This window comes from Hylobates moloch, unplaced genomic scaffold, assembly GCF_009828535.3.
Source record: "Hylobates moloch isolate HMO894 unplaced genomic scaffold, HMol_V3 SCAFFOLD_13, whole genome shotgun sequence".
In the NCBI taxonomy this organism is placed as follows: domain Eukaryota; kingdom Metazoa; phylum Chordata; class Mammalia; order Primates; family Hylobatidae; genus Hylobates; species Hylobates moloch.
The window spans coordinates 33,989,138-34,050,085 of NW_026652288.1; the positions used below are offsets into that span (position 1 = coordinate 33,989,138).

The 60,948-nt window shown below is 39.0% G+C and overlaps 2 protein-coding genes across 5 annotated transcripts; both read left to right on the forward strand.

Annotated features, from left to right (window-relative positions):
- The first annotated feature begins 22,004 nt into the window (after positions 1-22,004).
- On the forward strand, positions 22,005-40,166 carry ZNF45 (zinc finger protein 45). Of its 4 annotated transcripts, none has more exons than XM_032172692.2 (9): positions 22,005-22,037; positions 22,573-22,840; positions 24,569-24,654; positions 28,295-28,454; positions 28,546-28,618; positions 30,642-30,688; positions 33,173-33,299; positions 33,860-33,952; positions 38,311-40,166. In XM_032172692.2, the coding sequence occupies exons 6-9, from the start codon at positions 30,674-30,676 to the stop codon at positions 40,122-40,124; spliced, it is 2,049 nt and encodes a 682-aa protein (XP_032028583.1). In that variant the 5' UTR covers positions 22,005-22,037; positions 22,573-22,840; positions 24,569-24,654; positions 28,295-28,454; positions 28,546-28,618; positions 30,642-30,673; the 3' UTR covers positions 40,125-40,166. The 4 variants fall into 4 exon arrangements, with proteins under 4 accessions (XP_032028583.1, XP_032028581.1, XP_032028584.1 ...); XM_032172690.2 differs by lacking the exon at positions 22,005-22,037 and adding an exon at positions 22,126-22,343; XM_032172693.2 differs by lacking the exons at positions 22,005-22,037; positions 28,295-28,454 and adding an exon at positions 22,126-22,343.
- A 162-nt stretch (positions 40,167-40,328) lies between these two features.
- Positions 40,329-54,090, forward strand: ZNF404 (zinc finger protein 404). Its single transcript, XM_058426625.1, is given in 3 exon segments — positions 40,329-40,411; positions 51,923-52,122; positions 52,124-54,090. Coding segments are annotated over 3 exon segments (1,569 nt in total). The 5' UTR covers positions 40,329-40,365; the 3' UTR covers positions 53,447-54,090.
- Positions 54,091-60,948: the final 6,858 nt, after the last annotated feature.

Here is a 60,948-nt window from a genome sequence, read left to right on the forward strand (position 1 = left end):
TCATTTAATTCTCAAACCACCTTATTAGGAAGGCACTACTATCATTGCACTGTACAGAAGAAAAAAAAAATCAGAGGAACAGAGTTTAAGCAACACGCGCGGGAGACCCTAACACCAGGGAATGGACGACCTTGCCTCGACCCAAACGCTCAGAGGTTCAGTTAAGGGGAACGCCTCCCAAGGCCCCTGACTCTTTTCCCCTAAATTGATGGGTGTGTCCTACCGAAAGAGCTCAGACGGGTAGAAAAGGCTGTACCAACTCACCACAATGAGGGAAAAATTGGCGGCAACCTCCCCTCCAGGAGCGGAAGTGCCTAAGACTCCAAGTAGTGTGCACACTACACTTCCCAGAACTCCCCTGCCATAGCCACCTGAGCGGAAGTGCCCAGGACGCCGGGGAACTTGTGGAAACTTCCTGGAAAGCCAAGGGAGAGCACCTCCCACTGTCTCGCCGTCTTGTGTTGGAGACGTTTAAGACCCCTCCGCGCTCTTAGACTACCGTCTCCTCCATCCCCCAGAAGAGCAAAGTTCATGTTACCGACTTCAGGAGTGGTAATGTGGATTCCTACCCTGAGACCTCGAATTACCCTCTGCTGCGTTCTGTAGGTAAAATAGTCCACAGGCAAAACTCCTGGAAGACTAAACGTGTCCAATTATTACAGTATTGTTGGAAGAGTAAACATTGAGCCGAGAAAGAAAATCTTCGAGGAATTAAAGGGGAATTTCAATTTAGGGGAAGTAGATGCTGAAAGAAGGAAGATATCAAAAAATTGTTTCAACAAATTGAGTTTTAAAGATTGAATTGGGTTTTATTAGTGATTCACGAGTTGGGCAGCATCCCATCTATAAGATAAATAAGTGTTCCACTGAACGTGGCTGATCGGTTGATTTTTGTAAGGTAGCTTGAACAGGAACAAGGAAAGAGCACAATACAAAAAAAGTGCGCTAAGTAACATCAAGTTAGGTTATTTTCCTTCTAAGGGTTAACACAGAGGGGTCTTCCTTATCATTTCAGCTAAAACTGGCCTGTTTGGGAATTTGGCTATCATCTCTCTCCTGTTTCTTGAAAGATCAGATAACTTATTTTCAGTTAGGTGACATGGAACCTTAGCATGAGAGACTCCGTTTTGGTCTGGTCTGTTGGGGCCTAGTGAAGGAGTTCAGCCCAAAACAATGGGCTTCCATAAATTTTATTTAACAAATGTACTGGTTACTATAATCTGATGGTATGATAAGGGAGTTTGAAGAATGGGCAAAGGAGAATAATATTACAGAGGCAATGATGTATAAGGAAGCTACCACCTTCCATTCTGAATGCAGTGGTACCAGTGGTTTGGTAGGGAATAATACAATCAAGTACCACATGAAATAGTAATAAACCCCGTTAGTCATAACGGAAATGCAAATTAAACTAGCATAAGATATCTCTGCATTTTAACCAGTAAAGTCTAAAATTTTAAAGGCGATAAAACAGTTTGCAAAATGTCAACACTTTCATACTGCTGGTTGGAGTGAAAATTGGTACAATCACTCTGGAGCACTTTTGGAAGTACTCACTAAAGTTAGAGATATTCATATCCCATGGCCCTTTAGTTCAATCCATATTCTCCAGATTAATGAATCCATACACTTAGGCAAAGATATGTTGTACTATGTTTACACTATGTTACACTATTTTTAAGAACCAAGACCTGGAAAGTACCCAATGCTCATGAATAATAGAATGGATTATGGTAAATTTAGACACTGCAATAAAATCCAGCAATGAGAGTGAATCAAAGCCATCAACTCCCAACTATATGGATGAATGTCATGGACAGAAATATTGAGGAAATTATGCCCGACACAAAATAGTAAAAATTGTATGACTCCTTTGAAGTACAAAAACACGCTAAATGGATATATGATGTTATAAATTAATGGCTGCCGTTGGAAAAGGATTTTGAGTAGATAAGGCAACAGAGGTACTTTAAGAATGCTGAATTTGTCCTGGTCCTCTAAGAAATGGACAACAAGACGTTAAGACAAAATGTAATAAACAAGAATATTATTAGGGTGAATGCTTTGTGACAGTAAATGGCAGTGAGTCGGGGGAGACTGGGAGAACCATTAGACCATGATGCAAACCTGAGCCAGAGTAGAAAATATTGAGAAAGATTATTGAGCAAAACAATCATTTAGCCTCGTAATCTCTGAAGGGTTTACCAAATCCATCAGGGAGTCTATGGGGGAAAGAGTCACTGGATCAAGGAGTCCTGCTCTCCAGAAATGTGCTTGCCTTAGGATCCTGTTGTATTTGCTGGGAACATCCCATGGGAGATTGGCCTCTGTGCAACGTGGTGATGGATTTCAGAGCATAGCAGCTGAGGTTTTTGGTCAGTTATGCTTCCTGCAGTTGGATATTTGTGAAGAAAACTGTCCATCATTTTGGTTTTTATCTATTGTCTCTTGTTGATTAGATTTACTTTATATAATTTTTGGCGGGAATACTATAGAAGTGATAGTGTCCTCAGTACATCATATCAGGAAGTCTAAAATATTGGTTTGTTCTGTTGTTCATAATGTCAATTTGACCTCTTATTTAAGATGATAATCTTGAGATTGTTTCCACTATAATTTTATTATACAGTCTCTGACTTAATGATGGTTCAACTTACATTTTTTTTTACTTCATAATGGATTTTTCAGGGTATTAAATGCATTTTTTGATTTAAGATATTTTTGACTTACAATGGATTTTTTAGGATGTAACCCTATCATAAGTTGAGGAACATCTATACTTCCCTTTGTAATTAATAATTTGTAGAGAGATTTGTTGGTCTATGGAATATCCCATTCCTCAACAAACATTCACCTAATAGTCTCAGTGTCCTTCATGATTCTTGCCTGAACTAATAAGGGGGTTAAGTTGTGATTTCTAACCCCATGATTCCTTCTAGATTCATGGCTTAGTATTCTACTGTAAGGTAGAGCTTATATTTTTCTTTTGTTTCTTTCATTTTCTTTTGTCCTTCCCCCCAACCTTCTTTCTATCCTCCTCATTTTCTTCATATCCCACCACTATTACTATTTATGTTAATGACCATATTGCTTAATTTGTTCCTTCCTCTTCAGTGTTATTATGTTATTTATTTGAAATAGAGTTTCTCTTTTAGTGTTTTATCCTAATTTTATTTATTTTTAGAGCATGTGAAATAATAGAGTTCTAATATTGGAACCCTATAAAAGGCATGATCAGAGAAATATATTAAGTGTCTTTTAATCCCTACAGATATCTGTAGGCAGAGCAGAATGGTGGTTGATCTCGCATGATTTAAAGTCCGCTGGGCACTCATGAGTTCAAATCTAGCTCTGCCATTTATTAGCTTTCTGACCTCAGATGTCTTGCCAATACTCTTGAATCTCTTCTTTTAAATATGAAAATAGGAGAAAAATGATATTACTAGAGAGATGAAGATCAATAACATTTTAGACATGCCACACAATTCTCGGAAAACAATAATAGATAAGCTATTTATTAGCAATATTAATATATACTAAATATTTTACAATCAAATTACAAGAGAATTTACTCAGAAATGTCAAAGAATGTTTATAGTTTTCACTCTTTTTCTACATAGAAATCCAGTTTTAGTGAAGTCTTTATATCTTGTCCAACATAAAATCTTGTCCAACATAAAATCTTGTGCATGAGGGCCAGGCTCGGTAGCTCATGCCTGTAATCCAAACACTTTGGGAAGCCGAGGCAGGTGGATCACCTGAGGTCAGGAGTTTGAGACCAGCCTGGCCAACATGGTGAAACCTGTCTCTACTAAAAATACAAAATTAGCCAGGCATGGTGGTAGGCACCTGTAATCCCAGCTAATTGGGAGGCTGAGGCAGAAGAATCATTCGAACCTGGGAGGCAGAGGTTGCAGTGAGCCGAAATCATGCCACTGCACTCCAGCCTGGTGACGGAGATTCCGTCTCAAAAAAAATAAAATAAAATAAAAAATCTGTGCATGAATCTTATTTAATTATTTTACATATAACAGATTATTTCTAATAATTTAAATATATTGGATGTTGGTGGTGTTTTCAAGTGGTGTTCGTTTGCTTTATGTATTTACTTTTGTTATAGCTTGAAGTAAGTGGGAAGTGCTAAATTGAAGCAATGCATATTTATCTGTATACATACAAGGGTTGTAAGAATTTTGAATTAGCTACTGTATGATATTGCTGTACTATTAATGATCTGGTTTGGTCCTTTTGATAATATATTGTCTAAACATATTGATAATCTGTGAACTTTGTCAGTCTCCTGCTGAGAAGTATGTGGAAATGGTCATAGGCTACTAATAAGAGGTTCTCAACTGCGAGTGAATTACCTGACCCAAAACGCTGTTAGTGCCTAGACTGGGAAACCTTGGCTTAAATCAAGTATTTCAGAGCGAGTAATATCACCTCTAGTGGGCGGGAAAGGGATAGTATCTTTGGGGTATATAAAATTTTACTTTTTGTATATAAAGCACATATATACATATAATACCTAAACAGTCATACAGTATATATTTGGCTTTAAAATTTCATCCATAGGAGATCACGCTAAAAGGGGGGCAACATGTGAAAGAGCTCTTTAAGTAGGCTAATTTAAAAGTTTAATATTGGCATGGATATCGATACAAGAATATATACACCATCTGCTATGGTCTGAATGTTTCTTATCTTCCAAAATTCATACATTGAAATCTCAGCCCCAAAAGCAATGGTATTTATGGGGGCTCCATAACCTAATGGAGCCATGACCTATGGAAATGGAGCCCCCATAAATAGGGTGCTCCTATTTATGGTGCACCTTATAAAAGATGCACTCTTTTATAATGAGTGCCTTTATAAAAGAAGCCTTAGAGAAACCCCTCATCCCTTCCACCATGTGAGGACACAGCAAGACAGCATCATCTATGAACCAGAAAATGGTCACTCAGCAGACACCAAATATGTTGGCACCTTGATCTTGGGCTTCCCAGCCTCCAGAAGTGAAATGAATTTCTCCTGCTTATAAGCCAGGTAGTTTATGCTATTTTGTTATAGCAGCCCAAACATACTAAGATACCATCTATCACTAAAAAGCATTTGTTACATGGCTAACATTGTTGCCTTTTAGTGCTTGTAAATATTTAACCATAGAAAAATCATCTGAGGTAAATATTATCAATATACTCAGTTGACAAATATGTAAATTGAGGTATGGACAAGAAAAGCTTTTACCTAAGTTTACATAGCTAGTAAGATCTAGGGTTTGAATAAGGAAGTCTGGCTTAAGAGTCTATGCTTTTTACCCCTACACTATACTAACGTACTCCAATGATCTAGCTTGGTCTATTTGATAATAGGCTGTCCAAACATATTAATGGTTTGTGAACTTTATCAGTCTCCTTCTAAGAAGCATGAAGGAATAATAGGGATTAAATATGTGTAGACATTAGAAGGGCTCTCATACTAATAATTCACAAGGGACCAACTCTTCATTAAGAAATTGGGATTTTATCTTTGAAGCCTCACAATTGCTGGATCCTCACCTGGTTATGCATCTCATCTCCATGGTGTTTTCTCCTTAGCCAAAGCTTTTATTAATGATCCAAATAGCTTATTACATTACATATGAAAGGCTATTTTTCTGATGGATTAAACATGTCTTGTCATTTTCTATGTATTTCATGCTTTGATATCTGGGGTCCTGTTTATCAGGAAGAACTGCCATTTCTAGGGTTAGCTAACCCCTAGAGATAACAAACAACCCTCCTGTGAGTAGACCTCGCATATGCAAACCAACCAAATCAGAGCTCACACCCCAGTTACCTCCTTTGTCAGGCTGTTAGACACCTAGCCAGTATTATCTTGCTCTGATATCACCAGAGTCAGGTACCAGAATAGAGATAGCTTCTATATCCCAAAGCCCAACTGAAATTAATTAAACTAGCCAATCCTAAGCCTTCTTACCCTGCTTTTTCTTTCCCATGGAAACCACAATAAATGCTCTTGCCCACATTTTCCTCTGCTCCCTCTGCCTCCTGACTGACCCTGGTGGCCCATGGGTGGAGGTCCAGGGGGCTCTCCCATAGCTAGGATTGTATGAGTCCATGGAGGAAGTCTGGAACCCTGGGGATTTCTCACTCACTCACCCCTTTCCTACCCCAGAGAGCTTCCACTGGCTTCACACTGGTCTCAGCTCGGCTGACTGACCAGCTTTGCCCTCTTCTGCTTTCCGTGATTCCTATAGCTTCTCTGATAAATTCCAGTGTGCTCTCCTAGACAAGCTACTGGAAGTGTTCATATTTACAGTTTGATTCCTCTCTATGAGATAGGCACCCATTAGCTACTTCTAGTCAGCCATCTTGAACTAGAGCCTCCATACCAATTTAAACATTAAAAACAAAACAAAAACAACCCCAACTGGTTCCAAAATGATGGCATAGAAGCAAACTGGTTTCACTCCTCCTCACAGGCAACCAAAAACAAATATACAATACTGAGATGATTACCAGCAATATCCCAGAGCTCAGATATAACGAGGAGGCAGTTCCTAGGGCCATGGAGAAGTGAAAAAAAACTCTGAGTAGATGGTAGGAGAATTGAAGTTCTGTATGTGTAATGTCCCTCCCTTCAATCTGCCTGGCACTAAGGGCATGAAAAAAATTCCCCAAACTCGTGGTTTCTACATTGGAAAAAGCAAGATAGAGGTGGACAATCCCACCATCTTGGAATCACTGGCAGGAGAGTCCTGTCACTGCCTCAACCCACAGGAAGCATCAGGAATGCCTAAAGGAAGAAATATAACAGGACAGCCAGAGACCAAGGTGGGAAGTGGAACTACCATCTCAAGCCCTGGGAACTCTGCTTTGTAACTTAGCCAAGAGAGACACCAAATCAGAGTAGCTGTTCAGCAGCACCGTGTAGGAGGCTTGATACACAGGTCTTCTGGACACGAACCCTTAACCAGCCTTCCCAGACTATCAGGATATCCCGTTTGGGACATCCCCCATTCAGGATGGCTGACATTCTGATTGTTTACTAGAACCAAGGCAAATACGGGCATAAGGTGCCGTCTAGTGCTGAAAAGGAGCCAGTGACCTAGTGGGGTTAAAAAAAAAATCTAGTGAATTTGTTTTTTAAAAAATCTCTAAACAAACATGTCCAGTAAAAAAAAAAAAAAAAACAAGCCAGACAGAGAAAACTGAAAAAAATAGCAAATCCTTCCATTCAAATACATAGATGTACATCCTCAAGAAACAACAGCAAATAGGTAACACAACCTCTCCAAATGGACAAAGCAAGGAACCAGTAACTGATCCTAATGGGACAGCAATATGTGAACTCCTTGACCAAGAATTTTAAATCGTTGTTATAAGGAAACTCGGTGATCTCCGAGGTAACACAGAAAAACAATTCAAAAATTTATCAGAGAATTTTAACAAAGAGATTGAAATTTTTAAAAATCAAACTGGATGCAGTGTTGCATGCCTGCAATCACAACGTTTTGGGAGGCTAAGGAGCCACCCGACCAGTGTGAACATGCACAGGGGACACACACATACCTGCAGAAGCCAGTGCCTCATCCCCATGCTAACACCACCACCAGCACTACTACACATACAGTCACCAGTGGGGGGCCCCCCTGCCCCCTTGAGCCATGCTGCCTCCACCACTGCTGTAAGTGCCCACACAGAAGCAGGCATCCCGGTACCCACTAGCACGCTGCCACAGCTGATGAGCATGCACCCCGCCATGCTGCCACTGCCACTGCAGCTGGCATGTGAGAATGATGACAAATCCTGCTGCCACTGCACTAAAAAATGTTTTGGCACCATCCATTGTAGTGCAGTGACCAGCAGCCTGGGAACACCTTGGCCACCCCAGTATAGTTCGTTCCCAAGCTCGAGGAGCCAGAGAACAAAGTCAGGGCCCGATATAAGCCCACCAGAGTTACAACATGCAGTCCAGGAGTTGGGAGCTGAGCATTGGCCCCCTAAAATCTTCCTTAAATGAAGCCAGTCAGCTAAACTCACCTTATACCACATCAAACCCTCAAGGATATCAAATAGGATAAAAGGAAAAAAAAATCAAAAGGAAAGCAAGTTCAAAGATTGAAGAACATCAACCCATGAAGATGAGAAATAACCAGCTCCAGAACTCTGTCAATTCAAAAAGCCAGAGTACCTTCTTTCTTCCAAATAACCACACTAACTCTTCAGCAGGGTCTGAACAGAGCTGAGATGGCTGAAATGATGGAAATAGAATTCGGGATATGGATAGGAATGAAGATCATTGAGATGCAGGAGTACACTGAAACCCAATCCAAAGAAGCTAAGAATCACAATAAAATGATACAGGAGCTGACAGACAAAATAGCCAGTACAGAAAAGAATGTGGCCAACCTGACAGAGCTGAAAAATATACTACAAGAATTTCATAGTGCAATCTGAAGTATTAATAGCAGAGTAGACCAAGCCGAAGAAAAAAATCTTGGAGCTTGAAGACTGGCTTTCTGAAGTAAAACAGTCAGACAAAAATAGAGAAAAATGAATGAAAAGGAATGAACAAAACCTGCAAGAAATATGGGGTCATGTAAAGAGACCAAACCTACAACCCATTGGTGTCCCTGAAAGAGAGGTGGAGAATCTTAGACCACATACTTTATGTTATCACCCACGACAAATTCTCCACCTAGCTAGAGAGGTCAACATTTAAATTCAGGGAATGTAGAGAACTGCTGCAAGATACTTCACAAGAAGATCACCCACAAGACACATAACCAAAAGATTCTCTATGGTCAAAATGAAAGAAAAAAATGTTTAAGGCAGCTAGAGAAAAAGGACAGGTTACCTATAAAGGGAAGCCCATCAAACTAACAGTGAACCTCAGCAGAAAGCTTATAAGCCAGAAGAGATGGGGGGTCAATATTCAGCATTCTTAAAGAAAAGAAATTCCAACCCAGGATTTCAAATCTGGCCAAACTGAGCTTCATAAGTGAAGGAGAAATAAGATCCTTTTCAGAAAAGCAGATGCTGAGGGAATTTGCTACCACCAGATCTGCCTTGCAAGAGCTCCTGAAGGAAGCATGAAATCTGGAAAGGAAATCCTATTACCAGCTACTGCAAAAACACACTGAAGTGCACAGACCAGTGACACTATAAAGCAACCACACAAACAAGTTTGCTTAATAACCAGCTAACATCATGATGACAGGACCAAATCCAAACATATCAATACTAAGCTTGAATGTAAATGGGCTAAATGCTCCAATTAAAAGGCAGAGAGTGGCAATCTGGATAAAGAACCAAGACCCATTGGTATGCTGTCCTCAAGACATCTCACATGCAGTGACACCCACAGGCTCAAAATAAAGGGATGAAGAAAAATCTACCAAGCAAATGGAAAACAGGAAAAAGCAGAGGTTGCAATCCTAATTTCAGACAAAACAGACTTTAAACCAAAAAATATCAAAAAAGACAAAGAAAGGCATTATATAATGGTAAAGAGTTCAATTCAACAAGAAGACCTAACTATGCTAAACATACATGCACCCAACACAGGAGCACCCAGATTCATAAAGCAAGTTCTTAGAGACCTTCAAAGAGACTTAGGCTCCCACACGATAATAGTGGGAGACTACAACACCCTACTGATAGTATTACAAACTTCATTGAGGTAGAAAATTAACAAATATGTTCAGGACCTAAACTCAAAATTGGACCAAATGGATCTAATAGACCTGTACAGAACTCTCCACCCCAAAACAAGAGAATATACATTCTTCTCATAGCCACATGGCACATACTCTAAAATTAACCACACAATCAGACATAAAACAATCCTCAGCAAATGCAAATTAATGGAACTCATACCAAACACACTCTTGGACCACCACACAATGAAAATAGAAATCAAGACTTAAAAAAATTGCTGAAAACCATGTAATTACATGAAAATTAACGTGCTCCTGAATAACTTTTGGGTAAATAATAAAGTTAAGGCAAAAATAAAGAAGTTCTTTGAAACTAATGAGAACAAACACACAACATACCAGAATCCCCGGGACACAGCTAAGGCAGTGTTAAGAGGGAAATTTATAGCACTAAACACCCACATCAAAAAGTTACAAAGATCTCAATTTGACAGTCTAAGGTCACAACTAAAAGAACTAAAGAACCAAATGCAAACCAAACGCAAAGCTAGCAGAAGACAAAAATAACCAGAATCAGAGCTGACTGAAGGAGACTGAGACACAAGAAATCATTCAAAATATCAACAAATCCAGGAGTTGGTTTTTTTGAAAAAAAAAAAAAAGATAAAATAAAAGAAGATTGTTAGCTGGGCTGATAAGAAAAGGGAGAAGATTCAAATAAACAGAATCAGAAATGACAAGGAGAATATTACCACTGACCTCACAGAAATACAAATAATCATCAGAGAATATTATGAATATTCTATGCACATAGAATAGAAAATCTAGAAGAAATGCGTAAATTCCTGCACATATACATCCTCCCAAGACTGAACCAGGAAGAAACTGAATCCCTGAACAGACCAATAACAAGCTTCAAAATTGAATCAGTAATAAATAGCCTACCAAAATAAAAGCCCTGGACCAACAGATTCACAGCCAAAGATTCTACCAGATGCACAAAGAAGAGCTGGTAGCATTCCTACTGAAACTATTTCAAGAAACAGGAGGAGGGACTCTTCCCTAACTCATTCTATAAGACCAGCATCCTCCTGATACCAAAACCTAGTAGAGACACAACAAAAAAGGAAAACTTCAGGACAATATCCTTGATGAATATCAATGCAAAAATCCTCAACAAAATACTGGCAAACCAAATCTAGCAGCACATCAAAAAGCTTATCCATCAGAATCAAGCAGGCTTTATTCCTGGGATGGAAGTTTGGTTCAACATACGCAAATCAATAAATGTGATTCATTAACATAACAGAACTAAAGACAAAAACCACAAAATTATCTCAATAGATGCAGAAAAGGCTTTCAATAAAATAACACTGCTTCAAGTTAAAAACTCTCAATCTAGCTACTGAAGAAACAAAATAATAAGAGCCACCTATGACAAACCCACAGCCAACATCATACCAAATGGGCAAATGTGGGAAGCATTCTTCTTGAAACAATTCTAAAAGAAACTCATCTTTCTGGCCAGAACACTAGAAAGAGGGCCCCTGTGAGTCAGAATGTATGGGGGAAACTCCCTTTCATCTCTCTTTTTTTTTTTCCTGGCCCTTCCCAATGCCAGCACTGATGGTGGAACTGCACTAATATTAGTGCCTATGGGCATGTAAAATCCTGAGTGAAAATGTATGTGTCTACATAGAGAAACTCAAAAAAGAGGTCTCTGTTGTTAAAATGTGGGGAGGGATAGTTATTATATACTTCTCTTTTCTCTCACCAGAGTAAGCCAAAGGTGACAGGGTGGGAGGCTAAAACTCTGAGAGAATCTCATCTTTTGGGTCAAAGGATCTTGGGAAGAAAGCCCTTAGAATCCAGAGAGTGAGAGAGAAGATTCAGAAGACAGAGCTGGAGAAGGGGATACCTCAGTTTTGTGGATGAACTGACACAATTTAAAGGCTCATCACCAAGCTGCACATTCAAATAACACACCCAAAGGAACATAGAACTGAACTATGTTATAAACCATTGCTCAGATATCAGCTAATCCCTGAGTGGCTCACTGAGTGGCATACCCAAACAGCACAGCAAAGGTTTTAGAACTAACATATAGAGAATATGAGACAAAACTTATGATATGAAATTAAGTACAGGTGCGGTGGCTCACGCCTGTAATCCCGGCACTTTGGGTGACTGACGTGGGCAGATCACTTTGAGGTCAGAAGTTCGAGACCAGCCTGGCCCACATGGTGAAATCCTATGTCTACTAAAAATACAAAAATTAGCCAGGTGTGGTGGCACACGCCTGTGATCCCAGCTATTTGGGAGACTGAGGCAGAAGAATTGCTTGAACCCAGGAGGCGGAGGCTGCAGTAAGCCGAGATCATACCACTACACTCCAGCCTGGGTGACAGAGCAAGGCTCCATCTAAAAAAAAAAAAAAAAAAAAAAAGGAAATCAACCTGGTTGGCTGCCTGCTAAAACAAACAAAAACTCAATGTTCTCTATAGATTTTAATAGGACCAGAATCGTGCAACGTATTGAAAATGCTCAGGATACAATCCAAAATAACTTGACATGTAAAAAAACAAAACAAAACAGGTATATCTGACCAACTTCAAGAAAAAAGCCATTCAAGAGATTGCAACCCCTAAATGTTCTAGATTTTTGCATTATCAGAGACTTTTAAAAGTTATTGTAATCATACGCCATGAGGTATAGGTAAGCATTTGAAATAAACGGAAATATAAGAGTTGTCAGAAAACTAGAAACGATAAAAGCAAGCAAATGGAAATTTTAGAACTTCAAAATATAAAGCTGAAATTTAAAAATAGAATCAGTCAGTAGCAGAATGGAGAGGACAAAGGCAACTCATTGAGCTTAAAAATTTAACAGTATAAAATATCCAATCTGAAGGAGAAAAAGCAAAAATAGAAAAACTGAATTGAGCCTCAAGGACATTTGGGACAACATTAAAAGATCTAACATTCCCATGATTGGAATTCCAGAAGAGGAGGAGAAAGGTATTGAAATAGGAAACTTTTCAAATAAATTATAGTCTAATACGTCACCAATTTAATAAAAGAAATACATTTGCAGATTGAAAAAAAAACTCATTAAAACCTAAATATGTTAAAAACAAAAAAAACCATATCCCAGCACATCATAACCAAACTATTAAAATATCAAAGTTAAAGAAAAAAATGTTTGAAAGCGTTTCAAGAAAAATTATACATTGCAAATAGGGCAATAACATTTCAAATGAATGCAAATTTTGATCAGAAACCCTGGATGTCAGAAGACAGTCAAACAGCATTTTAATGTGCTGAAAGTAAAGAATTGTCAATCCAGACACTATATTCAAGGAAAATATCCTCCAGAAATGAAAATAAAATAAAGACCTTCTCAGACAAAAGAAAACTAAGAGAATTCATCACTAGCAGATATACTTTAAAAGAAATGCTGAAGAGAAATAATATCAGAGGAAAATTTCAGGAACGAAGGCAGAGAAACAGAAATAGTAAACTTGGTACATATAATACAATATTTCCCCCCTTTTAAATTCTTTAAAATATATGTGATGGTTGAATATAAAAAATTAAAATATTGGTGGGATTTTTCAGAGCATGTAGATATAATACACACACTATAGCATAAAGAGGGGAGGATAAACAGACCTCAATAGTTGTTAAGTTTTCCTTGTTTTATGTGAAGCCATAAAATATTGGCTCAATGAGATCACGCTACTGCGCTCCAGCCTGGGCGACAGTGAGACTCCATCTCAAAAAAAAAAAAAAAAAAAAGATTGGCACACAATAATCCACAATATGTTAGGTATGTATAAATGGGTCCCTAAAGCAACACTAAATCAAACAAAATAACAGATAAAACCAAAGTCATGTAGTTTAAAAATAACATGTACAGCCTGGGCAACAGAGCGAGACTCTGTCTCAAAAAAAAAAAAAGTAAATAAAAATAGAGCATTAAAAAAATTCAAATAATCCAAAAGAAGAAAGAAAGGAGGTAACATAGGAACAAAAAGCGACAAACACAAAAATAATAAATTGGTAGGTATAAATCAAACCATATAAATAATTACATTAAATGTGAAGTGTCTAATTTAACTACATAAAGACAATGTTTGTCACATTATTTATTTAAAAAACGAGACCCGGCCAGGCGTGGTGGCTCATGCCTGTAATCCCAGCACTTTGGGAGGCTGAGGCGGGTGGATCATGAGGTCAGGAGATCAAGACCATCCTGGCTAACGTGGTGAAACCCCGTCTCTACTAAAAATACAAAAAATTAGCCTGGCGTGGTGGCGGGCGCCTGTAGTCCCAGCTATTCAGGAGGCTGAGGCAGGAGAATGGCATGAACCCGGGAGGTGGAGCTTGCAGTGAGCTGAGATCGCGCCACTGCATTCCAGCCTGGGCGACATAGCGAGACTCCGTCTCAAAAACAAACAAACAAACAACAACGACAAAAAAGTGACCCAACGATAAGCTATATATAAGAAACTCACTTTAAATATAATTATACAGAGAGATTTAAAATAGAGTGATGAAAAATATGTGCCATGAAAGCACTAATCAAAAGATTGCTGATACAAGTGTTGGCACGGATGTGGAGAAATTGGAAACCTTGTGCATTTCTGGTGGAAATGTAAAATGGTGTTGTCACTGTGGAAAACCATATGGTAGTTCCTCAAAAAAAAAACATAAAATTACCATTTGATATAACAGTTCCACTTCTGGGTGTATACACAGAATGATTGAAAGCAGAGACTTGAACAGATATTTGTATAGCAATGTTCATAGCAGCATTATTCACAATATCTAGAAGGTGGAAACAACTCAAATGTTTGTGGATAAATGAATAAACAAAATGTAGTATATACATACAATAGAATATTATTCAGCCTTAAGGAATTAAATGCTGACACATGTGATAACATGAATGAAGCTTAAAGACATTATGTTAAGTGAAAGAAGTCAGACATAAAAGGACAAATATTGTATGATTTCACTTATATGAGGTACTTAGAATAGTCAAATACACAGAAACAGAAAATAGAACAGCAATTACTCGGGGCTGGGGAGACAGAGGATGTGAAGTTATTGTTTAATGGGTACTGAGCTTCAGTACGTGATGAAGAAAAAGTTGGAGATGGACAGTAGTGATAGTTGCACAACATTGTGAACATACGTAGCCCTACTGTACTGTTCACTTAAACAGAGTTAAAACAGTATATTTTATGCTATGCATATTTTACCACAATAAAAAGAAAAAATGTATGGCTGATGTGGTTACATTATTATCAGATAATTTAGACTTTAGGTCAATGAAAACTTCCAGGGATAAAGTGAGACATTACACAATTATAGAGGATCCATTCACTAACAAGACCCAACAATCCTAATTGTGTATGCACCTAAAAACAGAGCTCCAAGATACATAAAGCAAAAACTGATTGAACCTAAAAAACAAAATAGATAAATACACAATCAGAAATGAAAAATAAAAACCATTATTTATAATATTAGTAACATTGAAAATATGAAATATTTCTACGTAATTTTTATAGCTATTCTGCCCTCAAGGAGATGGGATATAATTCCCTATTTCCTCCATGTGGGTTACTCATAGCGACTTCCTTCCAAAGAGTACAGTATGAGAAAAGGGAAAAAGGGTGAGGAAACCTAACAAACACTACCTCAGCTACGTGATCAAGGTCAACATCAAGCGTGATAGGTTATATTGATCATGTACCCTTGAATGACATGATAAAAATGGCACTTTACTTCCCCAAAATCCATAACCTTAATTTGATTATGAGGAAAAAAATCCAATTGAGGGATATTCTACAAGACACCCGACCAGCACTCCTCAAAACTGTCAAGGTCATCAAAAACAAGGAAAGTCTGAGAAACGATCACAACCAAGAAGAGCCTAAGGAGACATGACAAACTAAATATAACAAGATATTCTGGATGGAATACTGGCACAAAAGAAGGACAATAGTTTAAAACTAAATCTCAACAAACCATGGACTTTAGTTAATAATATTGTATCAATATTGGTTCACTAATTCTAGCAAATGGAACATACTAATGTAAGAAGTTAATAACAGGGGAAATTGGGTATAGGATATATGGGAACTCCCTCTACTACCTGCTCAATTTTTCTGTAAATCTAAAGCTTTTAAGTATGAGGTTTATTTTATTTTAAAAACGACTATTTAAAGGTAAATCTGATCAAAGACATTCATGACATCTACATTAAAAGCTATAAAATATTGCCAAGAGAAATTAAAAGAGGCCTAAATGAATGGAGCAATATAGTATGACTAAGGATTGGAAGATACGATATTGTTAAGTCATCAATTCTTACCAAATTGATCTATAAATTGAATGCAATCCCAATTAAAATTTCAGCAGATTGGCCAGGTGTGATGCCTCATGCCTGTAATCCCAGCACTATAGGAGTCCAAGAAAGATGGATCACTGGAGGCCAGGAGTTCAAGACTAGCCTGGCCAACATGGCAAAACCCCGTCTCTACAAAAATTAGCCGGGTGTGGTGGTGCACACCTGTAGCCCCAGCTACTTGGGAGACTGAGGCAGAGAATCGCTTGAATTCAGGAGGTAGAGGTTACAGTGAGCTGAGATCATGCCACTGCACTCCAGCCTGGGTAACAGAGTGAGACTCTGTCTCAGAAAAAAAAAAAATCAGCAGGCTTATTTGAGGAAATTGACAAGCTGATTGTTAAATTCATATGAAAATCCAAATTATCTCGAATAGCCAAAATAACCTTGAAAAAAAAAAGTTGGAGAACATATGTTGCCTGGCTTTTAGATTTTTTATAAAGCTACAGCAATCAAAACAGCATAATATTGGCATCAAACTAGACATATAAATCAAAAGAACACTATAGGGAGTCCAGAAGTCAGAAATAAACCCACACACATATATGGTCAAATGATTTTGTACCAAAGGTCTCAAGTAATTTAAAGAAGGGAAGAGTCTTTTTAAAAAAATGAATTGGAAAAAAAATGAATTGGAAATACCTATACAAATAGTAATTACTTGGATGACAGGCCTAAATATAAAAGCTAAAGCTTATAAAACTTCTAGAAGAAAACATAGGAGAAAAATCTTATCTTTGGAGTCAACAGATTTATTAGATACAATTTTTTAAACTAACTATAAAACAATTGATAAGTTGGACTTCATAAAAATAAAAACCTGCTCTTCAAAAGATTTTGTTAGAGATAAAAATACATGCCCAGAGTGGAGGAAACTATTCTCACTACACATATCTGACAAAAGGTTTTTTATCCAAAATATAAAAGAACTCTTAATTCATGAATAATAAGACAACTAACCCAGTTAAAAAAATTGGCTCAAGATTTGAGCAGACACTTAACAAAATACATAAATCGCCAAAAAGCACATGAAAATGTGATGAATATTTGGTCACCTGTAAAATGTAAACAAAAACCACAGTAAGCACTACACACCCACAGAATGACTTAAAAAGTCTAACAACACCAAGTGTTGGTGAAGATTGGAGATGCTGGAATCTTCATACATTTTGATGGAAATATAAAAATTACAACCCTTTTGGAAAAGAATTTGACAATTTCTGATAAAGTTAAGCCTATAAAAAAAATTACAGAGTGGCATGAGGGAAGTTTTGGGTGTGATGGATATGTCCATTACCTTGATTGTGGCATGGTTTCTTAAGTGTGTACATATGTTAAGCCTCATCAAATTAGGTACTTTATGGGCAGTGTATTGCACATCATTTATGCTTTCATGATGCTATAAAATATAATGTAAGCCAGCAGTTTCACTATTAGGAATCTAAACTACAGAAGTAAAAACGTATGTTTACACAAATCGTTGTCGTGAAATGTCCACATCAGCTTTGCTCATAGTAGCAAAAAATTGAAAGCATTCCAAATGTTTATCAAGAAATAAATGGATTAATAAGTTGTGATATATCTGTATCATTGAAGAGTACTCAACAGTTAAGAACAAATAGTACAACCCGAATGAATTTTAAAAACTTGCTGTGTTGGCTGGGCGCAGTGGCTCATGCCTGTAATCCCAGCACTTTGGGAGGCTGAGGCAGGCAGATCACGAGGTCAGGAGACTGAGACCATCCTACCTAACACGGTGAAACCCCGTCTCTACTAAAAATACAAAAAATTAGCCAGACGTGGTAGTGGGCGCCTGTAGTCCCAGCTACTCAGGAGGCTGAGGCAGAAGAATGGCGTGAACCTGGGAGGCGGAGCTTGCAGTGAGCTGAGATTGCGCCACTGCACTCCAGCCTGGGCGACAGAGCGAGACTCCAACTAAAAAAAAAAATGCTGTGTCAAAAAAGCTTGACACATCAGAGTACATGTTGTATGATTTCATTTGTGTGAGATTCTTTCGCAGGAAAACAACTAATTTTTCATAACAGAAAGCAGATTAGTGCTTGGGGCTGGGGACATGATAGAACAATCATAGCAGGGCTAACGAGAACTTTTTGGGGTGTGATGCAAATATCTATACCTTGAGTGTGGTGGCTTTACACAAGTGTACACGTTCATTGAATGTATTGAACTTTATACTTTAAAATGGGTATGTTTTAATATAAATTATACTTAATAAAGTTGATTTTAAAATATTAGCTGTACCACTACCTCTAGCAGTAATAATGTTAAAGGAAATTGAGTTTGTAAAATGTCTAGTGACATCCAAGGATTAAGTAAGGCTATTTTCTCAAATCTGAATTTGAGTAACATATTTAAATTTCATATAGACACACTTATAGGAGAAACATGTTCAGGGTAGTCATCTTTAGATTTGCATTGTTTGGGAAAGGAGCAGCCTTTGCTCACAAGAGCACTAATAAAAGGCCACAAGTTTAGGATTATGAGAGAGATCTGAATTCTGCTAAGATGTAGGGATAAATAATTACTAATCATTATTCTGGAGGTCACAAATTTGCAACTTCCCCAATTATCCCTATAAATAACATCGCTATTGCAGAACCTAAGATTGGCCTTTTGCTGTCTTTTCAGGCTTTTGCATTTTTGATGACCAGACGACCCCACCCAGACCCACAACTCTTGACTACCAGTCATGTGACATCCACCCAGAAGAGGTCCACACCCCTGTGATTGCATCCCCAACCAATTGCATCCCCAACCAATAAGCAGCATCCATTCCCTAGCCCCCTGCCCACCAAACTTATCTTTTTTTTTTTTTTTTTTTGAGATGGAGCCTCGCTCTGTCGCCCAGGCTGGAGTGCAGTGGCGCGATCTCGGCTCATTGCAAGCTCCGCCTCCCGGGTTCACGCCATTCTCCTGCCTCAGCCTCTCCGAGTAGCTGGGACTACAGGCGCCCGCCACCACGCCCGGCTAATTTTTTGTATTTTTAGTAGAGATGGGGTTTCACCGTGGTCTCGATCTCTTGACCTCGTGATCCACCCACCTCGGCCTCCCAAAGTGCTGGGATTACAAGTGTGAGCCACCGTGCCCGGCCAAACTTATCTTTTAAAAACCCCAGCCTCCAAATTTTCAGGGAGGCTGATTTCAGTAACAGTAAAACTTCTGTCAATGAAGAGAATCAAACTCTGTAAAATATTTGAAGAGATTATTCTGAGCCAAATGCAAGCAACCATGGCCCAGGACACAGCCCTCAGAAGACCCTGAGAACATATGCCCAAGGTGGTCAGGCCACAGCTAGGCTTTAGACATTTCAGTGGGACATAAGACATCAAGCAATATATGCAAGACATACACTGGTTTAGTCCAGAAAGGTGTGACAACTGGAAGCAGAGGGGGTTGGGAGTGGAGGGCGGGGTGGGGAATAGGGGTGTGTGAAATGTGTGGGGCTTCCAGGTTATTGGCAGATTCAAAGATTTTCTGGTTGGCAGTTGGTTGAGTTTACCTAAAGACCTGGAATCAATAGAAAGGAAATGTCTGGGTTAAGATAAGAGATTGTGGAGACCAAGGTTCTTATTATGCAGATGACGCTTCCAGGTATCAGTCTTCAGAAAGAAGAGATTGTAGATTTTTCTTATCAGACTTAAAAAGGTAGCCCAGGCACGGTGGCTCATGGCTGTAATCCCAGTACTTTGGGAGGCCGAGGCAGGCAGATCACCTGAGGTTGGGAGTTCGAGACCAGGCTGACCAACATGGAGAAACCCTGTCTCTGTTAAAAATACAAAATTAGGCGAGCATTGTGGTGCATGCCTGTAATCTCAGCTACTCGGGAGGCTGAGGCAGGAGAATCGCTTGAACCCGGGAGGTGGGGGTTGTGGTGAGCTGAGATTGCACAATTGCACTCCAGCCTGGACGACAAGAGCAAAACTCTGTCTAAAAAAAAAAAAAAAAAAAAAAAAAAAGTGTCAGACTTAGTTGATTCTCTCCTCGATCAGAAAAAATGGCCTGGAAAAAGGAAAGGAGATTCTCTACAGAATGCAGATTTTTCTTCACAAATGACAACTTTGCAGGGCTATTTCATGATAGGGCAATGAAACATATTTGGGGTTGAAGTATTTTGATTTCCTTTCTTCTCTGTCATGAGGTGTTATGACAGGTTGGAAAGTAAGTCACATTATATAGGGTTAAATTAAAACCCCTCTCATGAGACTTCATGGTTTGGAAGGCTTGACTCCCCAGACCCTTAGATAGGAATTTGAGCACGAAAAGAAAAAATGGCAGAGTTCAGTCTTCACTCTGGTCTCCCATTTAGCCAGCTCTACGTGTATTAAACTCTTTCTCTATTGCAATTCCTGTCTTGATAAATTGGCTCTATCTGGGCAGTGGGCAAGATGAGTCCATTGGGTGATTACATTTCTCTCTTCCTCTTATTAGAGAGAGCACTTATCCAGAATTTGAAATGGCATTGAGGCAGGGCAGTTTCTTGGCTTTGCTCAGGAAAGAATTCAACAGCAAGCCAGCAGTGGAAGAAAGCAGGTTTATCGAATCAGCAGTGATAAAGCTCAGTGACTGTTTCTTGCAGACCAAGACTAGCCCATAGGCAGTGTGCCCAGAGAAGCAGCATATGGGCTGTTGGCTAGGTATATTTATACCAACTTTTCATTACATGCAAATTAAGGGGTGAGTTACTCAGAAATCTCTAGAAAAGGGGTTGGTAACTTCCAGGTGTTGCCATGGCATTTATAAACTGTCATGGCGCTGGTGGGAGTGTCTTATACTGCTAGGTAGCAAAGGGGACTTACAGGTTGCTTTCCATCACCTGCCGGTTTCAGCAGGTTTCTTATCTGGTCTTGGAATCACGCCCTGCTGCTCTCCTGCCTCAGCCCAAACTGAACATTGTTCAGATGTTTACAGCTACTCCTATTTAGTCAACTTCCATTTTTTGTTTTTTACCCTTTCATAATAAAGTTGGAAAAATATTTAGTTTCTACCTAGGAAAAAAGTGAATAGTATAGCTTTCTGTATTTTTTGCATTTCATGTCTTAATCCCTCACTTCACCTCCCTCTCCTTACTGAATATTCACAGACACTTTGGCAAATCATAAAACACCTTTACAGATTCCTGATTCTGAGAGCAAGAAGCGATGTGATTCCTTAATCTGAACTGAATTTTTTCAAGATTTTATATAGGGTACAGCCTATTCAATACTATAATACTTTCTTCAGTATCCTGCGAATGAAAGAAAATTAAGCGCAAGAAAAGTGGAGAATTTTGCTGCTTTTGTTTCATGTCCTGCTGGACGATTGCATCTCCTTTTTTGAGCATTTTTAATCACAGATGAATCCAGACCCATATAATAAAAAGGCTTGTTGCTCAGGGCAGCTCTGGCCACCTCTTTCCTTACCTCTGTTTTTAGCTCACACGTAGCATTCCTTTGTAGTTTCCTCTTTTTTTTCATATTTGCAACTTCTGTCACGTATAAAAGGGAACAATGGCAAAAGGAAAAAGGCTGAGCTCTACAAGCAATGACTTAGACTCCACCTGCTAATTCAAAAGAAAAATTGCGGACTGGCGGGAAGTTTAGCCCTACAGAGGATTCTGGGACGTGTAGTCCAGACTTTTGGGGGCACTTCCGCTCTGGGAAAGCGCAGCTTTGTTATTTGCTCCACTGGGGAAATAGGAACCCCTAACCCAGTGCTCAGTGGGTTCGGCGGTACTTCGGCTACTTGAGGACGAGAACACGAAGCTCGCTCCCCTCGGGGATTCTGGGAAATACGATACGGCCGTGGGAGTTGAAGCCGGCACTTCCGCCTAGAGGGGCGGGGCAAAGGCTTCCGTTCCTCCCGGGGATACTGGGAAGTGTAGTTCCAGAACTCCCTGCTCTCCCAGGCACTTCCGCTGCAAGAGGTTGAGAGCGCGGCCTTCATTCCTCTCGTGGAGGTGAGTGAGCCTTGGGACCCCGCGACCTGTTTTAACTTTTATGGCTTGGTCGTAGGATCAGCGGGGCTCACACTTCGGTCAGCAGGAAAAGACGCTGCGGCGAGCAGCGGAGAGCGGAGTTGAATGGCAGGGCAACTGATTGCCTTACTCTATCCGGAGCCTCTGCGTTCGGGGCGGTTCGGGAGTCCCCAGGTTGGAAGTGGACCTGAATGGGGCGGCATCTGAGGGTCTCCTGGGCTCTCAGCGGCCCGACCCGCCTTCCCCCACCTCCCACAGCTCTGTCGCTTCCTAGCGGTATAACGTTGGGTGAGAACTTAATCTTTCGGTGCTTAGTTTCTGTTCTTAGTTTCCTCTTCTGCAAAAGGGAATATTAACGTTATATATTTGTTTTGACAATTAGTAATATAGTACAAGTAAAATGTGTATGGAATAGTACAGGAATGTGGCAACATGTTGGCTGTTAATATTAAAACTATCATAATAAAAAATACTCATTTTTCAGCAAGCGCCTGGCTCTTCTTTCTGATTCCTGCAGGAAAGGAGGCTGTTCCTGGACTATTTCTGACCTGTTTTTTAAGAAAGAGTGCATCACTCAACAGGTGGCGTCTGGAGTTATCCTCTGTGGATTTTCCAGGATCTCAGACAAGATCGTGCAATCTCCCAGCCTCCTTTCCTTCCCCTGCCCTGACTTCTGAAAGAATGCTGCGGAGAGGAGGAAGGAGAGCATCTTGGCTCCTGGCAGCAGAGCCCCACTGTGACAGGACCTAGCATTCACCTTTCTCTTCTGTTCCGAGTGCGAGAAGGTATTTCATTCCTTGCAAATGTTTCTGCTGCAGAAGTGTTCCGTTATTGTATAATTGGGGAAAATATTACATGAATATTAGTCACACTAGTTAAACATTGGGTGCTGAGTATCACTCTGAGGGCTTTATAAAAACTAACACACTGAACCTTCACAAAGGCTTTGTGTGGTGGGTTCTGTTCACCTTACAAAGGTGATGTGGGTACTGTGATGTGGGTACTGTTATTACACCAATTATACAGATGAGGAAGTGGAGAGAGCCTAATTTACTTTCCTATATCACAGTGCTAGTAAGAACAGTGGGATTTGTGTCCTAGACTTGGGTTCCTTACGTCTGAATACCCTTGGTCCCACAGTTTGAAATCCGAATTTAGAATTAGAAAATAAAATAGATAAACAATCCATATAAATAATCATAGGAAACTGGCTGCAGAGGAGCCATGTGAGATCAAGCTGGGGAGGGAGGTTGAAATTTTACTGTAGAAGATTTTGAAAGCAAGGTTGAGTTTGGACTTCTTTATAAAATTTTGAAAGAATTCTCATTTAATTTTAAGCAATATTAGTAGTTCATATTCTGATCATAGAGATGCATGTTCTCTGTACAGGATGCAGAAAATACAGAAATATAAAATATTACAAATTTCCTTAATACTAGGATATAGATAATTATTAACATTTTAATGCATTTCTGTTTAGCAGTTTTTAATGTGTTTTTGTCTGTGTTTTATGAAATTGTTATCACACTATTCATAGTGGGTTGTTACTCCTTTATTTTTTACTATGGAAATATCCAAACATACCCAAATATAATGAACTCATGTACAGTCACCCTGCTTGCATCCTTGCTAATCTTACTGCCTCTCTCACCAACTTTTTTTCCCTTGAATATTTTAAAACAAACCCAGATGTTGAGTCAGTAGGACTTAAAAATTAATAATTATCATTAATTGTGTTTTTTGTTTTTTTTTGAGATGGAGTCTGCTCTGTTGCCCAGGCTGGAGTGCAATGGTGCAATCTCGGCTCACTGCAACCTTTGCCTCCTGGGTTCAAGCAATTCTCCTGCCTCTGGCATTACAGGTGCCCATCACCACGCCCGGCTAATTTTTGTGTTTACAGTAGAGACTGGGTTTCTCCATGTTGGCCAGGTTGGTCTCAAACTCGACCTCAAGTGATCTGCCCACCTTAGCCTCCCAAAGTGTTGGGATTCCAGGTGTGAGTCACCATGCCGGGCCTCATTAATTGTTTATATATGAAGGCCAAGGGAGGGGTGATTATATTCATTTGCCAGGGCTGCCATAAGAAAATACTACAAATTTGTTGGATTATACAGAAAAGTATTTGTTACAGTTCTGGAGGCTAGAAGTCCAAAATCAAGGTGTCACCAGTTTTGGTGTCTTGTAAGGCCTCTCCCCTCTGTGTACGTGAGCTCCCTTGCTGTATGTCAACTTCATCACCTCTTTAAAGGTCCTGTTTCCAAAGACAGTTATTTTCTGAGATACCGAGCATTAGGATTTTAACATTTTGAGAGAGGCACACACAATTCAGCCCATAATAGATATTAACAGCAACTAAGGTTTTTCACTCCTGGCAGCTAGGAGAATGCTACTTATGTGAGAAAGCTAGAAAGAATTGCAATTAGGAAAAGGAAGATGATTGATTTTCTTTGCTTTTTTGGAGTTGCACTTGCCACTGGCATATAACTCTTGGTTTCTTATCTCTCTCCCATTAGACTTCAGGGACCTCTGTTTCATGGACATTATCATATTCTTCTCAGAGTACCCAGCAAGAGGCTTGCAAAGAGGAGTTATTCAGTGAGTAAGTGTGATTCATGTAGCTCTCCAACAGGCATCTGGATTTTGGGTGCTACAGCTTGCAATTAGAGAACAAAACAGAAGGATTATCCATAGTCCTTGTCTGTTATCTCACGTTTGGTGGGCTGTAGAATCCATCAACTTTTTCAGAGTATTCAAAAGTTGATGTACAATTGTGGATAATATTGTCAAGATCTAAAACAAACTCCCTTAAAGACAAACAAACCACTGTGAAGGTTCAGTTTTTTTGTTTTTTGTTTGTTTGTTTTTTGAGATAAAGTCTTGCTCTGTCGCCCAGGCTGTAGTGCAGTGACTTGATCTTGGCTCACTGCAACCTCCACCTCCCGGGTTTGAGCGATTCTCCTGCCTCAGCCTCCTCAGTAGCTGGGATTACAGGCATGCACCACCATGCCCAGCTAATTTTTGTATTTTTAGTAGAGACGGGGTTTTGCCATGTTGGTCAGGTTAGTCTTGAACTCCTGACCTCAAGTGATCTGCCCGCCTCCGCCTCTCAAAGTGCTAGGATTATAGGCATGAGCCACCGTGCCTGGCCAGGTTTAGTATTTATCACATGAAGATTATGATGAAGACTGCTGACATTTGTTGGGTGTTTATTATGACTTGGAGAATTTCTAGTGCTTTCCATGCACTAGCTTATTTGTTTTTTATGACAGTTCTATTTTATTCTGATTTTAAAAATGAAAAAACAAACACACAGACAAGTTAACTGTACAGATGACCTGGTGGCACAATCAGCGGGGCAGAGCCAGAATCAAACCTCAGCAGCTAGGTTGGAACACTCAGTAACTGAATAACCTTGGGCAAGTTACTTGACCTTTCTGTGCCTCAGTTTTCTTACCCATTAAGTAGGAATGATATTAATAACTACCTCGTAAAGTTTCCGTGAAGTCTAAAAGAGATATGTAACATGTTTGAAATAGTGCCTCGCATATAGTAAGTCCTGTGTGTATTATAGACTAAAGCTGGCCTTCATCTTCTACAGATAAGTTGAAAAATGCAACAAGTTACTGAAGGAGCAAAAGTATATATATATGTATATATATATATATATTTTTTTTTTTTTTGAGACAGAGTCTTACTGTTGCCCAGGCTGGAGTACAGTGGCACAATCTTGGCTCACTGCAACCTCTGTTTCCCGGGTTCAAGTAATTCTCTGCCTCAGCCTCCCGAGTAGCTGGGATTACAGGCGCCCGCCACCACACCCGGCTAATTTTTTTGTATTTTTAATAGAGACAGGGTTTCACCATCTTGGCCAGGCTGGTCTTGAACTCCTGACCTTGTGATCCACCCGCCTGGGCCTCCCAAAGTGCCGGGATTACATGCGTGAGCCACCGTGCCCAGCCTCAAAGGTATATTTTTAAGTATTCTTTTCTTCCCCACTTTCCACTTTTTCTATGGATACTTTTTTGTTTTGTTTGTTTGAGATGGAGTCTCGCTCTGTCGCCCAGGCTGGAGTGCAGTGGCGCGATCTCGGCTCACTGCAAGCTCTGCCTCCTAGGTTCATGCCATTCTCCTGCCTCAGCCTCCAGAGTAGCTGGGACTACAGGCGCCCGCCACCACGCCCAGCTAATTTTTTTTTTTTTATTTTTAGTAGAGATGGGGTTTCACTGTGTTAGCCAGGATGATCTCGATCTCCTGACCTCATGATCCGCCCGCCTTGGCCTCCCAAAGTGCTGGGATTACAGGTGTGAGCCACCACGCCCAGCCTCTATGGATACTTTAATTCCATTATATATTTCAACAAATGTGAATAGTTTCTATGATAGTGATTGTTGAAACCTGTAACTCACTCTAATTTGCTGTCTTTTGAACTTAGCGAGTCCCTGTGGGATGATTATATGGTCTATATTGCCTTAACAAAAAGGTCTAAACCTGCACTATCCAATAGTGTAGCCATTAGCCACATGTGATTATTGAGCACCTGAAATGTGACTAGTCTGAATTGAGATATGTTATAATGGTAAGGCACAACAGATTTCAAAGATCTAGTATGAAAAAAAGAAAGTAAAATCCCTCAATAATTCTTATACTGATTACAAGTTGAGGGGATAATACTTTGGATATGTTGGGTTAAAGAAAATATATTGTTGAAATTAAGCTCACTTGCTTCATCTTACCTTTTTCAATGTAGCTATGAGAAAAATTTAAATTACACAAATAGCTTGCCTGCATTCTATTTCTGTTAGACAGCGCTGGTCTAAGGGAAGCCTCCCCTTTCATTCTGAGAATTTGCCTCCAGAGGCATTACCAGTGATTCCGTAGCTCTTTCCTCTTAGAGAGAGTTCTAGGGGCATCTTATACTGGAGAGAAGCAGGGAGCTGATAATCAGTAGGCCTGAGTGCCAGGCAGAGCCAGGCCCCTGGCTTCCTGGGTGCCCTTGGACAGTTCCGTCAACTCTTTAAGAGGCAGTGTAGAATAATGCAGTGGGTCTTGAACTGTGGTCACATCAGAATCATAAGACCCAGGCCCTAGACTACTTCTATGAGCTTGAACTTCTGTGTTCTTTATTAGTAATTCAGGGGTTCTGGTCACCTATTCACCCCATTGGTGAAGGAGGGATTAAATAAATATTTCCTCTAAGATTGGAAGGTTTTATGTTTCCCTTTTCCATTGTAAGTGTTCTTCTATCTGAAGTAAGAGAACTAAGAATAATTTACTAATAAATCAAGCAGTAATTAACTAATACTAAGGTTTTAATCTGGGTATTTTACTTTGTTTCCACCCTCCGTAGAATCAGAATCATACCCTGAGAGCTACAAAGAGAACTCCATTTTTCACTGTGTAGGGGCTCTCTGCTGAAGGGTCATGTGGAATCTGGAATTCAGCCCATGCTTCCCCATCATCAAGCCATGTGAAGCTGCAGACCCCCTGAGTGTCTTAGTCCATTTCTGCTGCTATAACAAAAAATACCATAGGCTGGGTGGCTTAAACAACAAAGCTTTATAACTCACAGTCCTGGAGACTGGGAAGTCCATGATCAATTCACTGGCAAATCCGGTGCCTAATGAGGCCACTCTTACTGGTTTGCAGAAGCTATTGTCTTGTATCTTCCTGGGAGGAACAGAGAGCGAGCTAGGTTACTTGCTTTTCTTACAAGAAGAGCAATCCCGTTATGGAGGCTTCACCCTCATGACCCAAATACCTCCTAAAGGCCCCACCTCCCAATAACATCACATTAGGGCTTCAACATAAGAATTTTGAGGGGACACAGACATTGGACCACAGCAGCAATGGAGGGGCTCCCTGACTGTTTCATGTAAAGCAGCTGCATGGGTTTATGTGTAACTTCTATTGATTAAGCTGCCAGAAACTCTTCCATGTGTTTTATGTATACTTAGTCACTTTCACTGACCTTCCTATGAGGTAGGTATTATTATTGTATCCAATTTATAGATTAGACATTAGAGCACAAAGTACTAGCAAGTTGGAGATGCCCGTATTCCAGTACTGGTGGGCTGGTTCTGGAGTCTAGACTGTTCACAACTCTGTTCTTTACTCCCTCAAGCAGCTCCCTTGGCTTCAGAGTCCAATCTCCATTTCTGTGTCTGGCTTTTACCCGTAACTCTGGAGCCCTCCTTTCTCCTTCCATGAGACCTTAGACTCCCATCTCCTTATTTTTGTAGAAGCAACAGAGAGACAAGATTTAGAATACTGGCTCTGGTATGAAAGCCGGATTCAGGTACCGTTCCTGCCTGTTGACCTCACAAAGCCTCAGCTTCTTTGCCTGTTAAATGGATACAATTGCCGTCATTGTCATTTGTTGAGAACTCCCTAAAATGCCAGGTACTATGTCAAGGGCATTGCATAAATTCACTCATTGATTCTTCACAGTAATCCTACGATTAACATCCTGTTTTCATTTCCCTTCTTATAGCTGAGCATAGGCACAGAGGTTTAGGTGTTTGGACCAAGGTCACACAACTGATACAACAGTAGCTTCTTCACAGGTATGTGTGAAGTACCTTAATGAAACATCATGTGCCAAGTTCTTCATAAGGTCCCTAATATGTATTTAGTTAAATATCACCATTTTTGTTGTTATTATTGTGCTTACTATAGCTTGTTAATTTCAGTGACATTGATTATCTAATTTATAGTTGCATAAGTCTTGCAAAGTCACGATTTTTTATTAAATTTTCTCTGTCTCTATGATAGACTTTTTAAGGCCCTACTGTTAAGGTAAATTTTGCAAGGTTTTTTTTTTGTTTTTTTTTTTTAGATTTTTTTTTTTTTTCTCTTTAGAGATGGAGTATCACTCTGTTGGCCAGGTTGGTCTTGAACTCTTGGCCTCAAGCAATCCTCCCACCTTGACCTCCCAGAGTGCTAGGATTATAGGCATGAGCCACCGTGCACAGCCAAATTTTGCAAGGTCTTATATACCTTTTAGAAACCAGTCCATGTAGTCAAATTCATAGAGACAATGTGGTTATCAGGGGCTGGGAGGCGGAATGGGGAATTACTACTTAATGGGTACAGAAAAAATTCTGATGATGGATAGTGGTGATGGTTGCACAACAATGTAAATGTACTTACTGAACCTAACCACTTAAAAAATGGTTAAAATGGTAAATTTTATGTTACATATTTTACTATCAAAAAAAGCAGTCATCTGTGTACAGTAGTCCCCCTTTATCCACAGCAGACACCTTCCAAGACCCCCAGTGGATGATTTAAACCTTAGATATTACTGAACCCTAAATATACTACGTTTTTCCTTTACCTACATACTTATGATAAAGCTTAATTTATAAATTAGGCACAGTAAGAGACTAACAACAATAACTCATAATAAAATAGAATAATGATAAAATACTGTAACAAAAGTTCTATCAACATGGTCTCTCTCTCTCTCAAAATATCTTACTGCACTGTTCTCACCTATTTTTGGACCATAGTTGACTTCAGGTAACTGAAACCACAGAAGGCAAAGCTATGGATAGGAAGGACCACTGTATTCTTAAGTATTATTGCAAAAGTCTCAAATTAAGTATGGGAAACCAAGAGAGAATAACAGGTATTTCAGACGTTAAAGGCGAGGTTAAAGCACAAACCTCTACTAAAGAATTCATTGGCTGAGTGTGGTGGCCCACACCTTTAATCCCAGCACTTTGGGAGGCTGAGGCAGGAGGATCACTTGAGCTCAGGAGTTTGAGACCAGCTCAGGCAGCATAGCATGACCTCATCTCTACAAAAAGTCAAAAAATTAGCTGGACATGGTGGTGCACACCTGTGGTCCCAGCTACTTGGGAGGCTGAGGTGGGAGGATCGCTTGGGCCCAGGAGGTCAAGGCTTTAGTGAGTCATGCTTGTGCCACTGCACTCCAGCCTGGGCAGCGTAGCAAGACCCTCTCTCAAAAACAAAAAAAAGAATTTATTGGTAGAAACCATTAATGAGGACAGGTTTTATGTTACTGAATGTTATGTGCTTTTCTGCAGCTAAGAAATACGGTACTCTGAAAATATTCTTTGAGCTTTTTCCCTCCTCATTTAATTTGTAAACAATCATATGAGGTTATTAATTCTCTCGTTAACCTCTTCATTTTATGGATGAAAGAACTGAGGCACAGAGATATTAATAATTTGTCCTGGATTTCATAGCGAATAAATAGCAATGCCATAAATCTAGGCATTTGGCTCCAGAAGGGTCAACTACTCTTAATCTGGGTATTTTACTCTCAATTTCTACTCTCCCTAGAATCAGTCATACCCTGAGAGCCACAAGGAGAAATTATGTTGGGGGCACACTCTGTGTGGTCAGGCAGGTCACTTGCTGCCAGGGTCTTACAGCCAAAGGGACAAGTTTCTGGAATCTAGCCTAGTCTTTGTTCATCAAGCCAGCCTGAGGAAGGAACACTGTTGCTATTTCATGTCAAAAAAACAAAACAAAACAGCTATGTAGGTTAGTGACATCCTTGGCCAAACTCTCATGGCTTTTTTCTCCTTCCCCCATGTTTTCTCCTTCCCTCTTAAGACTTGGCAGTTCTCCAGAAGGAGGAGGACAAAATGACGAAGTCTAAGGTGAGTTGGACCTCCCTTTCTCCATAATAATTGTCATCTCATTTCGGAAAGATTACACACACCTTATTCTCTTTGTTAGGGAAATGAAGGAGAACGGTAGACATTTGAGAACCTCTTGTGTGCCAGATGCTTGCTGCTTTTTACTTTTCTGTTGTTTAATTTTTGTTGCTTTATTTTATGACTTTATAATTTGATAAATAAGCATAGAATAGAAAAGTCAGTAATAGAATAAAAATCTCTCATTTTCCTACTGTTTCCCTTACAAAACAACTGTTTTGATTTTCCCTGTTCTTTTCCTCAGATGTATTCATAACTGTGTATTCGTAAGCATTGTATAGACAAAATGTTCAAGTTACAACTTTTCTACTAAATATTACTTGCCCCATATTTTTATAGTCCCTTGAATTGATGTTACTCTGTGGTATGTGTGTGAGATAACTTTTCTCCTCATTCTTCAACGTTTAGGTAGTTTAGAATTTGTACTGAAAACTGTTACTACAGTTTTCCCACAAATAACCATTTTTTCCAAAAAGCAATTTGAAGGAGTTTTGCTATTATTTACTTTTAATGTTATAGAAACACTATATTGAAAAAGTACTTTTGATATGTGGTACTTTGGATGTTTCATATGTCAATGATTCAAATATGACATCGTGTGACATGATGTCACCAATCAGAGAAAATATTATTAGATATTTCCATGTAAGAAAGCTAGATTTTTCTTACCCAGGCCTGAGTTATACCCTGTGTATATTTACTTACTGATCTGTATTGTTTTACTCTTATGTTAACTTATTTTATTGAAGTAATAATGTACTTAATTTTAAAAGTCTAGCAGTACAAGAGGACTTACCAGATACTTTTCTTACTGTATTTATTCCTCAAACCAACTTTATGAGGCAGTACTTGGTCTCATGTGCATTTTAATTACAAAGAAACGAGATTGTAGAATTGTGGAAAGTTGCTTAGTTTCACATAGGATACCAAAGATCCAACTGATTTCAAAAGCCTCCAGGATTTTTACTTGATTGAAGAGAGATAGGCAAAGGAAAAGAATTCTCCACTCAGTGGACCTGGCCCTTTTTGTGTGGGTGCCTAGCTTGTCCTGGTTAGTGGAAGATGCCTCAGATAATACTGTCCCTACTTGATTCACTCTCCAGTGGCCTCTTCTTCTCTATGATCACTGTCATTCATTTAGGGCACCTGAATGTTCAGGGCTCCAGGGATGAACAGTCTTCATATGAAAAGTTAAAACAATACGATAATGCTGGCCGAGCACAGTGGCTCACACCTGTAATCCCAGCAGTTTGTGAGGCCGAGGCAGGTGGATCACTTGAGGTCAGGAGTTTGAGACCAGCCTGGCCAAACATGGCGAAACCCCATCTGTACTAAAAATACAAAAATTAGCCTGGCATGGTGGCACACGCCTGTATTCCCAGCTTCTTGGGAGGCTGAGGCACGAGAATCACTTGAACCCAGGAGGCAGAGATTGCAGTGAGCTAAGATCGCACCACTGCACTCCAGCCTGGGGAACAGAGCAAGGCGCCGTCTCAAAAAAAAAAAAAAAAAACCCAATACGATATGCTAGTGCTTCTTTATCATGGGTGACTTTACCACCGCCCACTGCCCCTCCCCCCCCACTGGCAACATCTGGAAACATTTCTGGTACCACAGGTCAGGGGTGCTACCAGCATCTAGTAGGTAGAAGCTAAGGATGCTGCAAAACGCTACAGTGCCCTAGACACCCCCACACAGCAGACAACTGTCCCGCCCGAGACAGCAATAGTGTTGAGTTTGAGAAACACTCTTTAACACAAAGCTATACAACACCAGCAAAATGTAGGTGAACAACAACGTATATGCTAAAAAACAACGACTTAAAATCATCACTAGAAATTTTACAGAGTTGTAAGATAAAATTCTAAATGGAATATCAATAACAGGACAGTAACAGGCGAGATACCAAAGAAAAATAAAGATGTCCAGTAAATATACGAAAATATGATCTTAAAAATTAATTACAGACCAAAAAACCCAGTTGTTTCTTACTGAACAGATTGCCTAGGATTTTTTAAAAATTGGTTATATTCAGTGTTATCTATGGTATGGAGAATCAATGATACTTACTTTCTCTTGGGGGAAGGATAAGATAGGGAAAAATTGAAAAGAAAGTCTGTCGTACATCATAATTTGGAAGTTGCATATTCTTTGACATTGTGATTTTTCACTTCTTGGAACTTACCTAAGAAAATAGGTGGGTAATATCTATGCAAAAAGTTGTTCTTTACAGCATTTATTATGACAAGGAAAAATCTCTAAAATACAATACACTTTATATGGTGTGTTTAACTGTAGTAAAGTTGAGTATGGTCTCTTAAGAATCTGGCACCTTTCCCTACACATCTTTTTCACTTTTCTCAGTGCTATCCCTCTTCCAGTGAACCTTTATTGCAAGATTTAGGTAGCGTGTGTTTGATGTTGTAGGAGCCAGTGACATTCAAGGACGTGGCTGTGGTCTTCTCTGAGGAGGAGCTGCGACTGCTGGACCTTGCCCAGAGGAAGCTGTACCGAGATGTGATGCTGGAGAACTTCAGGAATGTGGTCTCAGTGGGTGAGGACAGGCATTCTCTGACTGAACATTGGCTCCCTCTGGTGTCTCTCCGTCCTTGTATACAGGGCTTTGGGGCTCTTGAACTGGTTTTCAGTTTTCTAATCATCCATCATAAGACAGATATGGCATTTTTAAAGTCTTTCTCCCCTGGCGAAAGTGTGTATTTTGTTAATGAACTATAAATTGACAGCATGACAACTATACAGTTTTATCCTTTCTCAAATTGTGGTCATCTCCAATTAGTAGGTCATGCTATACATTTGATGAATTATACCATTGGTTTTTTTAATGAAATAAAATTGGGTAGAAAATGTCAGCGCACTTGGCAATAACTGCACATTGCAGCAAAAAATATGTCCTGTTGCCAAGAAGAATGTGAGAGACAGTGGAGAGGGTATGATGAAAACATTTTTTTTCCAGTAATTTATACTTATATCTGCATATCTTGGGTCTTTGCATGAAATATACTTCCTCCAGTGGGTCATGAATAGAAGTGTGGAAAACACTAGTTTTGATGTCTTGAAGACTAATTATAAACCTATGTCCTTGCCTTTTCACAGGGCATCAGTCCATACCAGATGGTCTACCCCAGTTAGAGAGAGAAGAAAAGCTGCGGATGATGAAGATGGCAACCCAGAGAGATAACTCCTCAGGTGAGGAGGGGCTGGGGCTGCTGGACTTTTTTCTGTTAGTCTTGGAGATATTCCAAGGTTGGTAAACAAAAATATGTGATGAAGGCATAGTCTAGAAGTTTTTTTCCCCCTGATGAATATCTAATCTAATTCTAATTTATTGGGTGTTTTTGGATATATGTAGATCTGTATTCATTAACCCACTTAGTTTGTTCAGGATGCTAAAACAAAATACTACTGATTGGGGGATTTATAAACAACAGAAATTTATTTCTGACATTTCTGGGGGCTGGGAAGTCCAAGTTCAAGGCACCAGCAGATTCAGTGTCTGCTGAGGGCCCACTTCCTTATCCAATGACAGCACCTTCTTGCTGCGTCCTTACATTGAAGGGGCAAGAAATCTCTCTCAGGCGTCTTTTATAAGGGCACTAATCCTATTCATGAAAGATCTGCCCTCATGACATAATCACTTTCCTAATGCCTTAGGAGTTAGGATTTCAAAATACAAATGGCAAGGGCACACATATTGAGACCACAGCACTCACATCTAATGAAAGCTTAGCTTTAGTTGTAATCAAATTGAATATCATTTCCCCCTTGTGCCTTTCCTGTAGCTGTTAACAGTGAATCTTGCTCACTTGGTGAAGAACTACTTTTTAGAATAAAGATTCTCATAGCCACTTTTAAGGCAAGTCCCCTATAAAAGAAAAACACTTTACACAAGGAAAAAATAATGTTTAGAGAATAGCTTTTAAGTCTTTCCCTTTAAAAATTTTCTTTGTGGCAGGCAACCATCCACCTCTTCCAAAGAGAGTTACAGAAAAGAATATTACTTATCATTTTTGTCATCCCTATTCAAATATGGTATGTATGGCAATGCCTTTATTTTCTACAAAATTAGCCACTAAGCCAATAAATGTTATAGAAGATAGCCATTAAATAAACATTAATTTTACATTATATAAACATTAAATAAACATTATATAAACATTAAATAAACATAAATAGCCATTAAATAACCATTAAATAAAACATTATCAATAGCCATTAAATAAACATTAAATAAAAATGCTAAAGAAGGTAGATTTTAGTTTTCTCTTCATTGTAATAAGGGCCTAACATATCATTTTCAATTAGAAACATTATAACCTGGGCAAAATAGGGAAATTGCCCTCCTCAAATTGACACATTCTCAGGAAGACCAAAAAAAGTCACATTTAAAAGTGAAAACTTGCAGTGAGGCATGCTGGCTCACGCCTGTAATCCCAGCACTTTGGGAGGCTGAGGCGGGTGGATCACCTGAGACCAGGAGTTCCAGGCCAGCCTGGCCAACGTGGTGAAACCCCGTCTCTACTAAAAATACAAAAATTAGCCAGGCATGGTGGCAGGCACCTGTAATCCCAACTACTCGGCAGGGCTGAGGTAGGAGAATCGCTTGAACCTGGGAGGTGGAGGTTGCAGTGAGCCTAGAGCGCGCCATTGCACTCCAGCCTGGGCAACAAGAGTGAAACTCCATCTCAAAAATAAATAAATAAAAATAAAAGTGAAAACTTGCAAAATATATACAGACATGACAAACTACGTAGGCTTCAACGTAAAGGAAACATTTATCTGTTTTACAAGTTTCCATTATTACAATATAACTTTCTATTTGAACAATTTGTTTGATTAAGAAATTAATACCTTTCTTAATCATTTAAGCTAGGAGGTTTCAAACTTTTGAGTATGAGTTACAATAAGAAATACATTTTGGCCGGGTGCGGTGGCTCACGCCTGTAATCCCAGCACTTTGGGAGGCCTAGGCGGGCGGATCACAAGGTCACGAGATCGAGACCATCCTGGCTAACACGGTGAAACCCCGTCTCTACTAAAAATACAAAAAATTAGCCGGGCATGGTGGCGGGTGCCTGTAGTCCCAGCTACTCGTGAGGCTGAGGCAGGAGAATGGCATGAACCCAGGAGGCGGAGATTGCAGTGAGCCGAGATCACGCCACTGCACTCCAGCCAGGGCAACAGAGCAAGACTCTGTCTCAAAAAAAAAAAAAATAAAGAAATACATTTTATATCATAAACAATACAAACATTCACATATGGGCAGATGTGTGTGTGTGTGGCCTTAAACAAGAATTTATGCAGAGAAATACATATACTGCTTACAAAACACGTCTAATATTTTTCTGTTCTGTTAATGCTTGTCACAAGCTGCGGAATTAATTTCAAACTCACTAATAGTCCTAGCCTTCAGTTTGAAAAACAATGGCATGATCCATATAGAAAAATGTATTTACATCCATCCATTTTTAAGTCTGCTTTCAGAGACAACATTATTCCCGAGGCTCTAAATATTGACTCCTACTTGAAAAAGGAAAAATTTCAAAAACAGAGAACAAAAATTTCAGAAGCAATCAATCACTGGATCCCCTGGCCACTTTTCTGCCTTACGATTTTTTTTTTCCTAAGTAATTCTTACCATGATTTTGTGATCAGCATGATTTTCTCATCAGCACCATCCACTTAGCTTAGCCCTGCATCTGGTGAAACCTTTAAACTTCCCAGAGGAATTGCTGTTTCCAGTCCCTTTCCCATTATGCATAGTTTACTTGAAAAAGTTCTTTCACTTTTGTAATTTGGCTCAAAGTCTCCCAGAGGAGACAAGTGGGAATTCTTTTATTCAACACATCTATTGAACACTGTGTGTCAGGCAGAGCTCTTGGGTGATGATAAAGTGGTGAATGATATAAAATGCTTGTTCTCATGGATGGCAACATCCATTCAACAGAGACATAAAAAATAATAAGGGACATATATAGTTTGTCAGACGGTAATATGTGCTTTGTCAAAACAAAACAGGTGAATGGAAATTGCCAGGGATGTAAAGTAGATGGGGAGAATTTACTATTTGATATCGAGTGGGAAAGAGGCCCCACTGGGCTGGGTGTGGAGGCTCACAACTGTAATCCTAACACTTTAAGAGACTGAGGCAGGTGGATAGCTTGAGCTCAGGGGCTTGAGACCAGCCTAGGCAAGATGGTGAAACCCCATCTCTACAAAAAATACGAAAATTAGCCGGGCGTGGTGGTGTGCTTCTGTAGTCCCAGCACCTTGAGGGGATAAGGCAGAGAATCACTTGAGTCAGGAGGTAGAGGCTGCAACGAACCATGTTTGCACCACTGCACCCCAGCCTGGGTGACAGAGTGAGACCCTGTCTCAAAAAAAACAAACAAAAAAAAAAGAGGGCCAGGTGCGGTGGCTCACACCTGTAATCCTAGCACTTTGGGAGGCCAAGGCAGGTGGATCACGAGGTCAGGAGTTCAAGATGAGCCTGACCAACATGGTGAAACCCCCCGGTGGTTATGGAAACTTTAATTGCTATCAGGTTTTTGAATAATGTATGTTATTACCGTAAACCTCTTCTCCCCGGTGTTCTCATGGAGGATATTTCCTAGCAAGAGGTAAAGGACCACTATCTGTTTACACTCGAACTTTAGGTATGTAGGTCAGCAATCCCCAATCTTGGCACCAGGGACTGGTTTGTTGGAAGACAGTCTTTCCACAGACTGGGGTCGGGGGGATGGTTTTGAAATGGAACTGTTCTACCTCAGATCATCAGATCTCAGTTAGATTCTCATAAGGAGCACACAACCTAGATCCCTCGCACACGCAGTTCACAATAGGATTTGCGCTCCTCTAAGAATTTGCACCACTGATCTGACAGGAGGCGGAGCTCAGGCGGTAATGCCCACTGGCCTCCTGCTCACCTCCTGCTGTGTGGCCCAGTTCCTAACGGGCCACGGACTGGTACTGGTCCACGGCCCACAGGTTGGGAGCCCTGACTTAGGTGATAAGGTATTTTCTGAAAAATGTGTGTCTTTCTAACTAGCACAGCGCCTCAAAATCTCCCAACCTTGGAATAAACTTCCAATAAAATAATCCCGGGCAAAGGTTTTTGAAAATTTATGTGTAGGAGTTTTACTAGACATTTTGAACAGGGCCACTTTGTTCAGATGTCTATGCAGTAGGCAAATTTTGTGGAAGCTATTCATTAGACATCTGCTAGAGCAAAAAATGAGGCTTTTAGTAAGGTGCAATTTCTTGTTAAAGATTTCTTAGGAAACATGTTTCCTGTTCTGCAACCACCACATTTTTACCTGGTAGCTCACACAGAAATTTAGTGTGATTCTAAGCAGGTCTCATTAATGTGCAGTGAATGAGAACCTGGTGACTCCCTCTTGGTTTCTTGGTACATGTACATGATGATAAAGAGAAATGGAACCTTCTTCTGGTTCAATGAAGCCTGTGGGCCTGAGTTTATAAACTTGACATCTTGGAACAAAACATTATTCACATGCCCCATCTCCACATTTTCTTTATCCTTTTAGGAGGCAAGAATCTAAAAGAGATGGAGACTCTCCAAGAAGTAGGATTAAGGTACCTGCCTCATGAAGAGCTTTTCTGCTCCCAGATCTGGCAACAGATTACAAGAGAGTTAACCAAGTATCAAGATTCTGTGGTAAATATTCAAAGAACAGGCTGTCATTTGGAAAAACGAGATGATTTGCACTATAAAGATGATGGTTTCAGTAATCAGAGTTCTCATCAAGTTCACCACAGAGTCCACACTGGTGAAAAACCCTACAAAGGAGAACAGTGTATGAAAAGTTTCAGCTGGAGCCCTTATCTTCAAATTAACCGAAGGGCTCATGCAGGAGAGAAGCCCTACAAATGTGAAAAATGTGATAATGCCTTCCGTCGGTTTTCAAGTCTTCAAGCCCATCAGAGAGTCCACAGTAGAGCAAAATCATACACAGATGATGCAGCTTATAGGAGTTTTAGCCAGAGGTCACATCTTCACCATCATCAGAGAGTTCTCACTGGAGAGAATCCGTACAAATATGAAGAGTGTGGGAGGAATGTTGGGAAAAGCGCACATGGTCAAGCTCCTCTGATAGTTCATATGGGAGAGAAATCCTATAAATGTGAGGAGTGCGGGGTCGGCTTTAGTCAGAGATCATATCTCCAAGTTCATCTGAAAGTTCACGCTGGAAAGAAACCATATAAGTGTGAAGAGTGTGGGAAGAGCTTCAGTTGGCGCTCACGACTGCAGGCTCATGAGCGAATCCACACTGGCGAGAAACCATACAAATGCAATGCGTGTGGCAAGAGCTTCAGTTACAGCTCACACCTTAACATTCATTGTAGAATCCACACAGGAGAGAAACCCTATAAGTGTGAGGAATGTGGGAAAGGTTTCAGTGTGGGTTCACACCTTCAGGCCCATCAGATAAGCCACACTGGAGAGAAGCCATACAAATGTGAGGAGTGTGGGAAAGGCTTCTGTAGGGCCTCAAATCTTCTGGACCATCAAAGAGGCCATACTGGAGAGAAACCGTATCAGTGTGATGCATGTGGTAAGGGCTTCAGTCGTAGCTCAGATTTTAACATTCATTTTAGAGTCCATACAGGGGAAAAACCCTATAAATGTGAAGAGTGTGGCAAAGGCTTCAGCCAGGCCTCAAATCTTCTGGCCCATCAACGAGGCCACACTGGAGAGAAACCCTACAAATGTGGTACATGTGGGAAGGGCTTCAGTCGGAGCTCAGATCTGAATGTACACTGTAGAATCCACACAGGAGAGAAACCCTATAAATGCGAGAAGTGTGGTAAGGCCTTCAGTCAGTTCTCCAGCCTTCAGGTGCATCAGAGAGTTCACACTGGAGAGAAACCATATCAGTGTGCAGAGTGTGGGAAGGGCTTCAGTGTAGGTTCACAGCTTCAAGCCCATCAGAGGTGCCACACTGGAGAGAAACCCTATCAATGTGAGGAGTGTGGGAAGGGCTTCTGTCGGGCCTCAAATTTTCTGGCACATCGTGGAGTCCACACAGGAGAAAAACCATACCGATGTGATGTGTGTGGTAAGCGCTTCAGACAGAGATCCTACCTTCAAGCCCACCAGAGGGTCCACACAGGAGAGAGACCATACAAATGTGAGGAATGTGGGAAAGTCTTCAGCTGGAGCTCATACCTTCAAGCCCATCAGAGAGTTCACACTGGAGAAAAACCATACAAATGTGAGGAGTGTGGGAAGGGCTTCAGTTGGAGCTCAAGTCTTATCATTCATCAGCGAGTCCATGCTGATGATGAGGGTGACAAGGACTTTCCTTCATCAGAGGATTCACACAGGAAAACTCGATAAAATATGTTTTACTATCTCAGATGGGTGCTGAAATATTTTAATAATCAGAGCTATCATAGACAAAACATTTGTTTTATAGAGTCAGTAGTTCAGCCAAGTGATTGGGAGACTACACAGCAGAGAAGCCTCACAAGAGTGGAGACATATGGACTGCATTCAGAACATTGACCATTAGCTGATACATGCAGACAAGAGGATCAGGAAGGATGAGTCTGATCTGGAGTAAACCAGAAGTACTAAGATGGAAATGCTGAATTCTGTTCCACTAGAATATAAGATCCAAGAGGGTAGGGACTTTGTTGACTTCCAAATCTACTCTGCGTTTTCAGTGCCTAACACGTTGTAATTTTTCAGTAATATTTGAAATTACTGTCATATTTAAAATTCAGTAATATTTGACATTTTTATCTCTAAAAGTTTCTCTAAAATTGTACTCAGAAGAAGAATTCTGCAAGGCTTGGAGGATATATAAGTTAGTCATATGGCCTGATTTTCCCATTTTTGCAGATCTCGTGGACGAGTGCTTATCAAACTGAAGGTTGCAGCTTGTTAGTGGGTCCAGAAATCAGTTTCTGGCTAGCAACTAGAAGTTTTGTATGTTAACAGTACTTTATTGAGGTGTAATCTGCATGCAGTAACATGCACAAGTCTCAAGTTCATGGCTTCCTGAATTTTGACAAATGTAATCATCACCAAGATCAATGTATACAATATGTCTATCAAACCAAAAAGTTTTCTTGTGCCCATTTCCAGTCAATCCCACCTCCAGTGCCAAGTATTATGATTTCTATACCATAAATTAATTAGGTCTGTTCCTGAGCTTCCTATGGATTTAGTATGTACTCTTATATCTGGATTCTTACGATCAAATGTATGATCATCTCAGTAGATTCAGAGAAAACATTTGACAAAATTCAGCATCCACTCATGATGAAAAAATTATTCAATGAGATAAAAGGCATCCATGAAAATCATACAAGCTAACATTCTTTTTTTAATTAGGGAATAATTTATATACAGTGAAACTGACTCTAATGTATCATTATGCATTTTGGCAAGTGCTGTTATGTGAACACCACCATCACAATCAAGATATTCTACAGTTCTAGTACCCCCTGCCCTGAAACTTGCTTGTTCTGTTTAGTCAGCCCTTCTCCCCATCACCAGCCCTTGTCAACCACTGACTCATTTTCTGTCTGTATAGTTTATATCATTTCCAGAATGTCATATAAATGGAATCCTAGAGTATGTTTCCTTTGGAGTCTGGCACCTTTCACTTAATGCTTCTGAGACTCATCTGTCTTGTTGCATATATCAGTACAGAAGTCATTTCTTTTATTGCTGAGTAGTAGTCTGTCATATGGATGTTCCACAGTTTGTTTATCCATTTATCACTGGTGGGATACTTGGGTTTTCAGTTTTTAGTGATTATGAAGAAAGCTGCTGTTAACATTTGCAAACAGTTTTGTGTGTCCACATTTTCTTTGTCTTAGTAAATATCTAGGAGTGGAATTGCTGGGTTGTATGGTAACAGTATACTTATCTATGAAAAACTGACAGACTTTTCTAAAATAACTGTACCATTTTACATTCCCACCACCAGTGTATGAAAGTCCCAGTTCCTTAACTTCACTGACAACTGGTATGTCAGGGTTTGGTTTCGTTTTTATTTTGTTATTAGGATTTCAAAGGTTTATAGTGGGATTTCATTTTGGTTTTAATTTACACTTCCCTAATGGCCACTGAGCATCTTCACTGCTCGTTTGCTATCCATATGCCTATTTTCTTTTGTGAACTATGTTCATATCTTTTGTCCATTTTTTTAAAACCTGGATTGTTTCTTACTGATTTTTGAGAGTTCTTTATATGTTCTGGATCGATATCTTTGTCAGTTATGTGTTTTGCAAATATTGTATACCATTATGTGGCTTGTGTTTTTATTCCATTAACAGTATTTTTCGCACAAGAAACTTTTTTTAATGAAGTTCCTTTTTTGTCTTTGATAGATTGTGCTTTTGGTTTCAAATATAAGAACTCTGCCTAATCCAAGGTCACAAAGATTTTCTCCCACTTTTTTATCACAACTTTTATGTTTTCAGGCTTCATATTTAAGTCTATGATATATTTGAGTTAGTATTTATATAAGATGTGAATCTTTATATAAGGGAGGTCCACTATTTGCATATGAGAATCCAATTATTCTTTCAGTATTGCCATGGCACCTTTGTGAATCCATTAACCATACGTGTATGGGTCTTTTTCTGGCCTCAGTGCAGTTTCATTGTTTTATGTGTCTATCATTTTGCCAAATATTGCACATCTTGACTTTTGTATCTGTATGTAATGTCTTGAAAGCAGATAGTGTGAGTCTTCCAACTCATTATTTTATTTTGGCTATCAAATTTGTTTGCCTTGCCATAATTTCCAGAATCAGCTTTGTCATCTGTAAAAATAATTTGCTGGGATTTTTATTGAGATTGCAATGAATATATAGATGAGTTTGGGGACAATTGACATTTTAGCAATACTGAGAATGTTCTAACCCATAACACAGTATCTGCCTATTTGTTTAGGGCTTCCTTATTTCATCAATAATTTGTAGTTTTAACATGCAGATCCTGCACATACTTTATTAGATTTATACCTACATATTCCTTTTTTGGGGTTCTGAATTAGTACTGTTTTTCAAATTTCAATTTCCAATTGTTCTTTTTCAATATATAGAAATACAGTTGATTGTTTTATATTGACCTTGTGTCCTATGATCTTGCTAAACTTAGTTATTGGTTTAAGTAGCTGTTCAATTGATTGCTTGGGATTTTCTGTGTAGACAATCTTGTCATCTGCAAAAAAAAAAAAAAAAAAATTTGTTTTTCCCTCCCAATCTATATGCCTATTACAGCACCTCTACTATGATGCGGGGAAACTCCTTCCAAGGTTAGGTTTGTATTTCAAAACTCCTGATGGTAGTCCTTTGGAATGATCAAAGAAAGATGATTACAGGGGTGGGAGGGCTGTCCAAGAAAAGGTCCAAAACAGAAAGAATAGTCAGTGTTCAGGCAGTTTATAAAAGGGGATGTTCTGTCAGCACAGAGTTTAAAAGAGGTGGTGGAGGGCATATGCACTTGTGGAGCAGTAAGTGAACCTCATCAGGATTGTGAGGGAGCCTGGACATAGGCAAGAGATGCTTATAGGTGGCTTGCATTAAGTCAAACTCCAAGTTTCCTCCAGTCTTCACAATTCACCCCTGATGTTTGGGTTAGCACAGCAAGCTCCCAGGTTTCCCATAAATAAACTTGCATTTGAGAGAGGCCAAATATGCAAAGTTGACCCAGTAAAATTAGGCCAGCAATTATAATAGCTCCATGAAAGATACTGTGGCGCCAGATAATGTTAATCAGGCAGAAGGAGGCAGTCAGGAGAAGAAATGGGGATTCAGAAACTCTTGCCACATTTTAGTAACTTAGTAACATCGTTAACTGTTTGGGTTTGTTGTTTTATCTATTGAACGATTCTGGAAAGCTTTCCTGTTTTTACTGACCTTCACGCAGCCAGAGGTTCCTTCAGAGGGCCACCTTGAGATGCCACTAGTCTAATGCAGTATTTTATCAACTACCATGACAGCTACAGAGCTTTATCTCATTAAGGGCTTCTAAATCTTGGGCCGTTTGGTATATATGGTCTGCCAGGAATTGTGACGTTGTTTGGCTGGCAGCTCTAAGAATGAAGTCTGCTACAGGACTGAAAAGATCTAGACTTATGCCTATTATACCAAAGATTGTGATGAGGCCCAATTTATAATATACAAAAAGGTGGCCTGGTATCCCCTTTTATGGGAAGGGCATTCACCAGTGCATACGTGTGAGGCCCTTGTACTTTCAATGGTTTTATATAATATCAATCGTCGATAGAGGGCAGGAAAGGTGGGACTGTGAAGGGAAAGTTCATGAGGAAGAACCTGGTGAGGTTGAGGGTGCCTGGGGAAGTAAAGGAGCTGGAGGGTGACCAGAGAGGACGGCGACTGGTTAGTAGTATGGATATCACATACCTCCAAGAGTGTGGAAATTAGTTGTATGAGTGGTTACCCAGGTTGGGACGCCTGCTGGCAGGCCCAGCATTGTTGGAGTTTTATCTCTTGGATGACATGTTCTGTTACTGTTTCACATGTATTATCTGGCAAGTTGAAGAAAGTAGGATGTGGTGTCATGATGAAGGAATAGTGCAGAGTGAAGCATGGATTGTTGGACAATGGGACTGGCGTGGATGTGGTTGTGGAGGTCACTGTGGAGACCATAGAGGGGTAGTTGTCATGTCCAGGTCCCAACTGTTAAGCATGAAGGGAGGTATAGTTTTAAAGGCTTTTGTGTGGGGTTCATTTCACCCAAAGGATGAAATTAAGTGGTGTGGCACCAATGGGTGTAAGTTGGCTAGTTTGTAGGGCATTGGCTTACACCAAAAGGGCATCACATGAGGAGCCAATAGAATGAGACAAGGACAAATCTAATCTGCAGTTCCTTGATGCAGCAGAGTAGGTCATTGGCAATGGTAGGACCCTGTGTGCTGTCATTCATCAGGGTTTGGATATATCTTGAGAAGTAGGGGCCTGCCAGTAAGCTTTAGCTTCTTGCAGAGTGTAATTACATTGTGCAGGACAGGAGAATACATAACTGTAGACAGCTATATAGCAGGCAATGTGGGAGCTTCAGTTAAGTGTGAGGTTTTATGTTAATCTGGCTAGGTGTTGAGCTGTGTTTAATGATTTAGCTGAAGGTGTCAGAGGTTTCAGTTTTACCTTTCTCTAGTGTCCCTTCTTTTTCCTTCCCTGTTGTCTTTGAATTTCCCTAAGAACTTTAAAAATAGAATCTGTGTCTTGCAGCCTTCTCACTTTTATTATCCTGTTGTTATACAAGAATCCTATTGATATGGTGGTAAAGTGTGGGGAGAGGGGAAGTGTTCTACAATCATATGATTTAATCTGTCTTTTAGTGGGCCTGGGTCCCTGGCCTGTGACCTTCAGACGCAGTTCTTAGTCTTTCTGTTTTCCCCTTAGGTGAGACAGGAAGGCCAGTTGACATACTGCCTTTCTCCCAAGTTATATAAGTATCTGATAAAGTCATTTCCCTTGGATAGCAGTCCTTTGTTATGTGGAACACTCTCAGTGTATCTCAAACTAGTTACTTTTGTCCTCCTCCAAAACATGAGATTTTTCTTGTAAATTCACCATGAGAACCTAGTAGCATTACTGGAGGTAAATTCCATGAAAATATGAGGCTCCCCCTAAGACTGCATCCCTGGAAGATTTTTGAAGCTAGCCTCCAATGAATTCTCTAAATTACCAATTAAGCGTTCCTACCAGTAGCATTGCTAATTACCTATTACCAGCTCATTGGTAACACTTAGTTACCAACACTTAGTTACCAATTAGCTGGTAATACTTAATTACACTGCTAATAAATATTACCAATTAGCTGGTAATACTTAATTAGCAGTGTTATTGGTAACACTTAGTTACCAATATTCTTTCCCTGCCTAAATGGTCTTAACTTGGTCCTTCTGCTCCAAGTAAGCTGATCTCTATTTGCTTGTCTCTCCAGATTTAGGGCTGGTGGTTTGCCTTGTGACCTCTATTATCTGACAGATCCAGAAAAAATTAATTTCTTTAGTTTTTTGTTGTTGTGAGGATGGGAGTGATCTTCCCAGAAATCGGACTGACTTCCAGAAATTGGATTATCCATTTTTTTATTGTTGAGTTCTAAGAGTTTTTGTATTCTAGATACAAGTCCATTGTCATATGTATGATGGGCAAATATTGTCTCCCATTTAGTGGGCATCTTGTCACTTTCTTGATGGTATAATTTGCAGTAAAAAGTTTTAATTTTGATATACTCCTATTTATTATTTTGCTTGTGCTTTTGGTGTATCTAAAATATTGCCTATTCCAAGCTCATGAAGATTTGCCCCTGTGTTGTCTTTGAAGAGTTTTATAGTGTTAGCTCCTATGTTTAGGTCAGTGATCTGAGTTAATTTTTGTGTATGGTATAAAGTAGAATTCCAACTTCATTCTTTCTTTGCAGATGGACATCTAGTTGTCTTACCATCATTTGTTGAGATTATTCTTTCCCCTACTAAATGGCTGTAGCACCCTTGTTGAAAATGAATTGACAGTAAGTGTCAAGACTTATTTCTGGACTTTGAAATCTATTCCACTCATCTATATGTTTACCCTTATACCAGTACCACACTGTAGTTTTCTAGTAACTTTTGAAATTGGGAAATGTGAGTCCTCCAAACTTTGTTCTTCCTTGCTAAAGTTGTTTTGGTTATTTTGGGTCCCTTGTGTCTCCATATGAATTTAGGATCACCTGTTCAATTTCTGGAGGCAGTGGGGTTGGGAGGGGGGAGCCAGCTAGGATATTGGTAAGTACTGCATTGAATCCATAGATCAATGTGGGAGGTATTGGCATCTCAACAATATTAACTTTTCTTATCCATGAACCACAGATGTCTTTCCTTTTATTGAGGTCGTCTTTAATTTCTTTCAATGATGTTTTATAATTTTCAGTGTACAAACTTTTCCTCTTCACTTGTTAACTTTATTCCTTAAGTATTTTCTTCAAATTCTATTGTAAATGGAATTGTTTTCCTACTTTCATTTTTTGATTATTCATTGCTAGTTTGTAGGAACACAATTTTTTTGCATATTGATCTTCCTGTAACTTTGCTGAACTCATTTACTAGTCTTATTAGTTTTTTGTGATTTCCTTAGGACTTTATATATATTAAATCATATCTGCAAATATAGCTTTACTTCTTCATTTTACTTCTTCATTTCCATATGGATGTCTCTTATTTCATTTATTTGCCTAGTCGCCCTGGCTAGAACCTCCAGCATGTATCAAATAGAAGTGGTGAGAGTTGGCTGGGTGTGGTGGCTCATGCCTGTAATTCCAGCACTTTGAGAGGCTGAGGCAGGGAGATCACTTGAGGTCAGGAGTTCAAGACCAGCCTGGGCAACATGGTGAAACCCCATCTCTACTAAAAATATAAAAAAATTAGCCGGGCATGGTGGTAGGCACCTGTAATTCCAGCTACTCGGGAGGCTGAGGCAGGGGAATCCCTTGAACATGGAAGGTGGAGGTTGCAGTGAGCTGAGATCACGCCACTGTACTCCAGCCTGGGCAACAGGGCAAGACTCCCGTCTCAAAAAAAAAAAAAAAAAAAGTGGTGAGAGTGCACATCTTTGTCTTGTGCCTCATCTTAGAAACTACTCTGTCTTTCACCATTAAGTATGATATTAGCTGTGCGTTTTTTATAGATGCCCTTTATCATGTTGAAGAAGTTCCCTTCCATTTCTAATGTGTTGAATGTGTTTTTTATCATGAACAGGTGTGCACATTTCATGGATTTCTCTCTTTTTTTGTTTCCTTTCTTCTGCCTACTTTGGGTTTCAGATGTTCTTTTTTCCTTGTTTCTTAAGGTAAAAGCTTAGGTCACTATATTAGTCTGTTCTCACACTGCTATAAAGAAATCCCTAAGACTGAGTAATTTATAAAGAAAAGAGGTTTAGTTGGCTTACAGTGCTGCAGGCTGTACAGGAAACATGGGAGGTCTCAAGGAGCTGTTACTTATGGCACAAATCACATGGCTGGAGCAGGAGGAAGAGAGCAAGGGAGGAGGTGCCATGCACTTTCAAACAACCAGATCTCCTGAGAATTCACTCACCATACAGTACCAAAGGGGGATAGTGCTAAACCATTCATGAGAACTCCACACCCACGATCTATTCACCTCCCACCAGGCCCTACTGCCAACACTGGGGATTACAATTTGACATGAGATTTGGTGGGGAACACAGATCCAAACCATATCAGTCACTGATGGACAAATACAGTGTTTATCTTAAGAAACAAGAGAAAAAGAAGAGCATCTGAAACCCAAACCATATCAGTCACTGAGACACTCTTCTCTTTTAATATAGGCATTTAATGCTATACATTTTCCTTGAAGTCTTATTTTATCTACATCTTATATGTTTTGATATGTTGTTTTTATTTTTTACTTTATTTTATTTGACCTATAGACTGTGAAATGCTGGCTGGGTGTGGTGACTCACACCTGTAATCCCAGCACTCTGGGAGGCCCAGAAGGGCAGGTCGCTTGAGGTTGGGAGTTGGAGACTAGCCTAGCTAACATGGCAAAACCCTGTCTCTACTAAAAATACAAAAATCAGCGTGGTGTACAGCTTACACCTGTAGTCCCAGCTACTCGGGAAGCTGAGGCAGGAAAATCGCTTGAACTCAGGAGGTGGAGGTTGCAGTGAGCTGAGACTGCACCACTACAGCCTGGGTGACAGAGCAAGACTGTCTCAAAAAACAAAAAAAGTTATTTAGTTCCTGCTATCTTTTTGTTATTGATTCCTAATTTAATTCCATTGTGGAATAGAGAACATATTCTATATAACTTGAATCCTTATAAAGCTTTTGAGATTTGTTGCATGGTCCAGGTTATGGCCTATCTTGACATATGTACTTGGAAAAATTGGGCAATTTGCTGTTGTTTGGCAGAATGTTATGTCAATTAAATTTAATTGGTTGATAATATTGTTCAAGTTTTCTCTGTCCTTATTGATTTTTCATCTATTCTATCAATTGTCAGCAGAGTATTACTATGTTTGACTATAATTGTTATGTCAATTTCTGTATAGTTTTACACATTTTTGTGTTTTTCGTCTTTTATCCAGTCTGTTGTTCATTCTGGGTCATTTCTACTGTTCTGTCTTCCGGTTTCCTTTTTCTTTCCTCTGTTCTTTCCTTTCTGCTGCTGAGTACATCCAATGAGTTTTTAATTGGTTCCTAAATTTCTCAGGAGTCAAAATTCCTTGGTGTTCCATTATCTCTTTGATTTCTTTGCCGAGACATTCTATATTTTAATTTATTTCAAGCATGTTCATAATTATTGTCTGAAGCATTTTTAAGGTGGATGCTTTAAAATTCTTGTCAAATAGTTCTAATATTTCTATCATCCTAGTGTAGGCATCTATTGAGTCTTTTTCATTCAGTTTGAGATCTTCCTAGTTCTTGGTGTGATAAGTGATTTTCTGTCAGAACTGAACATTTTTGGTTTTCTGATCTGAGGCTCTGGATCATACCTAACAAAGTACCACCAATTGGGCAGCTTAAACAACACAAATTAATTTCCTTATAGTTCTGAAGGGTAGAAGTCTGATATCAAGGTGTCAATAGTATTGTTTCTTGTGAGGTCTCTCTCTTTGGCTTGTAGATGGCCATGTTCTTCTGGTAAACGTGCTACCTTCACACACCCTTTGAGTATCTGTGTCCTGATCTCCTCTTCTTATAAGGATACCAGTCAGACTGGATTAGGGCCCACACCAAAGACCTCATTTAACCTTAATTACCTCTTTAAAGACCGTATCTCCAAATACAGTCCACATGTTGAGGTACTGAGAGTTAGGACTTCAACATATGAACTCAGGGAGTGGAGTACACAATTCAGTTTATATCACCTGTTCTCCTCTGACATCACTGTGGTAGGGGAAGTGGATCCTGCCTCATTATTATTAGGTGGTGACAGAAATCCAGATTTCCCACTCAGCCTCCATTGATACCCACAGGGGGGCTCCTCATTACTAGTGGCACGGATGGGAGTTCCGGTTTCCCACTAGACCTCCACTGATTTCAATTTGGAGGGAACGGAGTGCCTTATTACTGCACTCCATGTGGCTTCTACTGTTAGCACTGGGTTGAGGGGTGGGGAGAAAAGTCCTAACTCTCCAGGTAAAAGTGGAAGCATGGGTCTTTGCTGGCATGCTGGGGATAGTGCTGAAGCTTTTTCCTGTGGTGTTTTGACTAGAGCATGGCAGTAATTGTCTAAAAGTTTTCCTTCTTGCTAGGCTGCCCTCTTCCTTGTCTTTTGGCTAAAGACAGCAGGCTTTTGCTGGGACTTTTTTGTCTGTGCCCATTGGTGTATTGGGACTGCTAGCTTCTTTGGCTTTAAGTCTGGCACAAAGGAGGCACAAAGAAAACCAAGGGAACTCAGCACCAGTCTACCTTTTCTCTACCACTCAGTCTTCTTTTTCTCTTTTTTTTTTATAACTAATACCCAGGGTTTTTATTGTACTTAGCTGGACGAACAGAAAAAAGTACATCTATTCCATCTTCCTGGAGGTCCTTTCTCAATTTTCTTTTTATTTTTTTGGCGGGGGAGACAGAATCTCACACTTTCTCCCAGGCTGGAGTGCAGTGGCACGATCTCAGCTCACTGCAACCTCCACCTCCTGGGTTCAAGCGATTCTCCTGCCTCGGCCTCCCAAGTAGCTCGGACTACAGGCACGCGCCCCCATATCTGGCCAATTTTTGTATTTTTAATAGAGACGGGGTTTTGCCATGTTGGCCAGGCTGGTCTCGACCTCCTGGCCTCAAGTGATCCACCCACCTCAGCCCCCCAAAGTGCTGGGATTACAGGCATGAGCCACCACACCCAGCCTTTTCACAATGTTTAAAATACCAATTTTCCTGAAAAGTACCCATATATTGAATGCAATTCCAATCAAAATGACAATGCCACAAACATCCCCATTCATGTATTTTGGTGAATATGTATACACACACACACTTTTGGGTTAAAGGTAAGAATGGAACTGCTAGGTTATAGCAAATGCATATATTCAAATTCAATAGATCTTGCCAAATAGTTTTCCCAAGTGATTGTATCAATTTATACACTCGCCAGTAGACTACGATGTTAAGTTTCTTTGACCTTAAAATTCATTTTCTTATTTTGAAAGAAAACATTTCTGTGGGCTCTTGGTACTTTGCCCATTCTGCCTAATGGATAAGTAGGCCATAGTAGTATTTACCTTGGACAAATCGGCCAGATACGTATTTTAAGTGAGAGGATGGCACTTGGGCATGGGAAATTTCAGAGTGGGAGTTGGAGTGAAAGGAGAGGGCTTAAAAAATTTACATAATCTCAAAATCTGAAACAAACCATTTCATGTCCAAAGTAACACACTTAGAAACAAACCATAATCAGGAATACAACCCCATCCATGGTCTCACACAATGAATTCCACAATGTCACAGAGCGAAAACACAAAACACACAGGCATTCTTTCTCTAAAACCAATGCACGCTTAACGCCTGCTGTGCTCCTGGAGCTACTATAGGTGCTGGCGCTACCTGGGAGTGCGAAAAACAAAAGCCCCTCTCCTCAGCTCACACCTAGAGTACCAACTGTGGACCATACTCTGGAGCTCACCAACTTCTCCTCTCACACTCAGGTTTGAGGCTTTGAGGTGTGCATGCCCATGCTCTGCCTTCTCCAGCCGAGACTCAAGATTCCACTCGCCGTCTCTAAACATGCAGGATGACGTGAAATCATAGCCCTTAATAGAGCAAGTCAACCAATGGTAGAGATGGTCAAGCTCTTGCGCATGTGCCCTCCCAGCATAGGCTACTGAATGGCAGGCGCCGTGGACATGGTTATTTACCACAGGACATGTAAAACGCTCCTGTGGTAATTCTGATTTGCAACTAAATATGAGAACTAGTGACTTTCTCTTTGTCTACTCATAAATCTTACATCCTCCTGTGCACTTTCATAATTTTCTGAGCCCTTCTTGCCTTTTAAAAATTGCATGGCAGTATTTTAGAATTTTCTGAACTCTTTTACTACTAACAGATACACTTTTTAGTTTATCACTGTTTTTAATATAGATGTCCTCTCCCTACTCCTATTATTGGAAAATAGCATTTGTTTGTTTTTTCATTTTCTTCCAGACTTTGATTTCACAACTGAAAGTGACAAGTTATCTTCAGAAAAAAGAAATTGTGAAGTAAATGCATACCATCAGGAGACATGGAAAAGAAATAAAACCTTCAACCTTATGAAGTTTATTTTCAGAAATGACCCACAGTACACAATTGAATTTGGGAGACAACAGAGACCTAAAGTGGGATGTTTTAGTCAAATGATATTCAAAAAAACATAAATCCCTTCCTCTACATAAAAGAAATAACACAAGAGAGAAATCATATGAGTGTAAGGAATATAAGAAGGGCTTTAGAAGATATTCACACCTTACTGAACATCTGAGAGACCACACTGGTGTGAGACCCTATGAATGTAATGAATGTGGAAAAGCATTTGTAGTTTTCCAGCATCTTATTAGACATCGAAAAATCCACACTGATTTGAAACCCTATGAGTGCAATGGATGTGAGAAGGCCTTTAAGTTTTATTCACAGCTTATTCAGCATCAGATAATTCATACTGGTAGGAAACCCTATGAATGTAAGCAATGCGGGAAGGCTTTTAGACGTCATTCTCACCTTACAGAACATCAGAAAATTCATATTGGCTTGAAACCCTTTGAATGTAAGGAATGTGGGGAAATGTTTAGATTATATTGACATATGTGTCTGCATCAGAAAATTCATCATGGTGTGAAACCCTACAAATGTAAAGAATGCAGAAAGCCTTTTGGTCATCGTTCAAGTCTTTACCAACATAAGAAAATTCATTCTGATGAGAAACCATATAAATGTGAACAATGTGAAAAGGCCTTTGTTCACAGCTATCTATTTGTTGAACATCAAAGAAGTCATACTGGTGAGAAACCTCATGAATGCATAGAATGTAGAAAGGCTTTTAGTAGGGGCTCAAGCCTTCTTAAACATAAGAGAATTCATAGTAGTGAGAAACTCTATGATTGTAAGGATTGCGGAAAGGCCTTTTGTAGAGGCTCTCAACTTACACAGCATCAGAGAATTCATACTGGTGAGAAGCCACATGAATGTAAAGAATGTGGGAAGACTTTTAAGCTTCATTCATATCTTATTCAACATCAGATAATTCATACTGATTTGAAGCCATATGAATGTAAGCAATGTGGGAAGGCCTTCAGTCGTGTTGGAGACCTTAAGACACATCGATCAATTCATTCTGGGGAGAAACCCTATGAATGTAAGGAATGTGGAAAAACCTTTAGACTTAATTCTCAACTAATTTATCATTAGACAATTCATACTGGTTTGAAACCCTATATATGTAAAGAATGTAAGAAGGCCTTTCGTTCTATCTCAGGTCTTTCTCAACATAAGAGAATTCATACTGGTGAAAAACCCTATGAATGTAAAGAATGTGGTAAGGCCTTTAATCGTAGTGATCGACTTACTCAGTATCAGAGAATTCATACTGGTGTGAAACCACACAAATGCAAAGAATGTGGTAAGGCCTTTAGTCATTGCTATCAACTTAGTCAACATCAAAGATTTCACCATGGTGAGAGACTCTTAGTGTAATGAGAGGGAAAGCCTTTAGCCATGGCACATTTTTACTGTTGTCACTATTATGATGCTATAGTGAAGATTTAACTAGTTAATATAGAATATAAATACTTGGAAAGGCATCTGGCACATAGTATTTGCTTACTAAATACATTATTTTTATGATAATTGTTAGAATTACTAAAAATAAATTTTATAGAAGGAAGACCCTACGAGTGTGATATTTTGAAAATGTTCTATCATCACTTCATATAATTTATTCTGGACAAAATCCTGTAGAATATATTAAATGAGAAGTTTTAAAATTCAGAATTCATACCCCTGAAGATTAATGCTGGAATAAATACTGTGTATTTATTGAATAATGAAAGGATAGCTGTTGAAAATTAGAGAGTGGTTTAAAGAAATTTTTTCACAAATCCTATAATACAGATAACATACATTTTGCATCCTCTACAATTAAAATAAATTAAAAATGAACAGTTAGGTAGCCAGAAGACAGATATTAACTTGGAAAAGTTTTCCCTAAGTTTATGAAAATGTTAAGATTTACATACTTACAGAAAAGGTAACTGTTTACAGTGGTGCAGTGAAGGCTTGTTTGCCCTTCACCTAGTTTCAGTACATCTGATGTCTCTCTTTTTTATGTGTATACTAACACATATATACACACAAATACATATATACCCATGCATGTCTCATGTCTATGTATATACACAGACACATATATAATCATACTTATTACACATGAATATATATATTACATACATCATTTTTCCTGTTTTTTGAGTGAATGTTTTAGGTATCATTCACCTCTAAAAAAGGCAACATACAACTGCTAGGATCAAAGATAATCTTCTAGATGTCTACTAAACCATTGTCACAAAAAAATTAACAGTAACCCTATAATGTCTTAAAATATTCACTCCATTTGCAAATTTCTCCAGTTTTTAAAGTAACATCTTTTAGCACAGGCTTTTTCACAAGCCAAGAACCAAACTAATCTCATATATTTTATATGATTATGGCTTATTAAGTCTCTTTTAGTCAAGAGCCTACCCTTCATCATTTTGTGACACAGACTTTTTGAAGACTTTAGATTTGACCTAAATAGTGTTGCACATCCTGTGTTTGTCTTATTGTTTCTGGAGGTGTGATTAACTTGTTTCTTTGTCCTCTATAATTACTGTGACCTGGAGGTTATGATTAGAGGCTTGATTGGGTTTCAGATTAAACATTTTTAAAAGACTACTTCATAGATAGTATCATGTACTTAATATTGTAAAATATCAGGTGGCCTACAAGTGAAACTATGTTTTATCCCTTGATTCATGTATTGACCACCAGCTCCTTCCATTGTATGGGTGAATTTTTTCTTTGCAATTAAATAAGTAATCCATGGAAAGTCATGTTGGAAATTTAAACAGTCTTCTGTATTCTATTTTTAGAGATGGGGTATTACTATGTTGCCCAGGCTGGAATTCAGTGGCTATTCACAGATGTAATATAGCACACTACAGCCTTGAACTCCTGAGCTCAGGCAGTCCTCCTGCCTCAACCTCTGGAGTAGCTGGGACTATAGGCACACAGTGCTACACCCAGTTACTTAAAGAAATTAAGATGAAAATCCTCATCTTTTATATTTACCCATATATTTACTATTTCCCATGCTGTTTCTTTCCAGAGATCTGAATTTTTCTCCGGCATCATTTCCCTACAGTTTGAGGAGCTTAACTTAGCATTTCTTGGAGTGAACATCTGCTGGTGATGAATTTTCCTAGTTTCTTTTGCTGAAATGCCTTTATTTTTTAAGGATTTCTTCTGGCTATAGAATTCTGGGTTGGCAGTTTTTTGGAGATATATGAATATATGTGTTTGTATATGCACACATACAAAGAATACACACACATATATATACTCATAAAGATATATATATTGTTTCATGTATGTATATATAAATCACTGACTTCTGGTCTTCAAGTCTCCATAGATTACAAGAAGAAGTCATTTGAATTGTTTTTTCTCTTATGTAATGTGTCCTTTTTCTCTGGGTGCTTTCCAGATTTTCTTACTACCTTTGGTTTTCAGCTGTTTGAGTATGATGTGCCTAGGTATGGTTTTCTTTGTGTTAATTCTGCTTGGGGTACTCTGAGCCTCTGAAATTTGTATACATGTGCCTTTCACCAAATTCCAGAAATTCTTGGCCATTATATCTTCAAATATTTTTTCTGGATTTACTCTACTCATTCGTTAAATCTTTTGGTACTGTCCCACAGGTCACTGTCTTTGTCATTTATCTTTAGCATTTTTTTTCTGTTCTTCAGCTTGGACAACTTCTGTTACTCTATTTTCAAGTTCACTTATTCTTTTTTTCTGTCATTTCAGTTCTGCTGCTAAGCCTATCAAATTGTTTAATTTCAGATATTACATTTTTCAGTTCTAGAATTTTCCTTTAGTACTTTTACAGTTTCTATTTCTTTACTAAGATTGCCTACTTCTTCATTGCATGCATCTTTTCACAAGGCTTTTCAGTCCTGTTAAAATCCTCTATATATTGATTCATGCTAGAAAAATATATAAAATCATTATTATGAACTTATACTGTGAAAAGTTTTCATTTCAATGAATGTTCCTATTATTTTCACTAGGTCACGATAAAAAAGCTTTCCTTTCCTTGGAGTTTCAGATTTTGTTTATTCATATGCAACGTGATACTGGTGAGGAAAAAAATCGCTGTCTTCTTTTTCCCTTATTATTAAATATTTGGAAAACTTTCTTTAAAGAAAATCTTGAACTGGAGTTCAAAGTACGAGAAATCTTTGTAAATGTCTTACACCATTAAACAGATGAGCATTGGGAAAGAACATAAAATAAATTGTTCTCTATTTCTTTTTTGTTTGGTTTTGTTATTTTTTTTTGAGACGGGGTCTCGCTCTATCACCCAGGGTGGAGTGCAGTGGCACGATCTCGGCTCACTGCAAGCTCCGCCTCCCAGGTTCATTCCATTCTCCTGCCTCAGCCACCCGAGTAGCTGGGACTACAGGTGCCCGCCACCACACCGGCTAATTTTTTGTATTTTTAGTAGAGATGGCATTTCACCATGTTAGCCAGGATGGTCTCGATCTCCTGACCTCATGATCGCCCACCTCAGCCTCCCAAAATGCTGACATTACAGGCGTCAGCCACCAAGCCTGGCCTCTATTTCTTTTAACAGTTCCATGAAGTAGTTGTGATTCATAATATTTACATGTATATACCTTATAGGTATACTCTTTATACAGTAGAGCAAAGCAGTTAGGGAGACATCAGTCTCTTGCATTAAAATTCCAAGGAATTCAGATTTTTAACTTAATACAGCTGGTGTATCATCTATTGTGATAGAAATATTTTTTGATACTTAACAGAAATTTTTCTTTGACAGATATAAAAGACAAAAATATCTATGTCATGACTCTGGTTTTGTAGGCTGCGAATTGACAGCTTTTTTTATTTGGGGATCTTTTGAGACAAAATGCACCCACAGTATCAATTGGGCTAAATTATCTTATATTGCACAACTCATATATGGCTAAAGAAGAGTACTTGAAGCTTTTGCTAACTTTGAATTAATTGATCCATGATATTGTTAGAAATATCTTGTATTCTATGAGCAGTTTTTAGGTGACTTAAATTTATTTTGCTTTTTATAAGATCATTTTAGTCTTTCTCAGAATATGCTAACAAGATTTTTGCAACTAAACTAATAATTTATCTTATCTCTATATCCAACATTTCTTTTTTGTGCAAGAATCAGAGCCATTTTATAGCTCAAAAAGGTTACAAACTCAGATTCTGTTTAAAAATTGTTTAAATATTTTGGTTGGACATTTAATTCTAATTTCAGACAACTAACTTCATCTATTCCATTTTGCTTATCAAGAGAAAATATCTCATCAAATTTACTATGTATTTGCTGAAAATGTTTCACGATATTTTTCTCTTTCACAATTTAGTTTGTTATGTAATAAACAGCTTTTTTGTTTTGCTCTCTCACAGCAAATTGCAATTGACATTCATCATGAAATTCATAGTATATTGTCTTCCAGGCTCATTTTTTACAATTCTGACCATAGTACTGGTCTCCACTCAATTCTGTGTAATGTGTCTTCATTTATTTTAAATTTTGTCCATACTTATTTTTCAACCTAGAATAATAATTTAATTATAAACTACTAAGTATTTCCATTTAATTACTAATAATTATTTCCTTAGTATCACTGTAACTCTTCTTCTTTTCAAAGTATTCAAATAAATACATCAAGGCAAGGTGCAATGGCTCACGCCTGTAACCTCAGCATTTGGAAGGCTGAGGCTGGCAGATCACTTGAGGCCAGGAGTTCTTGGCCTGGCCAACATGGCAAAACCCCAACGTTACTAGAAATACAAAAATTAGCCTGGTGCAGTGATGCATGCTTGTAATCCCAGCTCCTCAGGAGGCCGAAGCACAAGAAGTGCTTGAACTTGGGAGGCAGAGGTCGCAGTGAGCCGAGATGGTGCCACTGCCCTCCAACCTGGGCAGCAGAGTGAGACTCTTGTCAAAAACAAAAAGTAAAACAAAAAAAACCAGAGTTAATACTTTCCATGAGTGTTTCCATGTAAGGACTCATCCCCAACTCATCAAAAATTCAGAGTATCTGCAATGGGAAGACACTTATAGAACATTTCCATCATTCCTAAAAATTCTCTCTTGCTTCTTATCTTTCATTCTCCTAAGGCTACCATTGTTCTGATTTCTATTACAATTAATGTGTTTTACCTTATCTTGATCTTCATGTAAATGGAATCATACATTATGAATATTACTATTCCTTAATTCTTTCATTCAATATAAAAATTTGGGATTCTGCTATGTTATTGCTTAGATAAGTAGTTTATATCTTTTTGCTATTTAGTAATATTCAAGGTATGAATATGCCATAGTTTATTCATCTGTTCTTCTATTGATAAATTTTTGAATAGTTTGCAGGAATTTTTTATTATAAAATCTCTCCAAATAGATTTTTTAAGATAAAAAATTATTTCCCTCATTGATTTGCATAGGTGACTCTTATAAATCAATTGGTTGTATATATTTGGAATTATTTCTGGAGGCTCTCTTCTGTTACACTGATATATTTAACTTTCCTTATACAAATACTACACTCAATGAAATAGCTTTATATTAAGCTTTGAAACAAGGTAAGCTAAATATCCCAATGTTTTTCCTCTTCAAGACTGCTCTTGGCAATTCTAGACCTTTTTATTTCTATGTACATTTTAGAATTAGCTTGGAAAGATTTACAAAATGTTTGCTGGTATTTTTGTTAGGATTGCATTGAATCTTCATATCAATTTGGGAAGAATAAACAACAATGTGGAGTATTTCAATCCATGAACGTGGTATATTTCTCTATATATTTAGGTCTTGTTCAATTTCACCTAGCAGTATTCTGCCTTCAAAAACACATTATGGGGCATAAACTCCCAACTTTCTGCCACTGCATAGCTATTGCCATCATTCATAAATCACACATGCACATTAACCAAAAGTAAATACTAGCAAAGCAAATACAGTCTGCCCTCTGTATTTGTGGATTGTGCATCTGCAGATTCAACCGAGGACCAAAAAATAGCAATACAACAATAAAAAATGCAAAATTTTAAAAACACAGTATAACAACTACAGTTGACCCTTGAAAGTCCAGAGGTTAGGAGTGCCAACCCCCTGCACAGTCAGAAATCGACAGATAACTTTTAACTCCACCAATTAGTACTTCTACTAATAACCTACTATTGAGCATTACCAATAACATAAACAGTCAATTAACACAATTTTGTATGCTATATGTGTTACACACTGTATTCGTAAAATGAAGTAAGCTAGAGAAAGAAAAAAATTTTTTTTTTTGAGAAAGAGTCTCACTCTGTAGCCCAGGCTGGAGTGCAATGGCGTGATCTCAGCTCACTGAAACCTCTGCCTCTGGAGTTTAAGCAATTTTTGTGCCTCAGCCTCCCTAGTAGCTGGGACTACAGGCAGACACCACCACGCCCAGCTAATTTTTTGTATTTTTAGTAGAGACGGGGTTTCACCATGTTAGTCAGGCTGGTCTTGAACTCCTGACCTCAGGTGATCTGCCTGCCTCAGCCTCCCAAAGTGCTGGCCGAGAAAGAAAAATATTTTAAAGACAATCATAAAAAAAGAGAAAATACATTTACAGTACCATACTGTATTTATCAATAACATATTTATGTAATCCATTTATAAGATGAATCATCTGTCTGAAATGGCAGGCAACTGCAGCCACAGACCTCAGTCTATGGTACATGACAAGCAATTCAACTTTTTCTTATAATGTAATAACTTTTCTCGGCTTCTTGGGAGCACTTCGAATATCACCAGCAGTGCTTTGTATGGGCCACATGCTGTTATTCATGGTTTACAGTATTGCACTGCACATGATGAAAAATATATGAGAACTGCAAGAGATCACTTTTTACTGCAATATGCAATTTACTGGAGAGACAAACTGCTCCCACGGAAATGACTAGTATCACATAGTGTTTTAAGTGAATACTTGCAACACTTGCATTCACTGCAATAGCAACTGGAGGTGGCTATGATATTATTAGAATAGAACAGTATGTTCTACAGTTAATTTTATGCAGTTATAATTTAATACTGCATCTTTACAATTAATTACATTTCTCCAACTGCAAATGGTACCATGTATGGTCTGTAAGTGTTTGTGTGTGTGAGATTTAATATATTTTAACTTTTTAAAAATTTTGTCATTTATTAAAACAGCATCTATATACCTAAAGATTGCTACTTACATTCAAGAATTATTATTTATACAGCATACAGATAATTCTTGATACACATATGGATTCCCAATCCCCTTGCTCTGACTTAGTGATATGTCTCTCTTCCCCCTCCACCTCCAGAAGTAGAGAAATACTTCTAAAGATATATAATACTTAAAAAAATTATTTCTAGCCGGGCGCGGTGGCTCACACTTGTAATCCCAGCACTTTGGGAGGCCGAGGCAGGCGGATCATGAGGTCAAGAGATCGAGACCATGGTGAAACCCCGTCTCTACTAAAAATACAAAAAAAATTAGCCGGGCGTGGTGGCAGGCGCCTGTAGTCCCAGCTACTTGGAGAGGCTGAGGCAGGAGAATGGTGTGAACCTGGGAGGCAGAGCTTGCAGTGAGCTGAGATCGTGCCACTGCACTCCAGCCTGGGTGACAGAGCCAGACTCCATCTCAAAAAAAAAAAAAAAATTATTTCTAGCAATTTTTTCCTAATTAGCACCTAAGCATCTATTCATTTGCATGATTACAATTAAAATTAAATTGTTATGAAACACTTTATGGGGTTAAAAACCTATTATTTTACTTATAGAAACTTAAAAATTGACAAATATACATATTTATGTGATACATAGTGATGTTTTGTATATATATACACACACATATATATATAATGCATAGTGATTA

Coding starts and splice junctions, on each gene's coding strand:
- ZNF45 (XM_032172692.2), top strand. Junction 33,300..33,859: donor CAGGAATGTGGTCTCAGTGG/GTGAGGACAGGC, acceptor GCCTTTTCACAG/GGCATCAGTCCATACCAGAT. Junction 33,953..38,310: donor CCAGAGAGATAACTCCTCAG/GTGAGGAGGGGC, acceptor TTATCCTTTTAG/GAGGCAAGAATCTAAAAGAG.